This window comes from Lissotriton helveticus, chromosome 3_1, assembly GCF_964261635.1.
Source record: "Lissotriton helveticus chromosome 3_1, aLisHel1.1, whole genome shotgun sequence".
Lineage (NCBI taxonomy): Eukaryota > Metazoa > Chordata > Amphibia > Caudata > Salamandridae > Lissotriton > Lissotriton helveticus.
The window spans coordinates 193,228,875-193,300,963 of NC_136061.1; the positions used below are offsets into that span (position 1 = coordinate 193,228,875).

The following is a 72,089-nucleotide window of genomic DNA, read 5'->3' on the forward strand; positions in this document are numbered from 1 at the left end:
TGAGGTCAGGTCCCTGGAAACACACTGCTCCCCTCATGGGGAGGGATTTCCAACTCTGGGAGTAAGTTACCCCTGGCCTCAACAGGCTGCGTTCCAAGATCCTCCTGCTGGTCCTGCTCTGATCCTTTCTCATCGTCCTCTCTCTCCTCATAATCTGTTGACACTTGGTGGGCCTCTGCCCATGTCCTCAAGGCCTTTTGGAGCTCTGCCTTCCTGGTGCTCCTTTTGGTGGGCAGCTCCCTCTCATTGCAAGACTCCTTGAGCTCAGCCAAAGTCCAGCTCTCCAGGTTGGCAAGCTCAAGCTCCATCCTTGCAGGTGGGGCCACTGACACAGACTGCCAGGTGGAGTAGGAATGAATCTAGAAAAAACAAAAAGGCCAATCAGGGAGAAGTTAAAACTAGAACTGGTCTTAGATAAGGGATTATAGTGTACACTAAATTACTGCACAAACAAAAGTCCTATCCTCACGGCTAATCACCAGTGTTAGAAATTAGGTAACTGGTTGACTGGGGTATTAGCCCTGTCAAGCATTAACCACAATCCTGGTCAGAGTAAGGCATAAGCAAACCTCAAATTAACCTGTGCTCAAATCCCTGGTAGCTTGGCACAGAGCAGTCAGTCTTAACTTACAAGCAATGTATAAAGCATTTGGCAAACCTTCAATTAGTAAAACAGTAAAACACCACACAAAAAGATCCCACAACAGATAAGAAAAGTAAAGCTTAATTTTATAAAAAAAAAAAAAAAAGAATTGACAAAAATCCAATCAGTATAACTGGATTTATTAATTTTTAAAGAATAAACTGCAATATGTGCTGCCCCGGAGAACACTCAGTCATAAGTTCTTTTCTTACAAAAACAAGCTGGTTTCAGAAGTAGATCGTCTTTGCTCCTGGAGATTCGGTGTCCTCCTGAAAGCGTGAGTTTCTGTGCCACAGAAAACTGGCGTTTTCTGGTGCAATGCTTTATGAGTGATGCAAGCTAACTTGAAGTGAATTCTTGCTTCGAAGGGTAGCCAGTTGAGCACTTTCAAGTGAGGGGAGATATGGTCGAATTTTTTGGATCCCGATATCAGTCGTGTGCTGCATTAAGGCATGCTTTCAATGGGGCTGTTGTGACAATGTGAAGCCCAGCCAGTGTAGTGCCCCCATATTCGATCCTGGCTATGACCGGTGCCTGGACTGCTGTTTTAAGATATGTTTTATTTAGGAATGGTTTCAGTTTCCACAGGTAGCTTAGATGGAAACGGGCATTCTTTGCCATTGTGTTGATGTGTGCAATCATGTTCAGATTTTTGTCAAGAGTAATTCCCAAAGATTTAGTGGAGTCGACAATCTTCGGGGTACATTTTATAGCAGTGATAAGGTTGGACCATTCTGCTATCTTAAATTTACTTTTCTGAGGTGTAATCAGTAAGAATTCAGTTTTCTGCAGATTTAGCTTCAGGTGATTCATGGTTAGCCATTGGAGGGTTCTCGTTAGGGCTTGGTTCATAGTCTTTATATCTCCTGTCGATGCCACCTTGATACACAGCTGCGTGTCATCCGCGTACGTATGGAATGAAATGTTTTTTGTTTTTTTTTAAACCATTAGTGGTTCTACATAAAGATTGAAAAGCGCCGGAGATAACGTTGAACCTTGTGGTACTCCAATTGTATTTCTGGTAGGACCTGATAGGGTTTGGTTGACAAATATTTTTTGTGATCTATTCTCTAGGAAGGAGCTTAACCACTTTAGAACTGTACCATTTAGTCCCATTCTGTTTTTCAACCTATCCAGAATTTTGGCATGGTTTACCATGTCGAAAGCAGACGACAAGTCCAACAATATTAGGAGACATGTGTCGTTGTGGTCGAGAGCCAGTAAAGCGTCATCTACTATTTGTAGGATTGCAGTTTCTGTACTATGGTTCGGTCTGAACCCAGATTGGCAATCATTAAGTAGATTGAAATCCGAAATGTGAAGACTCAATTGTTGTTGGACACATTTTTCAAGAACTTTGGCTAGCATGGGAATGTTAGTTACAGGTCTGAAGTTGTTTGGATCAGAAGGGTTCTCTGTTGGTTTTTTAAAGAGAGGAATGACTTGCCCTGTTTTTAGGCAGTATTTGGCCATGTTATAACGAGGCATTTATGTTCTTAGTCCAAGACGGGATTAGCAGGTGGTTTAGAGAAGACCAGCACTTTGCTGTTAGAGGGTCGTTATAGTGGTTGTTAGGTTTAGTGAACGACGTGATCTTTGTGATGTCTAATTCACTGATTGGTTTAAATCCTGACCATCGAGCATTGTTTTTTGGTTTGTCCAATTCTTGTTGGGACTATGGTTCATCTGAGGACTCTCTTCAGCGCGTTAGCTTTATCTGGAAAGAAGATGGAGAAATCCTCACTATTTAAGCTTGTTTTGGCGATGACCGGTGCTGATTTGGCCGATTTATTCGATTGTTCTCTAAGTATATCGAATAGTTTCCTTGGTCTATTTATTGCATTGTCCAATTCTTCCTTAAAAAAGTATTTTTTAGATTTAAGGATGCTTTTGTTATAAGCTTTCCGGGATTGTCTCAGTTGAATTAAGTGGGGTGAGGTAGGGTATTGACGCCATTTGCGCTCTGAGAGTCTGAGTGATAGTCTTTCCTCATTTAGGGAACTATTGAACCACAGATTTTTGTCTTTGTCAGAGATCCTTTTCAGTTTTAGAGGTGCTAATTCCGCGATAATGCTTGACATTGGCTTGTTATAATGCAAAGTGAAGGCGTTCTACTTCTGAAACCAGCTCGTTTTTGTAAGAAAAGAACTTATGACCAAGCTTCTCCAGGGCAGCACCAAGAATTTGGAACGCACTCCCCCCTAGCATTAGAAGAATTCCATCCATCACAGCATTAAAAAAAGAAGCAAAATCGTTTTATCTGAGACCATACAGCATTACCTATGGCTACAACTTTCCATGTCTGCTTCCATGCATCCCCCAGCCTTTCACTTCCCACACATGAGCATGTATATATGTAGTAAATGTGGTGGTGTGTTTTTATGCGCTTTAATATTAACTCAAATTGTTGATTGTTATATATGTGTATACGCTTTCCTGAATTTTACTGTTGTAAAGATTTTGGGCCCGATGTAGGTGGCTCATTACCGGTCGGTAAACCCGAATTCGGTAAATTTCAGGCTTATCGATGGGTATTGAGCCATTTGCCATGTAGGTGTTGATTCGGCGGTATTTACCGATTCTGTATATACCGAATCATAATTTACCGATTCGGTATTTACCGAATCGGTAAATGGCATGTAGGAAGTACATTTGTTAGTACTCATGTACTTTAAGGATTCGTTATTTACCACCAACTATAAGTTGGTGGTAAATAACGAATACCTTTGAAAATGCAAATCTGTGCATGGCAATTACCGAATCGGTAATCTGCTATCCAACACTTTCCCTACTGTTGCACTCACTGGAGTTGGAATATCATTTTTACCCCTCCGTTATCCAGCACTTTCCCTACTGTTGCACTCACTGGAGTGGGAATAGTAATTTTTATCCCTCCGCTATCCAACACTTTCCCTGCTGTTGCACTCACCGAGGTGGGAATACATGTTTTTACCCCGCCGCTATTTAACACGTATCCTACTGTTGCATTCAGTGGTGTGGGAATAGTAATTTTTTACCCCAACGCTATCCAACACTATTCCTACTGTTACTCTCACTGGCATGGGAATAGTACATTTTACCCCTCTGCTATCCAACACTTTCCCTATTGTTGCACTCACTGGAGTTGGAATATCATTTTTACCCCTCCGTTATCCAGCACTTTCCCTACTGTTGCACTCACTGGAGTGGGAATAGTAATTTTTATCCCTCCGCTATCCAACACTTTCCCTGCTGTTGCACTCACTGGTGTTGGAATAGTAAATTTAATTCCTCCGCTATCCAACACTTACCCTACTTTTGTACTCACTAAAGTGGGAATAGTTATTTTAACCCCTTTGCCATCCAACATTTTCCCTACTGTTGCACTGATTGGATTGTGAAATTTAAGTTTAAATATTTTTCTAATTGTTTGTTTTAAAACTGTTTTTATTAAACAAAGTTTCTGGTCATCACTTACAATTGATCTTTGGTTGCAGCAGTGTCACTCATTTTGGAGTTGAATAAATGCATGGCATTTGATGTTACATTTATTTATTTATTTATTTATGTGTTTCTATAGCGCTGGAATCGACTCCAACCGGAGTATCTCTGCGCTGTGATACCAAATAGAGTCTAAATAAATATGCAGATGAGGGGAAAGGTCTAGATTTTATCAATGAACAGCAGAGTTTTCAGTTGCTTCCTGAATTTTAAATGGTCTGTGCAGAGCCTGAGGGCCAGAGGCAGTTTGTTCCACAGTGTGGGCCCTGCAACAGATAGAGCTTTCCCTCCATGTCTGGTTTTTTTTGCACGAGGTACTGCCAACAGAAAATTCTCACTAGATCTCAACGATCTGGAGGGAGTGTAGGGGGTAAATTTCTGCTCCAGGTATATAGGGCCATTTCCGTTTAAGCATTTATGGATAATGCAACATATCTTAAACTTGGCTCTTTGTCGGATGCTCAACCAGTGTAGTTTCTGTAATAGAGGTTTTGATGCTGTTCTAGGGGGAGCATTTAGGACAAGGCGAGCTGCCGTATTCTGGACCACCTGGAGCCTATCCAGAACTCCTTCATTAGCAGAAAGGAGCAGTCCATTACAGTAGTCAATACGACTCAATATAAGGGCTTGCACCAAAGTTTTTCTGAAGGAATCCGGTAGCAGTGGAAATATTCTGCGCATCATGCTGATGATGTGGAAGCATGAGCCAGCTACCATATTACTGTGCTGTTTGAGAGAAAGGTCGTGATCAAGGCGTATCCCCAGATTTTTGACAATCTGTTTGGGCTCTGGAACAGTACCCAGATCAGATGGCCACCAGTCAGGGGTCCACAGTAATTTGGCATCTCCAAACAGCATTACTTCCGTCTTGTTGACATTGCACTGTAGGAAGTTGGTGGACATCCACTGTGCGACGGCTTTCATGCCAGCGGAGAAGGAGTTTCTTATTTCTGTGGTGAGATTTTGAAAGGGGAAGAGGAGCTGCGTGTCATCCGCATATGACACGGGGATGAAACCAAATTTGCGCATCACTCTTGCCAGGGGTGCCACGTAGATGTTAAAGAGTGTTGGGCTCAAACAGGAGCCCTGTGGCACCCCTTTCGTAATCTCTACCTCAGTTGATCTGTATTTACCCATGGTGACAGTCTGGGTCCGATCCGTAAGAAAACTCCTTAGCCAAGCAAGCATATAGCAGGAAAAGAGGCTCAAATAGTCATGCACATCAAGTCGATAATGGTTCGTCTCGGGAGGGGACAAGAGGGGGTTCACAGATATTGCCACGATACGCATTCCAGTTATTCCAAACATCCATCCATTGTTGGGGACAGCCACGTGCAACATACTCAGTTTTTTCCCTAATCATACTCCAGTTCATATCTGCCTTCCAGGCACTTGTGGGGCATTAGGATCTTGGGCAGATCGTCACCGCCCGCATGGCGGTGGCGATCCGCCCGAGATCCGTCCCCCCGCCACCCATTTCCCCCCCCGCCATATTACTATGGCGGTGGGGACTGTAGAGGACGGAAAGACCGTCCGCAGCTTTTCCACCCAGTCAACAAGTCAACTGGGTGGAAAAGAGTTTGATATTGTGGCGGTGTCTGTTCGACATCCCCAGCCATATTACTATGGGGCGGAAACATGCCTTTCCGTGGCAAAGGCATGCGGGAATTGCTTGCGGTGGCCCATTGCTGGCCCCAAGGGACTCTGGGCGGTGGGGGTTGCACATGGGGGGTACCTATGGTACCCCCCTGCATTTCAATAGACAACATGGCAGGCACTGTGCGGTGCCTGTCACGTTGTGCATTGGAATGCGCAACATGTATTTTTAGCATTGCGGAGGGCGGTCCTTTAAGCACCACACGTCACAATGCTAAATATGCGGGATGCGCCCTCCACTGTGGTGGGCACATACTAATTGCCCACACGGGACCCCTGCCGTCCTAATGACCCCCTTAGTGTTGGTGGTGCAGTTGCTCCCCACAGACGGGCAATGTTCCGTTTGGCCCCCATTTGGCCAAGAGCTGCCCAAAGTTTGCCCTTGCTGTTAAGGTCCGTGGGCTCCCACACATTCATGAGGCACCTCTTGGCTTCATGAATATTCGGGCCGAATATCCACTCCCCAGACTGCACTCATACATTTGTGTACTTTTTTTCCAATAGTCTTGAACCATTGCACATTCCCAGATAATATGCGTAAAGGAACCCTCTAATCTACATTGTCTCTTACACAGTCCTTCGTCAACCCTTCCCATCAGTACCAGCCTAGGACCGGAGATGTAGATTTGGTGTAACATTTTTAACTGGACACGCCGCAGTTTGAATGAGATAGCAACCTCCGTAATTCCTGCCATTCTTCATTGTCTAGTCTAGCCGTCTCGCCCCCATCGTTCCCTCAATGATATTAGGGAGTCCGAGTTGTTGTTAATGAGCTTTTAGTAAAAGAGGGAGATGGCTTTGTCCGTCAGATACCCATCCAGCAATCTATCCTCCAGAGGAGAGGACTGGGAGGGAGGACCCGGTAGGGATGTTAGTCTGGAGGGAGTGTCTGACTTGTATGTATCTAAAATATTCTGTGTCCGCTAGCTTGTGTGTCTGTTGGAGTGAGGCGAATGAGACCACCCCGTTCGCTCCCCAAAGATCCCCAATGCAGGAGAGCCCAATTAGGTCCCATTTATCAAAGCCGAGTGGCTAGCATGAGCTTTTTGGCCCAGCCCAAGCTACGATTGACCGCATGCCAGAGTTGGACTGAGTGTTGTGTAGGTCCTGTTAGTGATATTTCTTGGGCCTGGAATAGAGCGCCCTAGTGAAACTGACCCCTGGGAGTAGCCATTTGTCCATTCTGTAACCCGGGTCATCACCAATGCGGTAAGTGCAGTGGTTTATGTGTGCGGCCCAGTAATACTATTTAATGTCAGGGAGTCCTAAGCCTCTGTCATACCATCTGAGCGTGAGCGTGTGAAGCGCTATGCGCGGTCTACCATCAAATAGCAGTTCTCTTTGGGCGGTTTTAATGTCTTAGAACTTGGGCGGAATTAGGTCTGGGAAGTTCTGGAGGGCATAGAGGAAACGCGGTAATGTCATCATTTTAAAGAGCGCTGCTTGTCCCAATAGGGACAGTGGCAGAATCTTCCAGGTCGTGGTGTCTCGTTTGAACCTTTGTAGAGGGGGGAGAAGGTTACACTCATAGCGGAGTTTAACATCAGTAGTGATGAAAATACCCAGGTATTTAAATCCATCTACAACTGTCCGGATGGGGCAGTCCCTTGGCGGGGGGGGATGTCCGTGCAGAACGTATAGCAGAGACTTGCCCCAATTCATTCTATTACCAGAGTTTCCCCTGAAATTGGTGAAGATATCTAGGACAACTCACAGTGACTTCAGGGAAGAGGCGAGATATAAGAGGACGTCGTCTGCGTACCGGGAGATTCGGTCCTCCCATCCCTCCGCCCACCTGAGTCCCCTGATGGAGGGGTCTTTTCATATCCAGGCTGCTAATGGCTCGAGGGACAGGGCGAAGAGTAGGGGCGAGAGGGGACATCCCTGTCGAGTTCCCCTGCCAAGGGTGAAAACCTCAGACAACTTGGAGCAATGGTCCAGCATAGAGGAGCCGCACCCATCCAATAGAATTGGGGCGAAGCCCAGCTTCTTGAGAACCACCATTAAATACGCCCATTCGAGTGTATCAAACGCCATGGTGGCATCCAGTGAGACCACTACTGCATCTTCCTGAATGGTGTCTAGGCGCCCCAGCAATCATTGTAGCCTTCGCAAATTGAGCGCGGTTTTACGGTGTGGCATTAAGTCCGATTGGTCAGGGTGGACCAATTTGTCTATCACCTGTCTTAGACGGTTCACCAGTAGTTTGGCCAGGATTTGGGGTTCCGCATTTAACAGGGAGATAGGTCTATAGGAGGAGTATTCGTCCTTCTGCTTCCCTTCCTTGTGCAAGGTGATCAACGTGGGGATATATTGGTCACGTGGGAGTAGGCCATGATCTTTACTGTTCTTGAACATTTTCCTAAGGTACGGGGCTAGCTTGTCAGGTTTGAGCTTATAGAGGTCAATGGGCTGTCCGTTGGGGCATAGGGCTTTCCCAGGCTGGAGACTTCTTATTACTGTAGCAAGTTCATCATTTGTCAGCACACTATCTAAAGATTTCCTGTCTGAGTCTGTAAGGGCAGGCAGTTGGATATCTACGAGAAGTGTGGAGGAGCCCTCCTCTGGTAGTTCTGAACTGCTCTGATACATCTGTCTGAAGTGATATGCAAATTCAAGCACAATGTCGTGGGGTTCCGTCAATAAGGTGCCAGCGGTACTCTTGAGCTCTGGTACCAGTCTTTTCGCCCTCTCTTTCTTGTCTAACCAAGTGATCAGCTTACCTGCTTTGTCTCCTTGGTCGTATAAGCATCCATCTCGGTCCCTTGCGAGAGTTTTGGCCGCATCAGTCGCGACTGCTTTGTATTCCGCCTGCTTCAGTTGCAGGTTATGGAGGGCGGCTTGATCCTCCCCTTCCTTTGCCACCTCCTCGAGGCGGAGTAGGTCATACTCAAAACGAGTCATCTCTTTGCCTTTTCCCTTTGCGACCTGGCTATGGCAGAGAGTGCATAGCCCCTAATGACCGTCTTAAAAGCCTCCCAGAGGGTGGTAGGGGAGTCGACTGTGCCGTCGTTGTCCTGTAATGGTCAAGAGTTTGCATTAGTATGGCTTTGACTTCAGAGTTGTGGAGATACCAAAGGTTAATGGGCACTACACACCCGACCTTTTGTCCCCGATTGTTACGTTTACCCACAGTGGTGAGTGATCAGAGATGCCCCTTGCCAGAAGTGGGATTTCTTGTATGGTCATGTTCTGTTGCTCGGGCATAAGAATATAGTTGATTCTGGAGAAGGTGTGATGTGACCCAGAGTAAAACGTGTATTGCTGGAGACCAGGGTGGTGCACCCGCCTGAGGTAAGAGATGCCAAAGGCCTTGAGGAAGTTGGAGATCCAACTGCTCCCTATGCTGATATCTCGTGGTGGACATCCGTTGAGTTGGCCCGATACAAATGTGTTGAAGTCCCCACCCATTACAAGTTGTCCTTCTGGAAGGGAGAGTATGAAGGCCCCCAGGTCCTTGAAGGACAAGGTCTTGAGACCCAGTGGGATATAGACTGCTAGTAGTGTAAGGGTGTGACCCACTCATTGCACCGAGACCGCCGTGAATCGCCCCAGTGGGTCGGTCCAGGTATGTTTTATACTGAGCGGAAAGGAGTGTTTGAATAGAATGCCCATCCCTCGAGAGCCGGAGGTGAAGCCAGTGTGCGCCACTAGTTTATACCCCCATCTGTTTAACACCTTGCATGTGTTATCTATTAGGTGTGTCTCCTGGAGTAGAGCGACATCTGGAGCCTGATGTTTTATGTACTGGAGCACAATACTTTGTTTCACCTATCCCCGAACCCGTTAACGTTCCAATTTAGGAGATTAAGACTCTTATCCCACTGCGGACTCATTTTTGCAGATAAGATTCCTGCTGTACTTTATAAAATTGCAGTGCAACCAGAATAGAGAAGTTTTGTTTGAGCATGACCAATAACTGCTTTCCCCCACAGCCCACCTCCCAAAGTCCCTGAAAATTATTTACGGTAAGTTTGAACATAACACTCCCATGAAACCAACCCCCCCCCCTCCCTGCTACCCTGCTGCGTAGGTTTAAAACTACCCACATCCCCAACTAGCAGAGTGTCTATCGCTCAATGAACAAATCAACGATTTTGGGGGAGTATAGGCTAGTGCTGACTCTGGCTGCTAGGGGCCCACCCCTAACCATCACAGGAGAGTGTCATTGTGAGAACCCATTAGTCCTGCAGGGCCAGTCCCTTATAGCGTATCCCTACCCCCATTCCCTCCCAGTAAACATCATACTTTATAGTTTGCAGAGGCCGCTCTGCAAGTCCAACACCATTGGAAAATCCCTTCAGTCTCTGCTGGCCTCCAGTGCCGCTGGGCTAATAGATCTTGACCTCCATGAGTGCTGACTTCCCCTGTCTGATTCCGACCTTCCATCTGCGGAGCCAAGCGAGTGGACACGAGTGTCTCTCCAGCTGTCTCCTAGGGTTGCTGTTGGCTTTCCCATTGTCGCCTTGTCCAACCATGCCTGCCCCTCCGAAGCGTCAGAAAAAAAACACGATTTCCCGTCTGCATAGATTTTGAGCTTTGCAGGGAAGAACATCATGTACTTGATGCCTCTGTCTCATATTGCCCTCTTGATCCCATCAAAGGAACGCCGCTCTTGCTGAACCGTAAGAGTGAAATCCTGGTAGAAGTGCACCGTGGTATTCTCATAGCGGAGGTCCCCCTGCAGTTGGGCAGCTTGCAAAATTGCGTTGCGGTCCCTGTAGTTGAGGATTTTTGCGATGATGGTCCTGGGAGCAGCCCCAGGTTTCGGTCACGGCGTCGGTGCCCGATGCGCCCTTTCGATGGTGAAGAGAGATGAGAACCGCTTCGGTTTGAGGTGGTTGAGGATTAAAGTCTTCAAGGAAGAGATCCACGCTCGGCCCTTCTGAGCCCTCTGGAACTCCCATCTCTCTGATGTTGTTGCATCAGGCCCGCCCCCTCCTGGTCCTCGAGTTTAAGGGCTATCTGGCGGCGTTGGTGTACCAGTTGTTGGACCCGCTCTTCCAGCTTTTTCGTTGAGGTCTGGAGCTCCAAGACATTCGTCTCTGTCACCTTGTGTAAGGATCCACGAGCGGTTTCCGCAAGAGTGCCAGGAATCGAAGACAGACCCAACCCTTCCCCTCTACACCGATTGTGTCTATCAAACCCTAGAACACAATGGTGACAGGAAGGGAAAGGAGGGAACAAAACAAGGGAAGGCAGGGAAAGAAACAAGATTCCACGGACTGGTACCCTCCAAGTGGAAGCAGCAGCTAGAAAGAATATGTGCAGGTTAATAAATAACAAGAGACAATGATGCACAATAATTGGTATGACGTTTGTATATTCACCTCAATACTTGTATGTAGTGCAATGACCAACTCGAACTTAAGTGTGATAACTCTTTCTCCACAATGATAGTGAAATAAACGGTACAAAGCCTGGGTAGAAGAAAAGTAGTCAATACCCTACCTTTCCACAAGTGTGGGAAAGTTACTAGATTCTAATGTCTCTTACTTTGTAATTCAAGGCTACAACTATGAAGAGTATCTTGTCTGAATATCGAGTCTCCGGATTATGACAACTGAAAGGCAATATAACCAGCATAAACAGATAGGTGTAAGAACAGAAATATAATGGTAGAAAGAAGCGCTAAAAGCGCTTTACCCGATCTTCGTCTTCGATGAACTGTGACGACTGCCAGTCTTGGAATGCCCGGGAGTTCAAAATAAGGTACGAAAATAGGGGAAGAGATAAGTGACTCTTCCAAGCGGACCCCCTCAAACACCATACACCCTGAACACCCCCCGCCTGCTCCCAGCAAGTCCGGCCAACCGACGGAACCAGGTCCAGCCGGTGGGCGGAACCGCGAGACACAGGCTGAGGCTTCAGAGGAACGGGGAGAGGTAAGCCAGCAAGGGGGAAGCAGGAGGACAGGGAATATCCGAGTGCATCGGGTACAACTGACGGAGGCGGGTCCGTCGGGTACAACTGATGGAGGCAGAGAGGAGGGATATCGCTTCGTGAAATATCCCTAAAATCCCCCAACAGCGGTACAGGGCACAAGAAAACTCCAGAAAAAGGAGACACGGAGATGAGAGTCCAAACGACAGGAACAACACGGAATACAGTGACGCTACGCCAGGGTCCCGCAACACTAGAGCGCGAAGCATCATGCAAGGGGGAAGTCAGGCTTTAGACCCTGCCTGACTCCCGTGCACATGCACCGTATGGGGTGGCCATCTTCGCCGAATAGCGCAATCTGGTTAGCGAGCTGGCAGGCGTGACACCTTGACTCTATCCGTCGTTTTATTCACGTCGGCTCTCAACAGTTTCAGTTCGATGGAGACCTTGTCGATTTTGGCTTGAGCGTGGCACCCAGCACCTGGATGGCCGCCATTATTGAGCTGATGGACGGTTCGTTGCCACCAGACTGTCCACTCTGGGCCCCGTCGTCCGATGGTGCCTGCTTCGGTACTGCGTATTTATCAAGCTTGTTTGTCTGCACCGCTGCACCACCATTGGGCTTCATTGGAGGGGTGTTGACGGCCTTTGATCGCTAGGGTGGCCCCTGTTTCTGTGGGTCATCTCAACACAGGCCCCGGGTGTGGTTCACTCCACGGAGCGTCACCAATGGCGTCATTACTGGAGCCTCTGTCTTGCCAGGGAGGTGGTGGGCATCAGTTCAGTGCGCCAGCAGATCCCTACGATTACCAGATGGAGTACCACATCAGCAATATTGTCCGTGGGCGCTGGGTCATCGTGTTGCGGGGATCCCTCCGTGTCTCACCAGGACGTCACTGTGTATGCAGTCTTCGGCTACCACGGTGGCCAGCCGATCACATGTTGGGCGCTCATCCAGTGCCTTCTAATCTGGGCCTCCAGAACGGGTATATCAGGCCTTGGGCCATTTTTGTGTATGTGTTAAGTCAGAGGTCGTAGTGAGCGCGGATGCGCTCCAATATGGAAGCCACACATGGTCTATTGGTTGGTCCGAGGCCGCCTAGTAGAGGGCGCCTGGGCTCGGCTTCCTCCGCCTTCAACAACTGTTTTACCCACGGTGTACTCAACGTGGTTATATCACCCAGGGGGGCGGTCACGCACATATCCCAGCAGGCACTTTGGATGTATCTCGGGGGGAGGGGAAGTGAAGCGGGGGCCCCCCGCCTCTTTCTCCAACTCCCGACACTGTTGAGCGGCACTGAATGTGGAACACGATATAGTTCGTGTAGTTTCGGTCCCCTTCAGGCCATGGCAGCTAGCAGGCTGGGAGCAGGGGAGACCGCGGCTGCAGGCTCCCGACCCCCGCCGCAACCGCCGATATGCAAGCAAAGTCTTGTTGGCAGCTAGTGGCGGGTCACGGGCCAGCAGGGGAGGTCTCGCTGGTCTGTACCTTTGAAGACCCACAGTCACGCCGGTGCCATGAAGGGGCGGATATTTAACTTGCTCCCAATCTCCACGAGGGCCTCCACCAGTAATCTTCGCCCCGACTCGGAGGCTGAAGACGGAGTGATATCTGTCCGATTTCTATCGGATTTTCACAGCAGTCAGGCTTGCTGATGTTCCGACAGAACTGCGGGCATTTCAGGCTCAGGCTCACCAATGCGGGGATTTATGCGGATTTTGAGGTTTTGGGGCCCCGGCAGAGCTCTCCCTTTAGGCGGCCATCTTTACCAGCCCAAGCCAAGCCCCTATTTTTGTAACAGTTTAATGTTTTAATTTATAATAGATTTTTAAAATATTTTAAATCATTAATATATATTTTTATTTTTCATATCATTTTAAACTGTTAACGGAAAATAATAGTTTATTAATTGTTTTAACGTAAATATATATGTATAAATTATTATGTTTGAATGTTTGTTTTTTTATTACGTTTATTTGATATTGATATTTTACACAACTATATTTTTTAAATCAATATTTTTAGTCAATATTTTTGTACTTACCTGTTTAAGTATAGGAGTCGATATTTTTGTTGTCTATATTTTTTACTCTATTGTTATTATGTTTTAAAAGCTTTATTAAATAGCATGAAAGAGATACATAAGGCCAACAATCTACAGTAAAAATAATTAGGTAATGAAATACTAAGTACAATAAGCATAAAGAACAAAAAGGAAAGCTTATTATATTTTATAACACCAATAAGGGCAAGACAAGATGGAGAATAAAGGGGGAGTAGGGAGGGTGGGGGAGGGAGATACTCTTATAAATGAAGAACATATTATATCACATAATATTAAATGATTATAAAAATGTGCTTATCTTAGTAAGAATAACAATGTGTCAATAAGAATTCAATGAAAAAAGAATAGAGAAAATAAAACAATTATGGAGGTTAGAAGCTTTCAGCACGAATGCAGGAACTTTTTATCTTCTTATCTAAACATGTTGTAAGTGGCAACCAGAAGAGATCTCTATTAACAAATGGTCTACAGGAAGCGGCAAAAGCAATATCAAGTCGGTGGTAATGGCAAAATTATTCCATCAATGCTGGACAGAAGGTTTAGCTGGGTTTTTCCAGTTAAGTGCAATTTGTTGGAGAGCTAAAGCCAACATAAGGTCAAATTGGCCATGATTAGGAGTAGGAAGATCTAAGATTTCCAGTAAGCTTTCAAAGAAAAGGGTGGCGTAAGAACGAGGGAGGTGTATTTTAAAGATAAGAGAAATATGGTACCAAATCTTTTCCAAAAAGCAGTAACATTAGGGCAGAGGAAGAGAAGGTGTATTAGATCAGCAGAGGGGAAATCACATGTCCAACCATTCTTGGTAGAGGAATGAGAAAAGGTAGCAATAGCAATAGGAGTAAAGTATAGTCTATGATATAAGAAAAACATAGATTGCAACAGAGGCAGATCTAGAGATTTTTAGAGATTGGCACCAGAATTTATCCCAAAAGGAGATGCTCCAATCGCAGCCCAGATCAGATTCCCAAGCCAGTTCCACCTTACTCTTAGGTCGACCAGGATCGTGAGCTAAACTGTGCTTATATATCAGGGAGGCCTTAGGAAGGGTAATAAGAATTTTAATAAGAGGATTTTCTCCTGAGGGTTGAGTATTGAAGGAAGAGAATAATATTTGGTCAAGAATAATTGCCATTAGAGTAGAGAATCTATGCCAAAAGGAACGAGGGCAGTAGAAAGTGGATTGGAATTGAGGAAATGAACAAGGGGACGTACCATCAATAGGTCATTGACCCAAGTAATTCCCCAAAGTCTCCAGGATTTCCAAAATGAGTTCTATTATTAATAGTAATAACTTAACTCTATATTTTTAACATACATATTTTTTACATCGATGTTGTGTCAGTGAACCATCTAAATGACACCCCTGGCCAACGTCGTTAGGTCCCACAGACTCAACATCATATCATATGCAGACTATACTCAACTTATTCTTTCACTCTCCTAGGAACCCACCACCACCAGAATCAGCTCCCACAGATGCATGAAAAGGATCGCCAGCTGGATGAAAAACAACTGCCTGAAGCTCAACACTGATAAAATGGAAGAACTAATCTTCGACATCAAAACGCTTCCCGGTTGCCTGCTGAACTAGGAGCATCCTCCTCCCCATCGTGGGATCGCTGCACACTTCAGGGATCGCTGCACACCTCCTCTAGAGATTGTACACCATCCTGAATGCTGCAGCCAGACTCGTCCTCACCCTCCCCCAATGAGCACACATCTGCCTTCACCTCAAGGAACTCCAGTGTGTCCCAGTGCAGAAGAGATCCCAGTTCAAGCACCAAGAAACCAACCGGTGAACGAGCGCTCTACAAAACTCTTCTAACATAACGTATCATAACAAGCCGCTGACCCACGAATGCAAGGCCCTACACAACCTAGCAGTGACCTACATTAAACACTGCCTAAACTTCCAACAACCATCCAGACAACTACACTCTGCCTCACTTGCCCACAATTCCCGCATCAACACTCAACAGAAGCATAAGGGGAGGGTGCTACTTTTCCTACCTTGCAGCAAAGACATGGGATTGCCTCACTCTGCAGCTCCAGACCACCCCTTCTCCGCTAAAATTCCAAAAAGCGCTCAAGACCTGGCTATTTGACTGCGTCACTTGGACCCTGCAAAACTTTAGGCACCCTCATGGTGATTTGCTGTGCTATACAAATCGACTGATTGATTGAGTCTATGAGAGAGGTAGGCCTTGTGATAGGGAAAAACTAATTGAAGAGTTTTTCACTACCATATCATGTAAAACTTAAAAGTACATGTCCCACTTCTTGAATACACCACACCGTGCCCTAAGGGTTGTCCAGGGCCTACCTTAGGGGTGCTTATATGTGTTTAAAAAGGAAGTTTTGGGCCTGGAAAAAAGGTTTACTTTGCCATATCAAAATTGCAGTTTAAAAACTGTCCTGAGACTACTAGTGGGCGGCACAATCAATGTTACAGTCCCACTAGTAATATTTAATTTGCAGGCCCTGGGTATATGCAGTACCACTTTACTAGCGACTACCAAGTAAATTAAATAGGCCCAATTGGGTACAAGCCAGTGTTACCATGTTTCAAGCAGAGAGCACAAACACTTCAGCACTGGTTAGCAATGGTAAAGTGCCCGGAGTCCTAAAGCCAACACAAATAGGATCAGGAAATGGAAAGGGAGAGGCAAAAGATTTTGGGGAAGACCACCCTAAGGCTGACAAGTCTAACAAATGATCACTTTCCTGTTTGGTGGGAGGAGTGGACACTATTCTTAATACCTGCAATTAGTGTAAATGTCATGAGTAAATCCATCTAATCCATTCCCTTCTGGATAAAAAACCAGCAAGGAATTATCCTTATGGTGAATGTCATTGAATTCCTGAACTGCATAGTTATAGAAATGCAGAACAGTTCCTTGTCATCACTAGTCTTTCAATTCATTATTCTTCCAGCTCAGTAAAGGTTCCAGCAGTGTATCCTGTACTCCACCTCATATTATTCACCAAGGTCCTGACTCCCCTATGAGTCTTCAATCTTCATGGGAAGGAGTTGGTCTCCATCTCCAGTAGCACTATTGGCTATTCCATCCAGGCTCTCTACATCAGTCAGTTCTGAACACACACACGGTCTGTATTCTGCTAAATACTCATGTGTGGCTCCTTTCACCATGTGCTTCTCAACGTTGAGATCTTTGGCGCACCGTTCAAAAGTGGCACTTACAGGACTTCTCTCACTTTATCCCAAACCGTGAGGCTTACAACTCAGCTGTTCATTATTCTTATAGAAGAGTCTGTTTCTGAAGACTGGGGGTCCCAATTACAATGAGACATGTTAAAGTGTGTCTTTGTCACCCAATGTTCAAGACCACTTTTCATACCACTGGTCGGCCTTGTTCTGACTATTGGAGTGTTGTCCAGTGAGCAAGGTCACATTCAAACCATTGGTCAGGCAAGTTCTGACTGTTAGATCTCTTGAACCTGACTAGCTGGGTAAAAAGTCTTGCACTTTCCCAGTGACTTCATTTGGTTGATCTGTTAGCGGTAAGGTGATTGGCTGAAATTAGTGCCAGGGGGTGTTTATTTTGGATGTTTGCAGGCCGCCAACGGGGCCTTTCTGTATGTATTTGTATTTCACTCTGACCTACATATGATGAGATTAGATTCCACGAGTGGTACAGCTCCCGTCAGTTCAGCAACTCTGTGGTTCTAACCTGTACATAAGTGTACTTGATACAACATCATATACATCTTTGTGTACCGAGTCATAAATATATGATCTACTGCTTCTTGTGTCCTCTTAAAAAATTGAATGGATTAGGAAGAGGGGCAAAGTGTTGATGCCCTGGTTACGTAATAATAATCTTCATTCCACAGATTTCTTCTCTTCTTCTTTATAGTCCTTTTCTTTCACCCTATTGTGTTTTACTGAGGCTTCGTCCTTTGTTGCACTGCTTGGTAGACGATTCTCTATGTTCAGACGGAGGGTCCCCTGTTTTTGCTCTTTCCCAGATGAGGAGGTGTTTGAAAGTTGTTTTTTTTTATTATTGGATGAAAAGGAAATGAGGTGATCAGTCATTCTTAAGAAACCAGTACTGTGCTGCTATTTAAATTGGTGAATATAACTATGCTTAAATCTCGATAAAACTCTTGCTACCATATTATGACTTGTTCAGTATACAATTTGTAAGTATGACTCCTTTAGTGACTACTTTAATGAGCTTGGGGAGAAGTTGTGGCCTTGCAGCTAGAGCTGCTAAATTGGGGACTTGGGAACCAGGTTCAAATTCTGGCCTCAGCACAACAACCTGGGATTCTGGACAAATCACTTAATCTACCTAAAAAGAAAAAGTGTATAACATATTCTGGTGATCATGTAAAGTGCTCTAATGCCCTTGGCCCAGGTTCACACTGTATAAAACTGGAGAAAACGTTTTTAAAGAAAACATGCATAATGAAGAGCTATACTCTGATACAAAAATAAACGTTTCAAAATGTGTTGCTGCTGCAGTGCAAACCAGCACCACAAACCTTGTGCTGTTCATTTTGCAGTGAAAAGGTAGAACGAATACAACCCTACCACCATTTTTCATCAGTATATAAAATGAGAGCCAGCTTGGAAGATATGGCCGCCATGATTCGCCATAAAGCAGTCAACATCATGCTCCCCTTGCAACGACACCCCCTTGCCAAACATGCAGAAAAGAAAACAGTGCAAAGAAAAAGAACCCCACTTCGATTTTTGAACAGTTGAGTACAAACCTTGATTTAGTGAAACACATGAGATTTACTGAATAAATAGTTTGAATAAACTTGGAAGATACACATATGTTTTCGCATGGGTCACTCAGGGATACTTTGTATTTATTTTAGAGCGAGAGAAAAAAGGTTCATGAGCCAAAGTTAGATTGATTATTTCAAGTTTATTATGGATAAACATGTATTTAATAAGTGTATGGATCCAAAGTAAATACATGAAAGATGCATACACGTGTTTACTGCAGTGATTTACATAAACTAGCCAAAGTAAAGGAAATGTAGAAACAAATTTAGAAGTGAATATATGCCTATGTATGATATATGATGAACAGTGCAGTTAGTCCGATTGGCAAATAGATTGAGGCTTGTAATGGAAAAAACTTTACATCGCCTAAAAACCGAAATTCCTAATATCGCTGGTAAGTACTGTACCTAATCCAAGATGACATATTTTACACTGTCTGCCAGAGAAACCACACTCGTAGGTAACCAACATGAGATGGCTTCTCTAACACTAAAAAACAGACATCATAGAAAGCATTTGACAAGTACCCGGTAGGAGATGACATCCCTTGTTGAATAAGGGAATATATTTGCGATACCTATTAACTAGGGGTGGGCGGACATTTCCGTTCCGCCCACAGAATGTGCGGAAATTTGCCCCTTTCGCCTTCCGCAAAGAAGGCGGAAAAACAGGGCAAATTTCCGCACACTCGGGGGCGGAACGGAAGTTGTCCACCCGCCGCCCGCCCGCCGCACGCCCACCTCCCGCCCGCCTGCCGCCCGCAATATTAAACAGATTAAAGCCTGAAATAAGATTTAAAACACTTACCTTATTGCGGGGACATCTCTTTCTGGTCTATCGCGCCTTCTTCTTGAAACTGCGCATGCGCGGGAGCCTGAGCATGCGCATTCCTGCCGAGGAATGTGCATGCACAGGCTCCTGCGCATGCGCAGTTTCAAGAAGAAGGCGCAATAGTCCAGGAAGAGATGTCCCCGCAATAAGGTAAGTGTTTTAAATCTTATTTCAGGCTTTAATCTGATTAATATTGCGGCCGGGAAACGGGCGGGAGGCCGGCGGGCGGGTGTCACGTAACGGAAATTTGCGGAGAGGCACGGAAATTGGTTCAATTTCCGTGCCTCTCCTCGAAAGTCCATTACGCGACGTCCGCCCACCCCTACCATTAACTAAGCACCAGTGTGAGATGGAATGCCTTAAATGATCAGAGGTATAACATCACGTCGGGACCTATTCAGTTCAAGGGGCTCCATGTAGCAAGCCATTTTACCATCGCAAATACTGTAGTTCGCAAAATCATAAAGTATGTATTATGCTATGTAAGGTATGTAAATATGCATTAAACCCATTTTGAGAGTTGGAAAAGAATTTCCACATCACCAAATGGGGTAAGAGGTTCATACCTATTCACAGTCAGGAAGAGGTTGCCCTTCCTAGGGGAAACACTCATTACAACGCAGTCATTACAACGCACTACCTTTACAACGCAGTCATTACAACACAACTGCCTTTATAGCACATGCCATTACAACGCATGCATTACAGTGCATACCATTACAACGCATGCCATTACAACGAATTATAAGGTAAGTAAAGGGCATTTTTTAGTCTTAGTGTAGTGTAGTTCCTATTATCCCAATAGGCTCTGCGCATTGGAAAAATACCTTCAATAGTATAGGCCTAGACCAGACGTTAACTAGGTCTACTACTGTCGATATTAGACTTAAAGTTTTGGGTTTGCCAGCTAGCTCAGAGTTCACTAGAAACTTTCTCGAATAGGCAAGGAGGAGTTGAACCTCCCTGGATAGACAAGAAGGGATTTAGTTTCTGACAACCATAGAACATGACAACTTTGCTCTCCCCTAATCAAGAGTGTATCTCTAGAGTCGTGTGAAAACAAAAGACGACTTATTTTACTCAGTCAGTACGTGCATTCTTAGTCTCACCAGATTGTAGAGAAAAGGAAGAGACGGGCGTGTTCAATAAAAGATGTTATTTATTGATCAGGCTCTTTTCTCATACAAGAGAAATGGATCGATATTATTGCAATACTTATGGTTAAGTAAAGTGCATACATTAAAAGCAGAAGTATAAAATAATACTGTAAAAACATTGATATGGTTTCTAAGCCATATGATGGTTTAAAATGGATAAAATAGATACATACACATATACATTTGACTAATCGTACTCAACTGGTGTTTCTAACTACGCCTACCCCAGATGTACCTGACCTAAGCCTAATACGTGGGCGGGAGTAGAAAGTAGCAGTTTAAGTTAAGTTTGTTTTGCCAAGTGACTGACTAAAGAATTCTCTGCAAGGGGTTATTCAGTTCTGTACCTGGAATCTAGGATGAATGAGGGATGGTATCTCTCGTCTCTGGTCTCGATATTCCAGGCTGCCTGCGAGGGCTACCCGGAAGCGCCGGAGCTGGATTTCTCGGCAGGAGAAAACAGCGTCTCGTTCTCAGCGCGTCAGGAAGGCGGGGCTGCGCCAGCGGGGTCTGCTCTGCTCTGGGCTTCGGCAAGTCTGGCTGCTCCGATCTCGTCACCACCGCGTGTGTTTGCATAGGGCAATATCGGTAATATTTATACCTTTAAGGTGCCGAGATTGACGTAAGGATGGACATAGATACGTCAATAAGGATGTCATACGACCTGGTCGTTAGCACATTCTTTTGCTGAAGTTCTCGGTGAAATCAAAACAATGGCCGCAGGGTTTTTCCCAGGTCTGTCATAGGTTTGATTTGTTTTGAGAACTCCGTATGCCTTATCAGGGGCTGGAGGAATATTGCTTGTCTAATTAGATGGCAAGCGTTATGACCTAATCAGATAACACGTTCCTGTGCCGTAGTGTGGCTTAATCAGATAACGGTTTCTGCATCATGGGGGTTTTCTGCCTCATGGGATGGCTGCTAGTTAACTTGTTAACCAGAATAGGGTCAGGAATAGGGGGATCGATACAGAACCTATAGGAATACATCACACCCACTCCACGCTAACTATGGACATATTTACGAATCTATGCATAGTAAAACATACTGTAGAGTATCGTGTATACCTTACCACCCCAAAATACATAAATGCATTTTGAAATTATCAAATATATGGAAAAAACAGTCACATGTAATATATGCACTCAAGCTGTAGAATAATGCTAAAGTAATCACGCATATCTATACATTATCACTAATTTGTATATGAGAATTTACACATGAAATGGCTCTTAATACAGAAAAAAGTTTCGAGACCATTCCATCACAGAATAAAATAATTATGAACATACCAGCGGGCAGCTAATGTCTATAAAGTATCTAAAAATAGAAATTTTAGTTCTCTAAGAATAGTTCTTACTTTAAGCAGAAAATAAGTGTCCCGAAAAATTCGTAAAAATATTTTGGGGCTGCTGAAAAAAATTGCTGTCCGTGAACTGGAGGGAAAATAGTTCATGGTATTTTGCTATTCTAGTTGAAGGCCAAATTCAGGGAACGCCGTGTGCGAGCTTGCTCAAAAGTCTCTATTTCTGCTCTGTAGAGAACATCATATCATTTAGACTGTCGAAAAAGCTGTCAACAGCTTCCTGGGAGAGTTCCACTAACTCGGAAAAAGGTGTAACCATGCATTCGTGCGCATGATTGTCTCCATTGACGTTTTCATTAGAATTGCTGACAGAAGGTCGTACCTGATCAATGCTGCTTTCATCTTGAACTTCACTACCCCTTAATCGTAGTGGTGAAGCTTCCACGAATGCCGTCATCAGGATTGGTAGCCGTTGAGGGCAGCACAAAGCATGAGCCTTTATTGGATTCAACAATGTTTCTGCATCCATTGGCGCATCTGATTGTAGCGTCAGACAGGTGTCTAACACGCATTCTTCTCCGCATAGCAAGCACCTTAATACAGGTAAAACACATCGTTGCCACATTGGTCGAAATGAAAGAAACCAAGTCATGTTCAGGTCTCTAAGCCGGGATAGTCCCAGGATTTTTGATATCCGGTCCCGGTATCCAATGGCTAGGATTGTTTCTTCCCTTGTCGCAGGTGTTTTGTCTGTGACATGGTTTGCCATAACGAAATATAAGGACTAGGAATAGGATTCCTGCAATTAGTCCCAAAATGAGGGGAAGTCCGCCAAAAATCGAATGGACGAAATCGGGAAAAATACCCAGTATGGCTTTGAATGGTGTTAATGCCATCGAAAATACTGTCTTAAATACTTTTGAGACTCCACTGGTATCAGAAATATTTAAGATTTCATTCAGGATTTCTGCGAAATGTATGGGGGAATTAGTTGATAACAATGAGTGAATCTCTGCCGTCGTCCTTGCGACTAGGAGATCATACGTTTCTTTTGATGACGTGAGCCTGGTCGGCGTCTGAAGAAGCACTGTTTTCATTCTGCTTAAAGTATCTATTCGAATAGAAGTAATTTTCAAGTTAGGCCATGCCCTTGCCTCCCTGTCTGGAAAGGAGCTGGGGAACAATGAGTGTCCACAGCACTTGACCTTCGCAGTCGTAGTTACGAGATAAGGAGTCCCGGGCATAAGACTACAGCATCTGCGATCCACAATTAGAACGTAACTCCCATTATAGAGTCTTTGAAAGAATGGTTCTATCTCTGTTGCAGGTGCGCCTAGTTGGTGACATAAGAGGTTATTTGAGTTCCCTTCACAGGCTCCATGCAAACTAATTCCATTACACAGAAGTGTACCGCTTAGTGACATCGCACAATTATTGCCACTAAGAAACACTTTCTGTCCTTTATTACTGACACATGCATGTGAATAGGGCAAGTTCCATGTTGTTTTAATGTACCCTTTTCCCAATTTTTCGTACATGCCAGCCTGTATATATTTTTGGCAGTATTGAAACCTGAAGGTAGATATTGGAATATTAATTATCCCATGTATTATCCATTCACTAACAGGTCGTTCTGACATTGTCACTGGTAATCTCTCGAGTTTCTCAATGCTCAGGATTGTATAATCAGCACCCTTTTGTGCCATACTGATTTGTTTATCAGTAAGGTTAAAGATATTGAATAGTGACGTTGTGTTGATTAAACGCCAAGGCACATAGCCTGAACGCAGATTTTGTAACGTCCAGCCTAGCTGTACAATAGAATGCAATTGAGACTGACCGTGTTGTAACAACAGTAAGTCTTGCGATAATATGTCGATTGCTGAAGACACAATGCTGTCCAGAGAAAAAATTCTGGAGGACAGAGTCATTAACCCATTGTCCACTACAGAAAGTGATTTTTCCAAATTAATACGGTCAATTTCCCGTATTCTTTCTGCTGTCTCAATTTGAGTCACCTTCCAGGCCTCGTTGTATGCTGCATATACAGAGGCTGCTATGAAACGTTTCTGACGCTGTTTGCGCGGTCCCATAATGAAATCACGCAAGTCAGCACCATCAGTAAGTAAAGTTAGGTGTTGCTTAATTTCTGCCAGTGCGGAAGTTTGTAGCCACTGAAGTCATAATTTGCCCACACTGTAGGTGGTTATTATCCCTGGGTGTTGTCTTTGGGAATATCTAGGGTCTGGCCTGGTCATTTTGAACCCCTGTGTTTTGTTCAGGAATCTGTCTTGACAGTTATTAGTATCTGTGGGCCAGATCAACCACTTTTTCCAATCAGGATGTGTTCTGTTTTGGTTTAATACATAATTTACGTCTATCTCTTCATCTGTAGGGCTATTGCTGTTCATTGTTGGTTTTGGAATAGACGGTTTATTTAAGTCTTTGATTTTGGCTAGGCCAAGACAGGTAGTTTGTTGAACAGTGTCATTTAAAAATATAATTTGTTCTGGGATCATGCAGGCTCTAACCAAAGATTCTATACCCTGTATTTGCCATTCTTTTGTACCCCAAACACTCTTTACTTCAACGTTTTTGTCCCAATAATCAAAACCAAAAGTATTCATTTGTTCAAAGAATGAGTCTGAATATATCAATTTCGTGTTTGTTATCATGGTCTTTGTCCCTGTCTTATTTGACAATTTGAAATAAAATGTTTCAGCATTACTTGTGTTAAAACCTGAAAAGTATGAATATTTGTCATAAACGGTTCTTGAGCTTCCTTGTGGAGGGGTTGCACAATGTGCCCATTGATTATAATTTAAAACATTTCTAGGTTGTGCAGATCTATGTAGAAAATGGTTACCATAGTGGTTATAACAGTACATACTATCATAATTTGTCGAACCCTGCAAATAATCATGTTTGGTAAATTTAGCAGACATCACTAAGTCAGACATCATATTATTTATACTTTCAAAGTCCCAATCATCAGCAAATGAGCTTGGTTTTACAAAGTCACTCAACGAGATCTTAATTTGGTGTGGATATTTCAGGATTTCAACCGGACCATAAATTTCGTAGTCAGTGTTGTCCCATGCTACCCCACCCGGTATAGGATTGGCTGTGATGTTGACTGAAGAAAGTTCTCTTTTCTCGGCGTGTGAAGATGTGTGTGGTTTGAGGATCAAGTTGATTTTCTGACTTGCTGTGTCCATTTTAGCATATTTTCCCTCAATGAAGCGTCCCAAAGTTAGTACCATGATGAGCCAAAGTATGATGATAAATGCACCAAAACCCACCCAAAATTCAATCCATGGAGAAATCAGATATTTTTCTTTCAGTTGTTTCAAAAGTACTTTAACTTTATCTTTAAAGGTTTTTGTTGATGGCTGTGTTTTTGATTCAGTGAAGCCTTCAGAGGAATCATCGAAGTTTATGAAGTAGCCGGATGCAGTTCTGTCAATTGTTCCAATTGCTTCAGGATTACTGTTTCTTGCATAGTCGTTTGTTACTTCATTATAGATTGGTGTGTCTCTGCTAAATGTTTTTATTTGGGTTTTCAGAGGTCTAAGTTCCATTGCATTGTTGCATAGTCCTTGTTGTAGTTCTGTAGGCGTTTCGAATGTGATTAGCCTCTTAGATTGAACCTCTGTGTTTGTAGCAAATCTTGGTGTTCTACTACTTTTCGGGAGTCCACTTGGCCTACTATTTGTTATCGGCCACATGATTGTGGTTTTACCAGGTCGATGGATACAACTCGGTTCTCCTTTTTACCAGCAAGCGGCGGTAGTACAACTGATCTTGTCCCGTTGATAGACAAGACAGGAACTGCTTTTCTGTAAGAAGGCCCAAATTCCTTCTTTACCGCGATCTTTTCTCTGACTAGATCCCCGACTTTTGGAATCCAGACAGGTCTTGCTGGGACAGGTGGTGGTTCTTCAGTGGTTGTTGGCTGCTGTTTCAACTTTATGTTGCTCAGGTCTTTTCTTGTTTCGTTTAAGTCCTGCAAAATAGCCAAACGATCTTTGATATCAAAGCATTTTTCCTTCACCACTGAAGTTTGACTGTCGAGGTCTAAGACTAACATCCTAGTTCCAAACAATAATTCGTACGGACTGAATCCCTTCAGAGAATTTCTTGGCAGGTTATTTAGACTACGTTGGACACTTTTTAGATGTTTGACCCACCCAGCTCCCGAACCTAATATCCTTTCTGTTATAGATAGCTTTATGCCTTGGTTTTTTCTTTACACCATCCCGTATCCCTCAGGAAGGAAGTGAGAAGAGTCCCGCAGTGCTATGCTCATTTGGCCATGTTTCCCCTCAGGCTGGAGGGCCAGAGTGAAAACAATGGTCAAACGTAGCATGCTTCTAGCGTATATGCCATTTAGACTCGCAAATCTTTGTATAACCGTCCAGACGTCAGCCGAGTGCTGGTGATCTACATTATGAGTGGAAACTAGCCTGTATATGTTAATCGGACGCTTTGCTTTTTACTGTTGATTTTTTTTGGAGTGAAACGACACGGTATTACACCGTTTCTCTCACCACTGCGATTTCTGTTACAGTTTGGGCAGTTCTTTACAAACATGGTATGATGCAGGCTCATGCCTGGCCACCAGTACCTTGATTGTAATTCTTCCAGAGAATCTTTTAGTTTGAGGTGTCTGAGACCCTCGCCCATATGTGCGTCTGCTATTAACAAGGTTCTCCTGTCCATGTTTGGAATCACTCTATCCCCCACTCCAGGGATTCGAGCAAAAGGGACGGAGTTTGCATCGATTATGTATGTATAATTGAGTGGATAGTTGATCGGTAGCGCTGAGCAGTCGCCTTTTGATGACGTTTTCACCGCCAGCACTGTTTCACCGTCAATATACTTCACTGTACGCTTTTTTCGAGCTACGGAAGCCGATTTAGTTGCTACCGCTGTGGCTGTCTCAGCCAATGAATTCCCTGCAACGTGAACGCCATCACGCTGATGACTCAGTGAGTGTGTCACGTGAGTCTTTGGTAGTTCTTTTTGTAAAAGAGCTATTTGTTCCCAAAGCAGTGTCTGCTTTATTGTTGCATCTGTGTCATCTTTGTAACCGTTTTGAATCCATGTCTGCAAATCGTTGTTATATGATTTGACGCAGTAATATGAATCGGACACTATGAGTGTCGGGAATTCGCGATCCGCATTATCTAGCGCCATTTTCAATGCCATTATTTCAGTCTGTTGTTCTGAATTAGTTTCTACTGAGTGTGTTTTTGTTAATAGAGGTCTTAGTTTACCTCCGCGCCACACTTCTTTTGTAATCTCACATGTTGGGTTGTATGCTTGTTCTCCCCAAACGGAGGGTTGAGCATGTCCGTCTGTATAGATTACACAAGCGTATTGTCGTAAGGGCAGAATGTCGATTGGCAGAGGGAATGTTCTTTCATAGTCTAGATTTTTTAGTTCCTCTAGTTCTGGATCAAAGTAGTAGTATACTTTGTCCGTTGTAATTGAATTCACCCATTGTATCCATTCCGGATTCAATGTTGTTGTTGGTAAATTACACGGTGTTGTTAATGCCTCAAAGGCTGATTCTGCTGTTCTGACTGTGATGTGTCTACCGTCCGCTTGATCTTTTTCTCTAGCTATTGCGGTTTGAACTGCATGAACAATGTTTTCTTTAATGCTGAATTTCTTTTCAGCTTCTGTGTACAAGTGTGATTTGAATGCAATTGGTACCTTTTCTCCCTCATTAGAGGTCAGGTATGTGAATCCGCATCTTCCTGGGATGACTCGAATCACAAGATTGCGTGTGTTATCACGTGTTTCTAATTTTGTTTTAATTAACATGTCTGTTTGTAAGGATCTCAAAATTTCTGTGTGTATTTGAGTCCAATTGGTTCTTCTAAAATCTGGTTTTATTAGATCATAAAGGGGTTTGACCCTTTCTGCGTAATTTGCAATGTATGTTCTTCCGAAATTTAGGAAGCCTAGAATTGACTGTAGGTTTTTTAGTGTTCTAGGTGCTTGGAGTATGGCACATTTCTCTAGGAAATTGTCAGCCAGGCTTTTGCCTTCACTTGATAATTCATATCCTAAAAACAGGACTGTTAGATGGGCAATTCTCGATTTTTTAAAGTTGAATTTGTAACCCTCTGCTGCGAACCCAAGTATTATGGTGTTCACTCTCTTCAAGTGAGTATCCAAGTCATCATCTGTTAGGTATATGTCATCGACATAAGATAATGCTTCGTCATCATATGTTTGTAGTAATTCTGTTACTCTCGCTGAGAATACCCCTGGGCTATTCTTGTACCCCTGGGCTAACCGACAGAATTGGTTTTGAGTGCCATTTATTGAGAACGCAGACAAATATCTGCTCTCTGGTGCTATGTTTTGACAAAAGAATCCATTAGAGATGTCTAATGTTGTTTTGTATTTTTTGCGCACTATGTTATTCATTAGTGCAGCACTATGCGAGTTTTGCACTGCAAACGTTTTGCAACATGAGTTAAGGTGTCGGTAATCCAAAACTAGACGATATGAATTGTCTGGTTTGGAGACCGGAAACAAAGGGTTGTTCATTTGTGAGGTGCAAGTTTCAATCACCCCCTGGTATTCTAATTGATCTAGGGTTTCTTTTACCTGTTTTTTAGCTTCTTGCTTAATTGGGTACTGTCTTTGTGCAGTAGGTTGTGATTTTAACTGGATTTTGTGGGGAGGAGAATCCTCATCCCATCCTACATGATTTTTATATAAAGCAGGAGCTTGAGCTACTGCCCACTTTCTGGCAAGTGTGTATTTTTTATGAATTGGGATATGATTTGAGAAGGCAGGCATAATTATTTCTTCGCCATGAGGGCACTCCCTGACAAACTCTGGTGGCCAGTCTTTTTCAGCTAGAAGGATGTCATAGCCCTTGGAGAGATTATCCCAAAATAGTCCCCTTATTTTTCTAGTCTTATCCCCTTCTATACGTAAAGTTATTTCATATATTTTGTGAGGTTTGCTAACTCTGGTGTCTGCAGTTTCCACTTGAAGATATTCATTCGTGTCCACTGTCTCCAGATGATTCATAAGGACTTTGCGAGCTATGCTCACTTCTGCTGCGCTGTCTAGCATTGTCTGAGCCCATTCTCCGTTTTTCAGTTGTGTCCTCAGTATTCTCGGCATTGTTTACTACCTTGATACTGGCTACCTTCTTTTTTCGAAATTGTAGTTTCTTTTTTAGATGAGCAGATTCCTTGTCTTTGGACTTGGCGCGCTCTTCTCTTTGTTCTGATCGTCCTCTTCTTTCCGATTTCTGCGAGGAAGTCTGAAAAGATTGAGAGGGACGTGTATCAATGTCTTGATATCTATCAGGCTTCTTTATATTATCCCTATTTCTAAGGTTATATCTTTTCCCAGAGGGGTCACTTTGGGGTGACCTGTGTCTCTGGTTCGGAGATTTTTCTCTCCGCCGAGGAGACCTTCCTCTGGACTGGAATTTCTTTTCTTTAGGATTGGATTGTTTGTTTCCATCCCAGCTCTTTTTTTGTGATGTTGAATTATTATTAAAAAATATTTTTTCAGGACTTTCAATCAGTTGTGGTTTTACTGGTATTCCACCTAAACTATCTCTACCTAGTTCCTCATAGGATTTTTCTATAATTCTGGCAATTTCAGCTGGTTGGTCTGCTATATCTGTCTCCTTTAACCTCTGGCGGATCGCCACGTTTGCTGCTTCTCCCTTTATGTTGGCTAATAATATAGCCGAGACCTGCTTGAAGTCTTTCAGTAATTTCATACCAAGAGTTAAAGCGGGTTCTGGACCGTATTCGTCTTGAATTTGTTTTAGCACATCTGGTATTACCGAAATGGATGGAACACCGTGCGTTTTTGTGTAGATGGAAGCAAAGACTGTACCCCAAGTGTCACAGTCCCCCACGTGTGGTGCGATTCCCATTGGAAGACAGATAGTCAGAATCCTGTGTTTTTCTAACGGGGTGGTGTCTGGAAACACCGCCTCTATTTGGGTGATTTTTTGTGCTAACCAGAATGGTATTTGTTCCCGTTTAGCTGGTATCTTACCTAGGCAGGATTGTATGTTCTGTGGTGTAATTTTATTTGTGTTCCCCTGATGAGGGGTCAGCTGTGGAATTTTAATTGCTGGTTGGATTGTTGAAGTCCGCATTACATATTGGACTAATTGTCTATGTATTTTTATTAATTGTTTTAGTTGTATTAAAAGGTTTGCTGCAGACATCCCATCGATGTCTGGATGTGGTGTGTATCCGGCTAGAACCGGCCACGTTGCTCCTGGTCTACCTAATGGACCGAGCCTGGTGATGTGATTATTATGTTTTAGGGCGCCATTAAATAAGAGCAGATGCTCTTGAAATTTAAGTGGTACTTCCACCTCCTCGAAAGGAGTGTACTCATTAGGAGGTTCCTCTGTTTTGTAATAGTGGAAGACCTTTGTTACAGCATTTGCTGCTGGAAAATGTATCCATGAATAGAATACCTCTGTCTGCCGATATTCGTGTGCCTCAATTACGAATATGACCGTGCCACCTCTAGGTGTCAGTCCATTTTCTATAAGTTTTAAAGTGATAGATTTTCTTGTGTTGACCGCGATGAGTATTATCTCCGGGTCAGCGTCTTGCATAGTATTATCAGCTGCTACTAGTTCAGCTGCTAATCTAGCTGTCTCTCTTTCTTCATCACTGTCTACCATTTTACCGACAGGAAGGTTTTTCCGTTTGTTTGCAGATCAGGTTTCTTATGGAAACAAAGATTAGATGAACAATATTTTGGAACAGTGTATCCTTCAACGTTGACTAAACCAAGGACCATACATAGGAGTTTCCTCCTGCGAGGTTTGGCGGATATTACCTTTCACCCACTCCAGACGTCTATGGAGTATTATGGGAAAAAGGGGTCTGAGTGAAAAAGCACGACTGAGTTACTCTAAATGTCTTACGTTAGTTTTATCGTCTATCCAAACGCGTTGGGCGCCATGTAGTGTAGTTCCTATTATCCCAATAGGCTCTGCGCATTGGAATAATACCTTCAATAGTATAGGCCTAGACCAGACGTTAACTAGGTCTACTACTGTCGATATTAGACTTAAAGTTTTGGGTTTGCCAGCTAGCTCAGAGTTCACTAGAAACTTTCTCGAATAGGCAAGGAGGAGTTGAACCTCCCTGGATAGACAAGAAGGGATTTAGTTTCTGACAACCATAGAACATGACAACTTTGCTCTCCCCTAATCAAGAGTGTATCTCTAGAGTCGTGTGAAAACAAAAGACGACTTATTTTACTCAGTCAGTACGTGCATTCTTAGTCTCACCAGATTGTAGAGAAAAGGAAGAGACGGGCGTGTTCAATAAAAGATGTTATTTATTGATCAGTCTCTTTTCTCATACAAGAGAAATGGATCGATATTATTGCAATACTTATGGTTAAGTAAAGTGCATACATTAAAAGCAGAAGTATAAAATAATACTGTAAAAACATTGATATGGTTTCTAAGCCATATGATGGTTTAAAATGGATAAAATAGATACATACACATATACATTTGACTAATCGTACTCAACTGGTGTTTCTAACTACGCCTACCCCGGATGTACCTGACCTAAGCCTAATACGTGGGCGGGAGTAGAAATTAGCAGTTTAAGTTAAGTTTGTTTTGCCAAGTGACTGACTAAAGAATTCTCTGCAAGGGGTTATTCAGTTCTGTACCTGGAATCTAGGATGAATGAGGGATGGTATCTCTCGTCTCTGGTCTCGATATTCCAGGCTGCCTGCGAGGGCTACCCGGAAGCGCCGGAGCTGGATTTCTCGGCAGAAGAAAACAGCGTCTCGTTCTCAGCGCGTCAGGAAGGCGGGGCTGCGCCAGCGGGGTCTGCTCTGCTCTGGGCTTCGGCAAGTCTGGCTGCTCCGATCTCGTCACCACCGCGTGTGTTTGCATAGGGCAATATCGGTAATATTTATACCTTTAAGGTGCCGAGATTGACGTAAGGATGGACATAGATACGTCAATAAGGATGTCATACGACCTGGTCGTTAGCACATTCTTTTGCTGAAGTTCTCGGTGAAATCAAAACAATGGCCGCAGGGTTTTTCCCAGGTCTGTCATAGGTTTGATTTGTTTTGAGAACTCCGTATGCCTTATCAGGGGCTGGAGGAATATCGCTTGTCTAATTAGATGGCAAGCGTTATGACCTAATCAGATAACACGTTCCTGTGCCGTAGTGTGGCTTAATCAGATAACGGTTTCTGCATCATGGGGGTTTTCTGCCTCATGGGATGGCTGCTAGTTAACTTGTTAACCAGAATAGGGTCAGGAATAGGGGGATCGATACAGAACCTATAGGAATACATCACATTAGCGTGGGTATGGGTTTTGGGGTACAAGGTGATAGTATTTTTAATCCTACACTATCCAACACTTACCCTAGTGTTGCACTCACTGGAGTGGGAATAGTAATTTGTACCATTACACTATGCAACACTTACCCTACTTTTGCACTGACTGGAGTGGGAATAGTAATTTTTACCCCTACACTATCCAACACTTGCCCCACTGTTACCCCAAAAGTATTATGCGTTGTAATTGTATGCGTTAAAGTGGTATGCGGTGTAATGGTATGCGTTGTAATGGTAGTTCTAAAAATGCTTTGTAATGGCATGCCTTGTAAAATCATGTGTTGTAATGCTACTTGCGATGTAAAAACCACTTTGTAAAGGCATGCATTGTAATTGTTTGCGTTGTAACATCATATATTCCTTCCTAATTGCAAATCAGTATGAAATATATCGATGGTTTACGACCTCAATTGTGGTCACAAACTATTGATTTCTTACCGAACCCCAAGTTGGGGTGGTAAATGGTTTGCAAAGAGGAAGGTGTCCCAACGTGAATGGTGGCATGTGACTTCGGGAGGGGCAGCAGTGGTCCTGACCACTGCTGCTCCCCCAACGTTTTCCCACAATGGAAACTTTTCTTAAAAAGGCCTCTATTGTATCCATGAAATTGCAAGAGATAGATCTAAATGTTCGTCTTTCTGACAGTAAGTGATGTCATTGATTGGGGTCTGATATCACAGTAGTGCACAACCAAAAGTGCTGTCAGGCAGAGGTGTCCGGTTCAGGGCTGGACCTCCGTTTCAGGTAACTGATGGAGCGTTGGACCCAGGAGTGATCTGGGTCAGTGCAGATCTGCTGGCCTTTTCTGGAGACGAATCTGTGTTGGAGGAAAGGGAAGTATTATGGCATTTGTGAACAGTAAAGTTGAATGTGCCTACAACATATGGCATCAAGGGATTGAGAATAATACATGAGCATTAACACAATTACACCTTATAGCCTTACTCTTTATTTATTTAAGGTTTTCTGTACAGCTGAACACGTCATTGGCAACGTCAGAGTGCTGAAGAAATTGCATAAAAGATACTCTGGTATGTAAAAGTGTAGGTCATACATACACACTCTTTTCCATATTTCATATAATCAAAATTGCACAAGAGGAAAGGGAGTTGTTTTCCTTCGCTTTTTTTAAATTAACTTCGATTTGTCCTTCAGTAGACTAAGGCTGTTGGCTTGTCCCAAACGTGGAAAGTTAAACTTATGCCTGGAGTAGTTGTGTTGGCTTAAAAAGAGTACATAAAAGTGTTGTTCTGAGTACTGGGAGGGCGGGGTCTGCTATGCCGGATTGTGGGCGCAGCACCAGCAAAAGGATTAGCAGAGTGTTTTTTGTCTAGTGAATTATCCCCCAGATTCATCAAAGACCCGTTTTGCGAGTCTTCAATAGCGATTCATAAGGAATCGCTATTAAGGACTTGCAAAACGGTATTCATGTAGGAATTGCAAAAAATATTGCGATTCCTACATGTTCCTTATTTGCGATTAGCAAATTGCTAATCGCAAATAAGGAATAACTACCCATGCATTCCTATGGGCCTACAGGCCCATAGGAATGAATGGGGAGTTATTCCTTATTTGCGATTAGCAATTTGCTAATCGCAAATAAGGATGCGATTTCAAGGGTGCAGGGGTGTCCAAAGGACACCCTGTAGCACCCCTGAAATGTGAATTTACACTGATGTTGTGCACACACATGTCCAAAGGACATGTGTGTGTGTAACATGCAACTTAGAAAAATGCATTTAAATGCATTTTTCGCAGTTTTCGCTATTTACCACGAGGTTTGACTTCGTGGTAAATAGCGGTCCTAAATTGCGAATTCGCAATTTTTAAATGTTTTATGAATAGCATTTAAGGAATCTCTAATAGACATTCCTTAAATGCTAATACTCGCAAATTTGCGAATTCTTTATTAGCGATTATTGCATTTGGGATGATGAATCCCAAATGCAAAAATTGCACTCGCAAAAGGGCCAGATTCTCAGAATCTGGCCCTTTTGCGAGCGCATTTCGCTTGATGAATCTGGCTGTAAGTTCTCTGATTCATCACTTGTTTATCTCTCTGTTTTCGGTCTTTATTTATTTTTTTTTAAATTTGTTTTATTGTTGCATCAAGGTATACGGTACAGTGTGAATAAGCCGCTGACGTGGCCTCAACATTCAGCCATGCGTGCAACGTGTTTTTTATTTAACCAACTGGTACAAATATTCATTTCCTCCAGAAACAATACATACCATGCAGCCATGTGTGCAGGTCAGAAGACAATGAACCTGTATAGCTAGGAGGACAGTGCATGAGAACAGGAATATAAAGTCGCGTCTCAAAGGGCGGGGGATCGGGGCCTGTTCAGTCCGTGTAATGGTGTTACCAGAAAACGGGGGGGACAAAACCGTGGGGGGAAGCATGTGGGCGCTAGCGCGATGGAAGTATCGGCGATGGGCGCCGGGGGGGGGGGGAGGGGAATAAACGGGCCTGCACTCCAGAAAGGCGGGAAGTCAATCAGGATGCAGGGGGTATCCGGACCCTACCTCAGGGAGGGGGACAACAGACAGACGTAAACGGTCTCCCCGGGTCGAGGGAGGGGAAGGGGTAGGTGGGTCACCCACTTGCGTGGACTGTCGAAAACTGTAGAGGAGCATGGCCCATTCCATGGATATGGGAAATTTACGCGCACCCCTGGCTTCTTCCTCTCTAAGAGCATCCTCCTCCGCCGCCGCCCATTTACCGACTGCCCCCGTCCATGCTGCTATAGGGGGGCCCTCCGGGGATCGCCAGCGCATGGCTATGCATCTGTTCGCCAGCAGGAGCGCTAAGGACACGAAGCGCCTATGCACTGGGGCTTGCTTAGGGACATGGAAGATGCCTAATGCGCTAGATTCCCAGGTGGATAGTGTAGTGGGACCTGTCAGGTCAGACAGTGTGTTGTGTACCGCTTGCCAAAAGGGGTGAAGGTCCGGACAGCTCCAGAACATGTGGCGAAAGTCTGCAGCAGGGGAGCAGCATCTGGGGCATAAGAAAGGTGTGGAGGGATAGAACTTCTGTAATCGCGCTGGGGTGAGGTACGCCCTGTGTAGGATATAGTATTGGATGTTCTTGAAGCGGGCGTTCCTAGATACGCGTTTAGGGGCCTCGAGCGCTCTAGTCCACTCCGAGTCATGCAGTGCGCGACCTATATCCCCCTCCCATGTAGCCCGCAATGTTGTCAGAGGTGCGTGTAAGAGTTCCCGGATGGATTTATACAGCCAGGTAACTAAGTGGCGTCCCACCCCCATACGCAGGACAGCGTGTATTACTGGATGCGTATCTGGCTCGCCAGTACAGAGATTAAAATGGGGCCGGTATCCGTCAATCAGCTGTCGATATCTGAGGAATTGGCCCGGAGGGAGCCCGTATTCAGCGGTCAAGCGGTCAAGGGATTTTAACTGGCCTTCCTCAAATAGCGATTCCAGATCCGTGATGCCGCAGTGCGACCATTCGGAGAAGAACGGAGCTGTGTAATAGGAGTCTTGCCTGGGGCTGCCTACCAGTGGTAACAACGGGGAATACGGAGGCCTATTAGGGGACATTCGGTGGATCCGCATCATGCACCGGCGCGCTATCGCCACTTGGAGGGGGTACGTACGCCGTGGCTTGGTGCCCGGGAGAAGAAGACGGGTGAGTTCCGGGGTTGCGATTCTGCCAGTCGAGGTGACAGTCTCCTGGGGATAACGGTCCGCCGTCCAGTATGATAGCCATTGGAGTTGTGCCGCAAGGAAATATGACTCGAAGGACGGAGCTCCGAGTCCTCCCAGCGTCGTAGGAAGTTGAAGGGTTTTCAGGGCGACCCTATGGCGGCCCTCGCCCCAGATAAGGGTCCCTAAGAGGGAGTCTACGTCGCGGAAGAAGGATCTGGGTGGTATTACCGGCAAATTCGTGAAGTGGTAAAGGAGTCGGGGGAGCATTATCATTTTGGCTAGAGCTATTCTTCCTATCGGGGCCAGTGGGAGCTTATTCCAAAAAGCGACCGCCGGGCGCAGATTGGCAAGTGCTGTGCGGTGATTCCCCTCGAAAAGGTCAGCCGGGGAGTGATACAAGCGGACACCAAGGTAACGGGGGGCTTCCGCGGACCATGAGAGGGTATGTGCTCCGAGCCTGACTACCCGGGGGGATAGGTTCGGGTGTAAGGGTTAAACCGTGGACTTGTCCCAGTTCACCTGCAGTCCCGAGGCTTCTGCGAAGTCCGCCAGCGTCGTCCCTATAGGGGTTATGTCCATTTCGATGTCACGGACGTATATGAGAAGATCATCCGCGTACATGGACACGCAGTGCGTGTTGTCTGCAAGTGGAATGCCCCATTCCCTACCTTCCTGACGAAGCCGAATCGCCAGCGGTTCGACTGCTAGCGCAAACAAGAGAGGCGACAGGGGGCACCCTTGTCTCGTACCTCGCCGAACTGCGAATGCTGGTGATATGCGTTTCCCGATACGTACCCGCGTGGTCAAGTCGGTATACAAGAGGCGTGTGTACGCTATGAGCGTTGGGCCAATATTTAGGCGCTGCAAGATTGAGAAGAGATAGGGCCAGGTGAGGGTGTCAAACGCCTTCTCCAGGTCCATAATGAGGCAGGCGGCGCGGGGAAATCTGCCACGTATCTGGTCTTGAACGTGGAAGATCCGGCGGAGGTTCTGGGAGGTGTTCCTTCCCGGGACAAAGCCGCATTGATCTGGGTGGACCAGCGGGCGTATAATCTGCACATAACGGTCAGCCAGAATTTTCCCCAGGATTTTACAGTCGGCCGACAGGAGCGTGATGGGGCGATACGACCCCATGTGGAGTGGGTCTCTGTGGGGTTTGGGAAAGGTGACAATCACGGATTCCCGCAGTGACTGGGGTAACCTCCCTAGATGAAGAGACGTCTCAAACACCCGTGATAAATGGGGGACTATTAGTGGCGAGAAAGTCGAGTAGTACTCCAGCGGGAAACCGTCCAGTCCCGGCGCTTTATTCCTGGACATGGCACATATTGCCTGGGTGATGTCAGAGGGTTTTATCTTGGCGTCGAGGGTGCGCTTGTCTATATCCGAGATCGCGGGCAATGTCAGTGGGTTCAAAAAACGATCCACAGAGAATGGGGAGGATTGGGCCGGGGCCCCGTACACTTGCGTATAGTGGCGCTGGAACGCTAAGAGGATCTCGGCCTGCGAGTGTACCAATACACCGTCCGGATCGACAATATCCGTGATTGGCTTGATTTCTGTATCCTGCCTTGCCATCCAGGCTAGTAGCGCTCCAGTTTTATCTCTGTCCTTATGCACCCTAGAGGCGTAAGCCCTAAAATTGTATCTGCGGAGGTCAGCGCAGGCAGTCTGATACTCCGTCTTAGTCTTGGCCACGAGCACGGCGTGCTCCTCCGAGTCGTCAGGCCGTTTAGTGAGTGCGGCCAAAGATTGTTCCGAGGCTTGGAGCGCCCGTTCCAAGGTGCGACGCACTCCCACCACCTGCTTGATGCATTCTCCCCGCGCCACCACCTTAAACGCGTCCCATTCCACTAGTACCGACGATGCCGTGTTAGTGTTGTGCGTAAAATAGTCGCGGATACTGGATTCGTGTGTGTCTCTGAATACCGGATCTGAAAGGCAGTCCCTAGGGAGGCGCCAGGTGGGGACCGGTGGGTGCGGGGGGCGCCAAGTTAGGCGAATGATATGTGCATCATGATCCGAGAGGATCCGACCCAGGTAATCTGTGGAAGTGATCTTGGGGAGGATCGGTGTAGAGCAGAGGAAACGGTCCAGGCGGACCCTGAGGTTGTGTGGAATCGAGTGGAAGGAGTAAATGCGAGTCAGTGGGTGTAGGTGTCGCCATGCGTCAGTGAGTGCCCAGTGCGTGGTCCATGCCCTGAAGAGTTCTGCCTGTCGGGGAGCCGGGGAATGTGCGGGGGGAGGATGCGAGCGGTCCAGGGTGGGGTCCAGCGTGCAGTTAAAGTCACCTCCCAACACCCACGGAACTGTAGTGAACTGGGCTAGAACGCCCGTGAGGTGGTCCCAAAATGTGTCCTGATCTGTATTGGGGGCGTAAATGCTGCCAAGGAGTACACCCTGACCATCAAGTATTCCCTCTAGGAGCGCATATCTGCCCTCTCTATCTATCACTCGTCGGAGCTCTCGGAAGGGAGTACCTGGCCTGACCCAAATTAACGCGCCGCGCGCAAACGCTGAATAGTGAGTGGCACAGAAGGTCCCTCGCCATTTGACCTGCAAGCGAGAGAGTTCGCTGGTGTTCATATGCGTCTCTTGCAGGAACGCAATACTTGCTGACATACGTTTAACGTATGAGTAAACAGAGTAGCGTTTGCTGGGCGTGTGCAGGCCCCGCACATTCAGTGTAAGGACATTTATGTCTGAGCGTGAGTCCGCCAGTCGTACGGTGTCATGAGTGGGAGAGGGACCCCCTTGAAGCCCCCGACGGTCGCCAGTGTGTATGTGTCGCGTGTATGTCTAGTGCGCCATGCTTCCACAATCATGGGGGAGGGACTTGGGGAATTAACAGTAAACAGAACCTTGGGTGGGAAACAGTCCCAATACTGAGGATATCTCACCGGAGGTGGCATATCCAAACAAGTGTCCCACTAGGGGAGAAATACAACGGGTATCTGCGGGGGTGGCAGCATGTGTCGCTGCTGGGCCTGTGCGCGGGTCGGGCTCTGGTAGGATAAGCGTCTATCGCTCGCAAGCGCTCACAATTATTAAACAAAGCAGTCTAGGCTCCTAGACGTCGCGCAATACAATAGGTCACCATGAAAAGGATATAACAGTGGAAAGTTCTGACATCATGAGGAGGTGCCAGGTCATGAAGAGGCGCCAGGTCGGTTGGCCAGGGTAGCGTCCAAGGTGTGCCCCGCAACAAGGGGGGAGGAGATCGGCCCGATCCCTGACATTGTTCCATCACTGTCCCGGTCCTTCTCAGGAGTGAACAGGTGTGGTTGACCCTCCAGATCCGACGTCGTGGGCGACGTGCGCAGTCCGGTCACCGCTTTCAAGGCCTCTCGTCGCTCCTGCATAATTTGTGTGAGGTCGGGTGAGCCCGTGGGGGGTGACTCCCGGTCCCTGGGGCGGCCCGATCGGGCCCGGCTTGCCCCTCGTCGTCTGGATCGTCTAAAGTCGTTGTTGCGAGCTCTTTGGGGTCCAGGGTTAGGGATTATTGGGCAGTGAAACTCGGCCCAATCCTGTGCTTCCTCCGCCGTGTTGAAGAAGAGGGCTTTCCCTTTGTGCAGCACTTTCAGGCGGGCCGGGAACAGCAGGGAGTATTGAAGATCATTTGCGCGGAGGCGTCTCTTGACATCTAGGTAGGTGGAGCGCTGGAGCTGGACTTCTCGTGCATAGTCCGGAAACACCATTACATGTTGGTCCTCCACTTGTAGGGGGCCCGCCGTCCGGGCCGCACGGAGCACCGCGTCGCGGTCTCGGAAATGCAGGAATTTAGCCAACATGGGTCGCGGAGGAAGGCCCGGCTTGGGCGCCCGGGCCGGGACCCTGTGGGCCCTTTCAATGGAGAAGTATGGCGATCTGTCTGCCTCCGGTGTGAAAGATTTGGTCCAGGACTCCATATACGTCAGAGGGTCCGAGTTCTCGATCCCTTCCGGCAGACCGAGGACGCGGATGTTACATCTTCTGGAGCGCCCTTCCAAGTCCACTGTGCGTTCCTCGAGGGCCGCCACGCGGTGTAGGATCTCCTTCAGCTCCGCGTCCTGTGTTTTCATCGCAGGTTGCAGCTCGGACACGACTCGTTCTCCCTCCTTCACTCTGTCCGCCAGCTTGCGATGGTCGTCACGGATTAGACTGATGTCCGTTGTTAGGGCGCCTAATCGTTCTTCCATCGAAAGGCGGGACAATTCGATTGCTGCCAGCACCTGGTCCAGCTTTGCCGACAGTGTAGGGTCGGTTTGCGACGCGTGGGCTTGCGTCCAAGTTCTTGTTTGCGGCATCCTCTCGGGGGCCGTCTCGGGGACAGTCGTCCCTTTCGAGGAATTAGGTTTCCCCATGAGTGCTGTCTAAGATGGAGAGGGGACTCCCAGGTCCCCGTGCACTTTGCGTTCAACGGGTCACCTCCCTTCGTCGCGTTCAGGTAGGCAGCAGCTCAACGCAGGTTAAACGACCAGACCCATGCAATCCCGGGGCAGTCACTGCTCCACGTCTAGAGGACCTCCGCCAGGTCAGGGCGCTTCTCAGTAACTTGTGACTGCAGGGGGCGTCAATCCAGGTAGTAGGAGACGTACAACCGGGGGGCACCACCACCATTGGATGCCCTCAGTGAGACTGGATCTTGCGTCCCCACTTCCCCGGTGCGCAGCGCTGTCTCCCAGGCTACCCCCGGGGGGGGGGGGGGCCAGGGGGTAGGGTCCAGGGAGGTCCCCCCAGGCCGAGAAGTGTTCACGATATGGCGTGCCACCGCCTCAGGGACAGAAGAGCACCGCGCCTCCGAGGTAGGTTCCACGTTGTTCACGGCGCCCTGGTCTCCTCGGGCGCCATCTTAGGGTCAGGCACCCAGGTCCTCCGGACCAAACGAACAGATTGAGGCGTTCTGGCTCCCCCCCCCCCGGGAGCAGGGGTCGGTGCAGTCCGCGATCCCTCAGCAAGCACCAGAGGGGGCAGGGGGGGCCGCCGGTACACGGGAGGAGAAGGGGGGGGGAGAGGGAAGGGCCGACACCTACCGCCTCCAGGGGTCGTGATCGCCCGAGGGGTCCAGCACTACACAGGCGGCACCTCCGCTGGTGTCCTCCGGGCCACGGCGGTGAGCTGGACAGCCTCGGGGCCGGGCTCTCAGTCGTGAGGAAGCGCCGGTACAGCGCTACTACCTCAGAGCGGCCGCCATTTTGCGCGCCAGGCCGCCTTCACAAGTCGTCTGCTCCGTAGTGGACGTCTGCTGTCCGTTGCTGCGTACCTCACCAGGGCACCGGTGCCGTCCTCAGTCCGCTTCGGCGCGGGGTCGCCCCCCCGGGGGCAGGAGTCCGGCAGCGCCACCAGATGTAGGAGGAGCCGCGCCCGCCACCTCCGGCGCTCGACACTTGGCTCCAGATACGAAGAGGGACCGGTCAGTGTCCGGCGGTCATCCGCTGCTCTCACAATGCAGCCAGAGGGTGCCCCACTGCAGGTAAGCTGCTATGGGGTAGTCGCTGGTAGGCTGAGGCTCCAGGCGATCATCGGAAATGGGCAAGATGCTAGCCCGATCGCGGAGCCTCAGCAGGACACAGCCGCCATCGTGGCTTGCTAAGCCACGCCCCCCTCTGTTTTCGGTCTTTAGTAATGAAATTTAATTTCTTATATTAGGAATGTGAGAGAGTTATGATGCAGGGCGTTGTAGATGATGCACTCAGATCGCATCATCGATATATCAGGATCCACTTAAGTGTTTTAGCACAAGGGGGACCAGTTTTATCTTTTGCAGTTTCAGTTCTGACTTGATAACGCAGCTGTCTGCAGAAGCAATTGTTACCAATTCTTTATAATATACATAGAGAAGGCTTTGACTCCACCCAGCCTCACATTGACAAATCGGGCAATCGGCGACCGTCCATGGGCCTGTGGCAGTGCTTCATTTGAGCAGGTGGTTTCCGGTGCTTGGCACCAGCACTTAATTGTCAACACCACACCTATTACAGTCTGCCACATGGCGGCGTTGCTCATCTAATTTAGAGATGAGCAGCACAACGATTGTTTAGAAATAAAATATATAATAAAAATTACTAATACCTGCCTCCCTAGCTATTCTTTTAGTTTTGATGACCTCAAATAATCTGAACTATCGCACTTGTAAGTGAGAGAGTTGTTTCGGTACCGTCTTTGGCAGCGGTGACAGGGGCACTGGGTGGTGCAAGGTGCAGTGGCCTCCTGATCACTGCCCTGGCCCTGATTATTTTACAATTTAAACACTGGCCTATTGTTGAGGTCCGTTGGTGAGCCAGATTTTTGGTGGCCTTCTCAGTCTACTCGCATGGGCACAATGTCACAGGCTGTAGTTCAAGCCATTGCATACAGATAATGAGCCTGACCTGATACCCATTGAGGTCAGGCTGCTGCATTGTTAGAGGCAGGATGACAATGGGCTGCTCCGGCTGGCACAGCATGAGTTGTGTCTGCCCTCTGGCTTCCCCCAGGTGTGACAGCGGCCTCAAGGAGCTGCTGATGGGAAGCCATTAGCACCTGCTTTGCAAGGAACTGGGGCAGGAGAAGGACTAGAGCGGGTGGTGGGTGGTTGGTGAGGGCCAGCAAGGGGGCTCTTCAGTTACTTTTGTCTCCCTCCCCTACATGGAACAGGCAGAGATAAATTAGTCTCTGCTGTTCTCCGTTGCCTGGCATAAATCAATTACTGCAGTCAGAGAGATTGTGACATTTTGACTTTGAAACTGGGAAACCAGTTTGAGTCCCAGCATCAGCTCAACATACTGTGATTCTGGGCAGATCACAAAAAAAATGTATCTGACCGTCTGTAATGTTATCTGGTGCTCATGTAAAGCACTCCAATGCCTCTGGGTCAATTTTGTGCTACATAAGACTGCATGCATTTGAGGAAAGTGACACATTTCTTTTTTTGCATTTACACACTAGCATCATTCCCGTTACTGGAATTTGCACTTGATGTTTGCAGTAATTTAAACAAAAAAAGATACACCTTTCACTAGTCTCTGGGCATTAGAAGGCCTTTCTTGAGTACAGTAAAAAAAAAAAAATATATATATATAAAGATATATATATATATATATACATGCGTGCGCTGCTGCGGCTTGAAACGCTGTGAGAGCCGAGGAGGAGCTGAGTTTTCATATATCTATATATATATGGATGTATGACACTACAACGCATGCTTTTACCACGCATGCTGTTACAATGCAGTTTTTACAACGCATGCTGTTACAACGCATAGCGCTTTGGGGTGCTGGATAGTGAATAGTTTAATTTACTATTCCAACTCCAGTCCCCATGGATAGTAGGGAAAGTGTTGGATAGTAAATTAAATCTATTCCCTATCCTAGAGCGCCCCCCAGTGCAATGCGTTGTAATAGTTTTCGTTGTAAAACCTGCGTTGTAATAGCACTGCGTTGTAAAAGTTTCGTTGTAAAGGATGTTTCCCATATATATATATACATATATATATATATATATATATAGATAGATACAGATATAGATATAGATATTCTCGTTAGTTCGCTGCCCGAGCAGTTCCCAGCCAACGACGTTTATGCCGTCCGCGGCAGCAGCAGCCACCTCAATCTGCAAAAGTTCCTCGTTTACACCATCACCATCCAGCGTAAAAACAAGGGACAGCACACTAGGAAACTGCACAAAACTTTATTGTGCACAAATATTTAAGTCCTTAAATATTTGTGCACAATAAAGTTTTGTGCAGTTTCCTTGTGTGCGGTTCCTTATTTTTACGCTGGATGGTACTTTTGCATATATATATATGTGACCAATAGCCTGTGAGCTCGAAACGCGTCTGTTTGTGCCTGATTAAATAATTTAATCGTACCTGGCTGGTGTGGCATGCGTCCTTTGAAAGAGTAAAGAGGATTCTGTGGATATATATATATATGCATATGATCGTAACCTAGCAGTTTGCTTCAAAAGGTTGAGATCTGCAAACGTGGCTGCCCGGGCCTAATTGTGGACCCAAATCATCACTGGCTCCACCCATTACTCTGTCATCTCTTGCTGTTGGCAACTTGGTTCATCATTTTGCCTCCAAGGAAGGGTTACCATTGGAATTAATTAGGGATTATATTAGATCTGAATAGTATGCTTAATCATCACATTGTTTGTCATATTCATTTATTCTCCTACATGTGTTCAATCTAGAAAGCAATGCTTCTTTGCTACTTTTTACCCCAGCATTGACAAGGCCAATAGGAGAGGCTTTAATGCAACACACAGCAAAGCATGGAGACAGCATTTGTAATTGCATGCTTTTACATGCATTAATGCATCAAAGTCAGACCTATTGGCTTTGCCAGTGGTTGTTAAAGGTAGTACTGCCGCTGGAGGATGAAACCAGTTTTCCTAAATTCTTCAGAAAAACATGTGTGTGTTAGTGCTGAGGCCCACAACAACGTACTGAAGGTTCGTTACTAGGAAGCTGTTTAAAGGTGCCAAGTCTTGGTGGGATCCCGCAGCAGCTATGCAGCAACCAATCACATGCCTGACGAAAGTCGGTCAACTACTGCCTCATCACAGTCTTCATCACTGCTGCTCTTGGAGTCCGGTATTTTTTAATAGCAGGACACTCCTCAAACTCCGTTTTTCAGAGGTGGGTGGCAAACAGCAGTACTTTTCCTTTGGACATATCATTTGACGTGGATGTGCCCTTCCTCAAGGGACAGAAACATTGTAAACAAGCAGTGGTAACACCAATAGGTCTGGGATTAATATGCTAACACATGCAGCGTTAGCACATTAGAGTGAGACACTCATTTGGAAGCCAGAAGGTGAGGATAGAGAGGGCTATTGTTTATGCAGTTCAATGAAAGCACTCCAGCAGAGGTGCAAGGATATACCTAAACAACCAATAGCATTGGGTGAGAGATAAATACTCCATGGTGCTGAGCCAAGACATCATTGAGAAAGTCTCAAGAGGATGGCTGAAGGAGTTGATCAAGGTGATCAAGGAAAAAAGTAGTCCTCAAGGGCAGGATCCAAATCGCATTCTGTGCTTATAAGCAATAGGTTGGTTTGACAGCTAAACTGCCAAAGGCCCACCCAAGGAGTGACCACAATTAACCTGTATTTTAAAAATTGAACTATAAACAAACTGAGATGTTTTAGACTTGGAAAAAATATATCTATAAGCCACAAAACAATAAAAAACTTTTATACGTTGTTCCAGTTAGATGCACGTGTGGGGAATTTGCTCAGTTGACAACCTACAAATGCATTAGATTGCTAGTACCTATCAAGTTAAAATGGACAGTTTCAGTTTCATTTGGCAAGATACCACCCTTTAAATTAAAGGAGCAGGGTGGCGGCACTAAGATAATGATCACTTTATCGGGCTTAGAAGCAACTGAACTTTACCCAGAGTGCACATAAGTGCCACAATTTTAAAAGTAATCATTCAGGATTTCTCTTCCCTATCTCTGAGAATCGAAAGATAAATGCGGACAAACGTTAATGGCACAAACCAGAAGTATTAGAATTACTGTGATATTCATCGAACTTCTTTCAAGCTTTGGGTCTGGAACACTTGCATCATGGATCTTGTAGTTTTGCATTACATGAAAATTATGGATTTATCATTCCTGCTAGGGAAGATGTTGATAGCTCAAATTGACTGAATGTGCCAACACGACTTGGGGCTCATGGCAGAACCATGCTAGGGGTTTGTGCGGGGTTACAGATGTGGAGAAAACCCATTTACCGCCAAACTGTGGCATCGTTGAGACTTCCTTTTTTTTATTTTTATTATCATTGTAAGAAAGAAAAAAAGAGAAAAGCAAAAACATTTCTTAGTTACAACCATCATTATACATAATTAATACAGAGGAATCAATTGTAACACAATTTTCAAAAGGAAAACAGATATCATAAGTACATATTGTGGCGGTCTTAGCAGCATTTTTAAAGTCAAAACTCAAATAAACGTTCCCCAGATTTTCTCTCGTTTTCTTAATGAGGATGGCCCCGTTATCTTTGCTAATGATATTTCCATAGTATAAATTTCATTGACTAGAGTCCACCACTCCATGACATGCGGAGGTTTCGAAGAAATTCAAGCCCTAGCGATTGTCAATCTTGCACAGCCAAATATAATAGTATTCAGGTCTTTATGAGGACCATTCACATCCTGTAAATCTAATAAAATCATATGAACAGATAAAGGCGGAAATATAATTTGCTTCTTAATGAGAACACCTTCTATTCCTTTCCAAAACTCGGACAGAGTGGGGCAAGAATAAAGCATATGCTCCAAATTGGCAGCAATCAGATCGCATTTGGAGCATTTAGTACGATCACTCAGTAAGTTTCTTGATGGCCAGCTAATAATTCTTTGAGGAGTATAGTATAATTGACAACTGGTTCTATACAGTTGAAGTCTTATATTGGAAGATTGGACCACTTGATTGATTTGACAAAGAGAAGCAGATATCTGATTTGATGTTATATTTATTCCTATTCTAGTGGTACATTTAGCCGCCAAATTACAACAATCATCACCTTTCATCTGAATTAAGTATCTATAACTTTCACTTATAAGTGATTTAGTCCTATCAGAGTATAGACAATTTAAAAGGTCAGAATGACAAACTTCGTTGATTTTCATTTTCCGAACTAAGAAATCCTGAATTTGCATATATTTGAAGTAGATACCATCATTCAATTTATAGCATCGGTGAGACTTCCAATCAGAGTACGGGAGTGTGAGGGCAAACAACAGATAAAGAAGAGTGTACACGAGAGAAATAGAGGAGACGACTCTAGGGAGAGGAGAGTCAGTGGTTTAATGGCTAACGGTTCAGAAACTCTTTCACACTCTAATTTGCTGTATGTTGGAACTAAAACTAGTAATCCAAACACATAATGACAACTGAAGCCTTAAATGACTCTGCTGCAGCATCAGTCATGGAATGAATGTGGTGCAGAACGGGGAGCCAGAGCAGATGCTGGATTTCAAGGGCATGTGGTCTCACATCCTTTTTTACTCTAGTTGTGATCCTGGGCAACTTGTTTTCTGATCTATGGTATTTTTAACCAGTCACGTTAATGATATTTTTATACTTAATTAGCATTCACATAGCACACAATCTGTTGGAGTGCCCCCAAGTGGTGGCTCTGCTATCAAAGGACTCAGACTGTCAGATGCATGCGTTAACTGAGAGATAGTTCTGCTATTTTAGCCATAAGCCTGTGAGTGGGGCAACTGTCTGAGGCATGAGCTAGTAACTTCTGTGTAGACAGATAGCTCTGCTGTGTATAATTTTGGCCTGTAAAATCTGTGCAACCTGAGGAATTGCACTGCTAAAGTCAAAGCATGTACCTACTTTTAAACATCGCTGTATTGTGTCAGCCTTCAGCCCGTAAGATCTGTGGGACCAGAGATATAGCACTGCTGTCTCAAAGCTAATGCCAGTAAAATCTATGCAACCATAAATATTGAAAGATATCTCTGCTGTGTGCCTCCTGAGATTGTAAGTTTTTAGTTTCAGTATTCCATCAAAGTTTTGATTATTTTTTTTTGGTGGGGGGATTTAGGGCCATATGTAGGAAGCCTATTTGCAATCGCAAATCATTTGCAATCGCAATTAGGGCAGTGTGCTATGTAGCACACAAAAACACACATGCAAAATAAGGAATCGCAAAATTTGCGATTCCTCATTTTGCTATTGAATTTAAGGAATCGCAAATTGCGATTCCTTAAATGCAATGTAGGAAGCACCCAAGTTGTGCAAATTTTGGCTTAAGGAATCGCAAAATACCACCAACTTCAGGTTGTTAGTATTTTGCGATTTCTTTGAAAAATGCACTTTTTGGCATTTTTCAAAGTGCCATGTGGGTCACATACATGCCCTTAGGACATGTATGTGGGCCACATGTGCACACATGTTAATTTCAGGGGTGCAAAAGGGTGTCCTATTGACACCCTTACAACCCTGAAATTGCATTCTCAATTTGCGATTCTCTAATTGAGAATCGCAAATTGAGAATATCTTCCCATTCATTCCTATGGGCCTTCTAGCCCATAGGAATGAATGAGAAGGTATTCATTATTTGCGAATCTCAATTTGCGATTCCAAATAAGGAATAAGTGGGATTCGCAAAAAATGTTGCTAATCCTAACTACATTGCGTTTTGCGATTCTCTAATTGCGATTCCCTAAAAATCGCAATTTGAGAATGGCAAAACACAGATTACCTACATACGGCCCTTAGAGAGATTGAGTGGAGGTTGGGTGACAAGACTCTCAACAACTGTCCAATCCTAGTATTCTAATAGGCATGTGAGGTTACTTTGTGAATATTTAGCGTGTAACTCGCTCATCGCAGATCCAGGGAAGTGCAGTTTAGTTCATTAATGAATCAAACGAAGTGGTACAATTGTTTCTTCGATGCTAATTAATCCAAATTATGAAATGCTGAGTTGCCCTTTCCTGCATTCAAGACCGTGACACACACACCTGCAGCAGGGGCAATAATCTACTGAGAAATGTTACTGCATAATTGAATATGCTATCAACGTGAGCCGGGCCCTCTTCCTGCACACTTATCCTGCACATCTCCTGCCTTCCCATCGTAGTCCCCTCCCAACCTCTGTCCCCTCCTGTACCATTTTCTCCATTCAGATCTATGTTTTGAATTGGTTAATCTCCCAGAATCATCCCAAACCTTTGGAGATTACCCTTGGAATTCAGGTTTGGGGTAGAGATGCGGAGAGATTTGAGAATAAATACAAGTTTGAAAAGACGTCTGAATCACCCGAATCTCTCCTAGTCAGTGCTCGTATGCCCACAAACCACGAAACTACTAACCAGAAAGTAAACCCCTTGAAGGATATCTCCCAAACCATGAGGAATAGTGTCCAGAAATGGGAGGAGAAGTGAGAAACTATGGAGCACTTACACGACGGCTGGCATGGAGCACTGGCTGCTAGTGATGAAGTAATCCTGGACCTGGGTCAGCGGGATCCTCCGGGGGGGCGTAGAAGAAGCAGCAGGGGGTCGTGGCATATGCACCAGCTGAGGAAGAGAAAAGCCAAGACTGTGAGTGCTGGTCCATATTTTACTCGATACTACAAGATGAGAGAAGAAGAGGGCCCACTTTATCCCAAACCATACGCCGCGGCCAGGGCGACTGACGCTGGAATCTGGGGACCACGGTTCGATCCCCGGCTCCGGCGGCAGGTTAGCCCAGCACCATGTGACTCTGGGCAATAGCTCGCTTAATCTTCCCGACGGCCCCCCAGCGCCTAGAGACCCTTACGGGTGATTGTGCGCTTTACAAATGTGGACTTTACTTTACTTTACTCGGGTCATTTATCGTCCCTAGCTGGTCCTTTTGAAGCTTGATGCTCTAAAATACCCAATCATACGGAGGACCATCCCCATAGCACCGTGATGCTCACAAAAATGCTGTTTATCTGGCTCAATCAAATTTACCCGAGGCCAAGCACAGAGCCACACACACCTGTGGGTTGACAAGCGCACACATGCAAAAAACACACCAATGCGCACACGAGCCCCCGCGTTCTCGCCCCCATTAAATGGCAGCTCTATGGATATTGAGGTTTCAGGATGGTAATGGTCTCAGTCTGTGTTGCAGAGGTACACAAGTGCACCCTGGGACTTTGATGATAAAATCTGCATCTAGGGATCTGCAAAATGGGGAATAATCCACTTCCCTCCATTGGAGGAGGCCTGACAGGCTGCCTGGTGTGCAGAGACGTCATCATGTGGCATGAGAAGGAACTGTGGTGTTGAGTGAAAGCGCAGGACTCACCAGAAGCAGCCAGACCCTCAGAGCAGAAGGCAGCCAGGATGAAAACAGAGGCAGCAGCCAGGGAGAGCTTCATGTCACATTTTAGTCTGGGTCTGAGCTCTCTGCAGAACTGGGTCCGTGATTGAACTGTGGTTGACTGATCTCCCTGACCTCCGGTATTTAAGGAAGCAGAGATGGTGTGGAGGTAGGAACTCTCCAGAATGGAGAGAGACCAATCAGGAAGCTGGAGCAGCCCCGGACACCCAAGGGCGTTGTTCAGGTTCAGCATTAGTGCAGCATCTCGTGCTTAGTCTGCAAAGTATATGAGGATCCACAGAAGGACAGGAAGTGATGACTCAGTGCACTTTCTTGGGAAAAGTTTCTATTTCACTTTTCTCAAGAAGAAGAAGCGAAGACATGACTCTTTCATGTGTCTAAATATAATTTAAGAAGGAACCACACAACAGGGAGGATGGGGAGTGAAAGTGCCTAGTTCCTGTGGTGTGGCGTAGCGGCCAGAGCGGTTGGATCCGGTGCGCAGCAGGGTTCACAGTTCAATCGTCAGCGGCAGCTCTGCTTAGCACCGTGTGACTCTGGGCAATAACTCACTTAATCTTCCCGACGACCCCCAGTGCCTTGGGAACCTTATGGGAGATTAGTTTTCACTTAAATACCGGATTAATTAAATATGTGCTAAGCCAGTGATTCTTCTCAGCACTGATTTTATAGTATACACGATTGCCTAATATCTGATTAGTCTGCGGCAAAGAGTGTGAATCTGTCTTACTTGCTGTAAGTAGGCTCTGTCTACATAGGCGTATTTGTGTGTGTTTGGGGAAATTGAATGTGTTGTGTAGGAGAAGACTGTTTTATATAATATGGTGCAAGTGGTATGTACTGAAGGCATTTTCGGTGGTGCAAAATGTGATTTATTTCATGAAGAAATCACATTTTTGGAATCCCTAAATAGAAAATCGCAAATTGGGATTTCCAAATAGTGAATCACTAACACTAAGTATGAAGAATTTCCTAATTGTTACAAGTCGCAAAAAGGCCATTTAGAAAAAGCGATTACCATTAATGTTAAACCGGTGGTAACCAGGGGCAAACTATAAAAAGTCACCCAAAATGCATCTGGCTCTTTCAGACTGGAGGCTCTGTACGACTCGGCATGGAGGAGGAGGATTTTGGCTGGTAGGCAGAAAAGTAGGAGGAGACAGGAGAGGATATTTAGGGTGAGAGGCACCCTCTTTGAACAGACTGAGGAGGAGATATATGAGAAGCAGATACTCAGTAGTGAGGCTATTCTGGAATGAATTGCTGAGTTACAATCTCAGCTACACATCAACAGTCAGAAGCAATGCCACCCCACCACATGTGCAGGTATTATGGTGTCTACACCTTTCAGCTTCTGGCAGTTTCTAGGGAGTCATAGCAGTGGCAAGGGGGGAGTCACAACTGCATTTCCTAGGTTTTTCCACAGGTTTCTGGACATCATGGTTAGCAAAGTGAACTAAAATATATTTTTCCAAATACTCCCCAATATTTGCAACAGACCAAATTATTGTTTTACCGGGTAGCACAGTGTCCAATGAAATTGGCTGTGTTGATGGCACACATATTGCCATAAGTCTCCCCAATGCAATGTAATGCGTGACACCTCATACATCATAAACACGTCACACCAAAATATTTCCAGACAAACTCAAAAAATCACACATACTTCCTTTTCTGAAGAAACAAACTTGGACCTGCTGAACCATGACAACTACAGACCCATTACAAATGGACCTTTCCTAGGCAAACTGATAGAAAGAGCAGCATTCGCCCAGATGTCACAATTCATGGCAGAGAATGACATACTTTCAGACTTCCAAACAGGATTCCGTCCGGAAAGAGGCACTGAATCTGCCCTCCTTGCCATCTGGGATGACCTGAAGAATACAGTTGACTACAACGGGGTTGCTGCCCTACTCCTCTTGGGCATCTTAGCTGCTGTTGACACGGTTGATCATGGCACTCTGAAACAAAGACTCTATGAAGCCAGCATAGAGGGAACTGCTCTAGACTGGATCGCGTCCTACCTTCGAAACAGAACTAATGTCATCCATACACCACCTTTCTCGTCCAAACCGTACTCCACAAAAGCAGGGGTCCCTCAAGGTTCTATCATGTCGCCCATGCTTTTCAACATCTACATGAAGTCATTACCAGTACTATCGATAAATTTCACCTCATGTGCTATAACTATGCAGATGACACGCAAACACTCCTTCAACTGGAATGCTCCAAAGACATTGGAAAATCAACAATTTTCAGCTGTCTCAGAGTTGTGGATCAATGGATGACTTGGAGCCATCTCAAATAGAATGCTTCAAAAAAGGAAATACTCACGTGTGGCTGTTGGAAACATTACAACCCGCTTACCACATGGCCTAATGAACTGAGATCACCGCCTAAAGTATTGAAGGAAGTAAGAAACCTCGGGATGACCATGGACTCCAAGCTGTCGATGAAAGCACAAGTGGACAAACTAGCAAGATCAAGCTTTGTCATTATAAAAATGCTGCAACAAATTTTACCTCATTTGGGATATCCACACATGGTCCAAACTACCATCTCCGTTGTTCTGTCCAAACTCGATTACGCCAATAGCCTCTTCCACAGATCACCTTTAACTACCATGAAATGACTACAACGGATTCAGAACTCGGCTGCCAGACTACTCTTGCATATAAAACCGCGAGACCACATCTCCCCTGCCTTGAAAGCCCTGCATTGGTTACAGGTTGCCAGAAGATCCACGTTCAAGCTGCTTTGTTTCACCCACAAAGCAATACATGGAATGGGACCGCTCTTCATCAGGAATAAAATTACCATACACATTCAACAGAGGAACCTCCGCTCTAAAGGAGCATCTCGCCTCAAAATCCCAACATACAAGAAAAAAAAACATGGGTGGCACATCCTCCTCTGTTCAAGCAGCCAAACTATGGAACTCTTTACCCCCCAACATAAGATCCACCGACAACCACCTTATCTTCAGAAAATTACTTAATAATTGGCTCTTCCCCACATAAGCACCATACGCACACAGAAATTTAAAGCATATCCCCCTGTATATAAGCATTTGTTTTCACTATAGATATGTACCTATTATTAATAAAGTTCTTTGAGTATTGCTCTGTATAGACATGGATATTAATAGTGTTGTTGAGAGAAAAAAATATATAATAATAATGATAATAATAATAATAAAATAAATAAATAAAAATCATCTTTGGTCTACATGTACTTACTTCCATTGTGCATCAATGTACCTTCCATGTACTTGGATCTGTGAGCTGTATTTTGGCTAATTTTTAGGTCTCCTTTAAGGGAAACAACAAACCCTGGGTACCTTTAAAATCCCAAGATGTTGGAAGAAAAGATCGCAAAATTGGCGTGCATACCTTATGTAGTCAAAACGTTAGGGGGGCCAAGCGTGAACTACCCCAAATAGCCAAAACAAATGCTTAGCACAGTGGTGGGGAGGCCTAGAAGCCAAGGGGTTAAACACCTTTCACCAATGTGCTGCCCCCAGGGCAGCAGTGAACTCGTATCAGCCCTTGGACAATGCATTATCTCTATTATTATTGTGGAGAAGTGTGGCTCAGGGGTTAGAGGCAGCAGACCCGGAAGCTGAGATCGGTCCTGGACCAGGGTTCAATTCCCTGCCTTGGTGGGTCTTGGGCTAAAAATTCCACGGACTCGATAATTCTCGCCCTGGTGCCTCCTCGACTCACGGGTTCACACTCTGCGACTCTGGGCAATAGTTTGCTTAATCTCCACAACGGCCTCTTGCGGTGGGATGCCTGACTTTCACCTTGTGGATACCCTGCTATCTCACAGGGGAATACCAGGAAGGGTTCCCTAAGCAAGCGCCGGGAAACCCACTGCGGGTAGCTGTGCGCTATATAAGCTCAACTACATTTACATTTATTAGAGCCCACTGTTCCTGTTTCCACCCAGCGCACCCTGGTGAAGCTGCACGGTGGCGCAAACAGGGATAGTGCGAGCTATCTGTAATACAGCCCCTGATGTCTTATTGTCTGTGTATCGGGCAGGCATTGTGAATGCAGAAGGAAACATGTTATGTGTAAACCTTTATTTGATTAACTCCCACACAAAAGTCTCTGAATAAAAATATATTTATTGTCTTCAAGATACATAAATAAAGTGAAAATCCTTTGAATTTGATCTGCTAAAAATGTTTCTAAACGTAATTAACAGTAGGAACAGGACAGAGGTCAGGTCATCATTGGAACCTAATGAAGATTACCAATAATATTCTATAAATAGCAATAACTTAAAGATAAATAAAATGCTGCTCTACCAAAAATATAACATTTACATGACATGCATTAACATTTACCATTATTGAAAGTGCAGAAATATTCACAAACGTTTTATACATGGTTTTAACTTAAATATTCTGGCCCTAACACAAAACACACAAAAGTGCACACTAATAAGAGGTGAAGTAAAATATGAGTTGGCAAGCTGGGGCTTAATGTTTCCACCAGAAAGTGATGTCACGGAGGCTTGCTTTTTCCAACAGGCAGTAATGTCATCGGTTAAAGATACCACAGTACAGTACATCCTAAGTTGCTGCTGGTAGATTGAGAAAGGCTGTCATAGAGTCTCAGTTCAGTTCCAAGTGATCGACGTAGACCTGGACCCAGCTATTTTCTGGGTCAGCACACACCTGCCGGCCTCTTCTGGTGATGAATCTATGGGGTAAGAAAAAAGAGTTATTAGAGTGGAGACCAGTAAAATAGCTGCATAAGGTAAATACCAATAAAATGTTAGGAGATCAAACAATAGCCTGAAACACACCACTACATAACCTCGGAGACTATCACTGTATACTCAGTACCAACACACTATGACGTCACATAATATCACCGCACAAAGAGTGCTTCTCCACTATTGCATCAGAGACACAGTATCCCTATTACCACTCCACTACCTATGACGTTAGTCAATTTCCCTGTATCTTCATTAACACTCCAAAATGACGTCATATAATATCACAGTATCCTCTGTACCACTCCATTATTGCATTAGATTTCAGTAGCGTAATGAAACTTAAAGGGGGGGGGGGGGAACGCTCTGGACTCAGTCAGGAGCTCTCAACCCCGCACGTGCACAGTGAAGGAGGGGGCCCTATGGAGCTCGGGGCCCTCTTACCACCGCGGGGCCTGCAGTACCTCTCCACTACTGCATCAGAGAAAATCACCGAACCCCCATTACCACACCACTGTGACATAAGACAATATTACTGTATTCTCAGCAACCCTCCACAGTGACATCAAATGGTGTCACTGCATCCTCTGTACTACCCCAGTATTACATCAGATGTTTTCATTGTATACTGAGTACCACACTGATATCCAGCACCACTTCACTAGGACATCAGAGCATATCACTGACAGCCAGATTCATCAAATCAAAATCCGCTCGCAAAGGGCCAGATTCTGAGAATCTGGCTGGCCCTTTGCGAGCGGTATTTTTGCATTTGGAATGCATCATCCCAAATGCAAAAATCGCAATTATAGAAATCGTAAAATTGCGATTATTTGCATTTAAGGAATCTCAATTTGAGATTCCTTAAATGCAGTGCATGAAGCATTTAAAAATTGCGAATTCGCAATCTGGGGCCGCTATTTACCGCGAAGTCTAACTACGTGGTAAATAGCAAAAACTTAGAAAAATGCACTTAGGTGCATTTTTCTAAGTTGTATGTTACACACACACATTTCCTTGGGACATGTGTGTGCGCAACACCAGTGTACATTACCATTTCAGGGGTGCAACAGGGTGTCCAAAGGGACACCCTGGCACCCTTGAAATTGCTTCCTTATTTGCGATTCGCTAATTGCTAATCGCAAATAAGGAATGACTCCCCATTCATTCCTATGGGCCATTAGGCCCATAGGAATGAATGGGAAAGCCATTCCTTATTTGCGATTCGCAATTAGCGAATCGCAAATAAGGAAGCAGTAGAAATCGCAAAAAATATTGCGATTTCTACATGCATCCCGTTTTGCGAATCTTTAATAGCGAATCCTTAATATTCCCTATTAAGGACTCGCAAAACATGACTTTGATGAATCTGGGGGTTAATCCTTTGCACCACCTAACTACAGCATCAGAGATTATCACTGTGCACTCAGTACCACTACACTATTCCCTCAAAGAACATCACAGTATGCCCAGTGTCACTGCCTCGTGATATCAGAGAATATCATCATAAACTCAATGCTTCTCCACTATGACATCTTATGACATCACAGTATCCTCGGAGCCAGCTCAGTATGACACTGGAGATTACTGCATCTGTGTTTTTTGTTTCACACTGTTGTGACAACATAGAGCATTGCTGTGCCTTCAGGGCCACCTCATAATTCATATCAGTATCATCCTTTTTTGTCACTAAACACTGCCCTCTTCTATAGGGTGAGAAAAAATAGTCACATGGCCCTGGTACCCTACAGAGGAATCTGCTCTCTGCGGGTTACAAATATGCATGAAAAAGTTCGCTTTTGGTCTAGGAGAGACAGAGGCGAAGCTTGGTCAGTAAAACTGATGGGGTGTGAGGGTAATATTTTCCGACAATCAGACTGGCACATTATGTTTCAATACATTATACAACAAGCAGGGTGCACGAGAGGGGCGTAAGGGCAATGGAAAGGGAGAGGAATGCGGATTGGTAGGAGTACTAAGAGAGAAAACACAATATTTTGTAAAATGACGAAAACAGATCAGCTGTGTCTGGTGGCTCAGTGGACAAATGCATCCACTGCAGGGGTCTGTGTGTGACCTCATGGTCACAGGTTCAATTACCGGTGGGTCCACCCAGCCTTTCATCCATTTGAGGTCGATAAAATGAGTATCATTGAGTTGGGTAACAATAAACATCTATTATTCAGCCCCAAGATACCCCGGTTGGGGTGAACGTACGCTTTACAAATACATATGGGGGAGAGTGTGTGTGTGCATTTTTATCTGAAGGATGTAATCATCCCTGGTGAAATCCGACTGACATCTCAAAGTACTCAACTGAAAGCACCTGTACCCAGCTGTTTATCCGAAAATACATTTATTAGGGGGACGTTACACCCCAAACCTCCCGTCCCCCTGAAGATATGCCCCTCTGGAGAGACATTTCAGAGATACCATCGCTCCTCCACTGACTTAGTGGACAGTGGATCAACTGCTCCAACAGACAGGTTGCAGGGATGGTTCAGTCTTAGGAAGGCCCGACAGGCCCAATAACGTGCCTGTCACACATACTTGCCAAGGCTTATCCGCCAGGATATCAACGCTCACAAGGTAACACATATTTTCCTCACTAGATCTGTACAGTGACATCAGAGTCCCTAGATTTGATAACTGTGTAGAGCAGTTGATTTATTTTATAATGTACTGGATTCTGCAATCGTGGTATAAACGCCTGTCTCATGTTTCTTAATATTACATGGGATACTGCAATCCCTGTATAAACACCTGTCACATGTTTCTTTATATTACAAGGGATACTGCAATCCCTGTATAAACACTTGTCTCAAGTTTCTTTATATTACATGGGATTCTGCAAGACCTGTATAAACGCCCGTCTCTAAGGGGCATATTATCAGGAACGCCGTTACATCACTGCGTCCTACCGAGGAGACTAACTCATTTTTCTACATCTTTGTTTATTATATCTTTATTGTTATTAATTGCCCCTTTTTTATTTATTTTATTTTTTTTCTCTTCCTGCTCTCCGAACCCTGGCTCCAACTCTCCACATTATCGTTCATATTTTATTCTTCTCTCATTTTTTCTTACTTACACTATTTTACTATTCTCTCCCAAATCAACTTTGTCTTAAACTTTTTGCAAGGTGAGTTTCTTCCTATGATAATACCTTTCTCTATCATTATTATGATGATCTCATTTACAGTCACTGACTCATATTTATAGTTGATCTATTTATATTTAATCAATTAATAATATATGCTATTTCAATTCTTATTTATGCCATTTACATATCCATTAACTATTACCCTTCTTGCATTCTCCTCCCCTCCCCTTCCTTTTATCTACTCCTTCTCTGCTTTTTCACTATTTCTCTATCTATCTATTCAATTATTTAACTATCTATTCACAACACATCTATTTATATGCTCCATATATATATTCTTTTATTCATCAACAAATGTCATGTATTGATCGTTACTTTTTAATTTTATAGAATTTCTCATTTATTTATTCACAATTCATTACTGCCTCATTATCATTATTCTCTTGATGTATTTTCATTGTAAAATTAAATAAAACATTTCAACATTATGAGCGGCATTACAATTATCGCTAAAACGGCGATAACGGGTTTGATATTATGCCCTGGAGAATTCCAATAGAAGCACATGTTCACAGCAGAACATGGACTTCTATTGGAATTCTCAAGAGCATATTATCAAGCCCATTATCGCCGCTTTAGCGGCACTTTTCTGTCACTAAGCCGGCGAAAATTTGTTACTCCGTTCTTGATAATATGCCCCTAATTTCTTTATAATCAGTGACTATTGACACACTCAGTCACCAATTATAATAGAAAAGAAATCAGAAATCAACTGTAAATACCTATTACAGTTGAGTTCTGATATCACTATGCCTGCTGCCAGAGCCAGCACCTGAGGTGAAAGGCAGGGTAGGTCACAGAGCTGCTGTTTAATGCAACAAAAATAAAGCATTGCTTTTCTTTCTTTTACTCTGATTTTTCGAACTCTATGATGGCAAGCAGAAAGTAGATAAGTATATTTTTTGCACTCCTTGGGAAATTATAATAGAGTTAGAATATTTCTGCATGTTTATGCTGTGTCTTTTTTAAACTGACTTTTATTTAACTGCTTCTAATGTTGTTTTTCACAACTAAATAACTTTTTGGGATGCTTTTAATTTCACACTAGTGGTTCTAATTGTATTCCTTTGTGGTGTATCTGATCTTGTGTAGGATGAGGGCATGCAGCCTGGTGGCAGCAGATGGGTGTGTACTATAGAAGTGGAGGCCTGCTGATGAGACTGGATGAGATTGAATTCGGCCTCGGCCGTGAACTTAGGCAACAGTTCAGGCTCACGGGTCCCCAGGCTTGCTGTGTGCAGGGGACACAATGGAAGGTGTGCGTGAAGAAGCCACGCTGCATGGATGAGGTGGAGTGGACGTGTTAGAGGATTAAACAAACTCCTCCAGCTCTTCAGTAAAAGAGCGCATGCTTTGAGCTGAGGCCTCCAAAAATTCATGTGATGGGACTGGGAGTCTTTAGAAGGTTTGCCACTTTTCTCACAGAGGAAAATAGCAGCCATTTGTTCATGTTGTCAGATTCAGAAAAGGCCCAAGAGTTGGTACTTGAAATGTAATTTTACTCTGTCTTCTTTTTTGGCACAACAATTCTGCCTCTGTTTGATTCAATAATTACTTGAAACAATATATACTGCTGTAAAATACGTGTTTCACTTTTTTCCCGTACATTTTCTGATTTAAATCTAAATGGAAAATAGACCCTGTTTGCTGATTTTACGAATTCGTTTTTACTAGTCTTGGCTCAAAATACCTGCTGGGTGGCTACCCTGGTGTTTGGGGTGGTTTCCCTATTATGTGGTATTCGGTAGCAGGTAATTAGGAACCATTTGCTTGCTCTATAAATGGTACCCTAGGCATGATGGCTGGCCCTCAAGTTTGGTGAGAAAGCTCCTCACCGGCCATTCATGTTTTTCTTGTGTTCTAGAAATAAACAGCTTCAGAGAGGGGGTGTAACACACGTGGCACCTAGTCAGCAAGCTTCAGAGCCTTTCCTGCAAACACCACACCAGAAGTTGCACTGCAATTTGAAATCTAAGAATTGCAGGCCACCTTCCAGGATCTAAATGATCCTCCATTTTGAAGTGGGCGAACAGAAGCATGTTGGCACAAAGGAAACAAACACAAACTGGCACATGCATCAACGTAGGCTTTTGCGATTTTTAAGGAATCATAATTTAGAGATTCCTTAAATTGCGATTTTTGCATTTCGGATGATGCATCCCAAATGCAAAAATACCGGTGGCAAAGTGGCGGATTCTGAGAATCTGCCTGTTTGCGACCGGTTTTTGGTTTGAGCAGGGGGCCCAAAATGTGTATATACATACTACCTTTTCTTTTAAAAAAGACCCCTTGTATCAGTAATCTCACCAAACATGAGCCGTGCAGTGATCGCCATATAACAACAATAACATCTGGGTGTCACAGCCTTTGAATGAAGTAATGAAATTGCACCAGGAAACGGTCATTTGATCCTGTGGTCTGATGAGCTCGCGGTGGTCTGCATTTGTAAATGTGCCCTGCTAGATCGGCTTATGCAGTGTGTTTAGGACAATTTACTGATCATATAATGTTTAATTATGTAAAAAAAACATTGAATTGCTGGCTCACCTCAGGAAAAGTGAAGGGTTTTGTTAGTAAGGTTGCCTAGTTATCCCTTAATTGAAATGTGATGGTGAAGGCAGTGGGATGTGGCTCAATGTTCTAGTGTTTGAAAGCAGGAAAATGTCAGGGCATCTAAACCATTTCTCACAGGAAGCTTTAGGTCAAATTACCCCTTCTAATTTTGGCTTTAACAAGATTGAGTGAAGCAGAGCGAGAGAAAAAACAAATGATGAACAAGAAATTAGAGAACTTACATCACTGCTGGCCTGGAGCATTGACTGCTGGTGAAATAATAATCCTGGACAAAACTCTGTGGGATCTTCCGGGAGGCATAGGAGAAGCAGCACGCGGTCGGAACATCTGCACCAACTAAAGGAAAGGAAAAGAAATGTGAGTCTTGGAAGACATTTTGCCTGTTTTTCTAACCCAGAATTTGGACATAGAGGCCCTTTTCATCTCATGCCCTTTCCCAAGTATGCCTACATAAGAGTAGATACCTCTCTCGCCCTTAGGCTTATCCTCATACAGGTAGAGCTAGAACAGGGAGTACCCATAATCCCCTTTGGGTATATCTTTTTTCAGTCCCCTGGGTTCAGCCCAGGACCCGACTTCACTTGTCCTTTGGTCAAGAAGTGGACCCATATATTCCTAATTTTACAATATCTGTCCGCAACAAACTCCCTTGCATGGAGCAGACTCTTCCATCTCATCCCTTACTGCAGACTCTGGACAGACAGACAGAGCAGAACTCATCTTCTTTTCCCAGCGTCATTGATTACCTAGTGACCAGGTGAACCTGTGTGTGTTTTCTAACAATCTATGCGTTCACGCTACCTTCCAATACTGCGACAGCCTCATTGCTCCACAGGAGACACACAAGACTTAAGGGTGAGCAGGATTATTGTTTGTCGTCTATGAGCTTGATCATGGACAAACTCTGAGTCTTTCCGCAACTTTTGGCACAGTGAATCACCACCTGTAGCTGAAAAGATGGGAAGAATGGTTTGTAATCTCTGACCTGGCGGTCACCTGATGTAAGTCATTATTCTTTATCGACAGATTGCAGCAAAAATAAAACTAGGCACTTTCTCCTCAGGCAGGTAGCCTCTCAGCTGTGGAGTTCCACTCTGTCTCTGCCCTTCTTCAAAGAATCTTGGCGACCTCTCAATAAAGTAATGAAGAGCTTCTACTGCAAAACCCATCCCCATGCAGATGACAATCATCTCTTGGTATCTTCCAGATCCCTCAATACAACTAATGGTCTCACTCCTTACTTCTCTTCAGCACCAATTATTGCATCCGGGAAGGAATAGCAAGAAACAGCCTAGCCTTAAAGAGACAAGACAGAAGTCCTCCGCTTCCACGTACCTCATCCAACCAACCTGCTATTTATATCCTCCTTCTCCAGCTTAACTGCCCAGGGAGCTTGATTTGACCACGAGTTAGCACAAGTCACAAGTAAGCACATGAATGCATGCAGGTACCACCAGCTACTATTTGGTAACTTTTTGCCTTGAAGTCTCCCTGCACAGAGCTGCCCAACTCTTTAGATTGGAAGCCAACTCATTCTGGACTCCTAGGCACAAGGGATGCAAAACAAAGCTCTTATATTTAACATAAAACAGTACAATCCTACCACTGCTGCTCTGGGTGACCAGCTACTCGCAATAACTTAACATCCTTCAACACCACTCACAAAGCTCTCCATGAAAATGGACCCTCCTATTCCCGCTTGAAGACCACTAAAACTTTCCTTATTAGCCACTCAGCTCTTGCTGCATCACTCTCATAGAAATGCCAAAATTCGAACAGTAGTAGCAGACAAAAGGTTTCACCCCTTACTCCAACCCTCAGCACTCTAGTAGGTAAAAACAAATCCCTCTGGTTCAGAAAACAACTCAAGAAGTACCTGATCCCCTACAGTGTACTCTTTCTCTTCTCCATCTTCCCCCCCTGAACTCTCTTTTGACCACACAGTGTGAGGCAGAAATGTCAGCTTGCAAGGGCACTTTATTAATTTCAATAAATCAAAACACAAATAAATAAATATGGCAGGAACAGGACTCACTTGGAGCAGTAAGAACCTCAGAGCAGAAGGCAGCCAGGAGGAGAGCAGAGGCAGCAGCCAGGGAGAGCTTCATGTCAGCTTTGGATCTGGGATAGAGCTCTGAGCAGAACAGGGTCAGTGAGAGAGCCTTGGCCTGACTGATCTCCCTGTCCAAGCCTCTGTATTTATTGACAGAAAACTGGAATTTACTGACGGGGTGGAATTTACGTGGGATGAAATGGAAGATTCAAGAGTGGAAACACACAAATGATGTGATGGTACAAACTCAGCAGAGCGGAGAGAGCTAAAACTGGCACCTTGAGCAATGCAGGAAATCCGACTTCAGCAGCTCTTGTTCAGCAAGCCCCTGTCACTGGCTCAATCTGCAAACCCACACGAGGAGCCGGAGAAGGACAGGAAGCAATGAGACAATGCACTTATTCTAGGGAGTTTCGAAGTCTCCAAATGCAGAAGTGGTGATATCTGGGTCTATCCCTGATGGAGAATTTGTCGTCCTGAGGTCATTGTGCTCCGTAACAATATTGGATCACTTGGCCCCATCAGACTCAATGGTTTGGAAACAGCTTTGGGGCTTTTGACCAAGGTCCAGATACATAGTGAACTTGGGTTTCCTCAGAGTATAGAAATAATAACAATGCTCATAGTCATCATCATCATCTTCATCATCATCCAAGTATCAGCTAAACAATGTAATACTCATAACACTTTTTACAGCGCTAAAACCCTACCAGGATGGCCAAGTCAAGTGCTGCTGTCACTTAACTCAGTGGTGCACTTTCCACAGCGCACTAATTAATCTGTGAGAAGTCTAGGGGGCAGATGTATCAAGATATCATTTTGCGATTTTTAAGGAATCGCTATTTGAGAAGTGCAAAATGGTATGTATGTAGAAATTCGCTATTTTTTAGCGATTTCTTAAAATTCCTTAATTGCGATTAGCAAATTGCTAATCGCAATTAAGGAATAATTTCCCATTCATTTCTATGGGCCAGGAGGCCCGTAGGAATGAATGTGAAATTATTCTCAATTTGCGATTAGCAATTTGCTAATCGCAAATTGAGAATAATTTCAAGGGTGCAAGGGTGTCTTAAGGACACCCTGCTGCACCCCTGAATTTGACATGTGTGAGCAAATGGCGCACATACATGCCCTAAGGGCATGTATGAGCGTCATATGGCACCTTTAGAATTTTAAAAAAGTGCATTTTGAAAAGAATTCGCCAATTACCACCAACTACAAGTTGGTGGTAATTTGCGAATTCTTAGTCAAAAATCGCAACACTGAAATGCTTAATACATTTCAAATAAGAAATCGCAATTTGCCATTTCTTAAAAGCCTCGCAATATTAAGGAATCGCAAAATTTGCGTTTCCTTAATATTGCGAGGCTTTTTGCATGATACATTCCAAATCCCGTTTTTTTTTGTCGCAAACGCTGCTATTTTGCGAATCGTAGCGTTTGCGACAAAAAAAACGGATGATACATCTGCCCCTAGGTCACTCTGGGTTGCACTAATAACATGAACACATGTGTTCTTTGGAAACATTCACTAATGTATTGTAAATGAAGCATTCAGTCACTATTGAGTTATGCACCGCCCCAAATGCCAGTCTGATTATTCATGCGGCGCAGCTCAGACCAGTCGAATGAACAACCTGCACAGATCTGCACCTGAGCACAAGGCAAACTCATCACAACTCAACTGGACTCATTGTGTTTGAACATTGGTAGAAAAGTGGAGTCAGCTCCTGGTTAGTGGAGAAATCCTCGAGGTGTGGAAGGAACAAAATAAGTCTTAAACTCAGGTCAAGCAAACACAGGAAAGAACCACAGAGCTTAAATGATAACCAGAAGGAACAGATGGAAACCACGATACACTCCTGCGCCCCCAGTCGTATTAGTCATAACCACATAGACTTAGAAGATGTGACAAACCACAGCGATCTCGATTCAAACACTGTTAATTTTATGAACATATATGTCCGTTTTTTTCTGCATAGGTCGCAGACTCACAACATGAAGGCTAGTGAAGTTCTCGAAAAACAAAACTTTGCCAATGTCACAAAGTTCTACTCCTCTGAGATTTTGCGTGCAAATTGGTACTTTCACGCTGATTCACTTGCAAAGTGGAGGGGCCCAGAGGTTTTAAAGTAGCCAGTCACCGGTGCTTCCGAGTCCGAAGGCTGCCTACCCAGTTCTGCTAAATACCAAGGCTGTCTAATCTTGATTTTACCTTATGCTGCTTTTTTCCTCCATTCTACATCTACATCCTATCGCTATCTCAATGCTGAATGTTCTTTTTCATCGCTGTTTCCTCCTGTGACACGGTTTTAATATCTTCTCTTTTTCCTTTGTTCTCCCATTTCTCTTTTGTTCTGCTTAAAGGCCTAATGGAGAAAAGTAAGACACATTAAGCCCTGTCTAATCGCAATTCAAGTTATAAGTTAAACAATTGTTTTTCTCTCTCGCCCGAGACCCCTATCTCTGTGTGGCAAGAACTGATTCTCTCTGGTTCTTGTACTGTGCGAGCACCAGCACCCTTTATGTGGGTAGAACAGAACTGTATAAAACCAGAAAATAAATAGAAAGATACATTTTCACCCAAATAAGCTATCGTGCTGGGTACATTCTCTTGATACGTTGCTTTTAATTGATTCTCAAAGGCTGCCATGTGATGTGTGTCTTGATTCCATTCTGAATGGGGGAGAGCTGTGGACAGTGGAAATGAAGAAGCTGGTGCAGTTGCACTGCAATTACAGGGGCTGCCAATAAAATGAAAGTTGTCCAAAACTTTGCTTCATGGGTACAAGAAGTTGGCAATAAGTTGCAGCCCAAAGGATCGCACTCATGATGAAAGGTAAAGATCCTTACAGAGTTACAATACTTTAATTGGTGAGGAGTTCATGGATTACAATTTTCTATACTGCGGATTCGGCAACGACGACCTGTCATACGCTGTGGTGGTGAGGGAACATTTGATCTATTTTCACAGTATTTTAAGTGCAGATTGTTTTTACCATTGGCAAAGCAAGGTGTTGTAAATGCTTTTCACCATGTTTTCTTTAGCCCTTCCTTTGTGTCCTTCACCTGTAATGTTCTAGAGTTAACTTTAGTTCTTAGCGTGAGGAGTGGGAGGGAGTGAGTGCGAGTGAGAGGGAGTGACTGCGAGGGAGTGAGAGGGACTGAGTGAGAGGGATGGAGTGAGTGAGGGATGGAGTGAGTGAGAGGGAGGGAGTGAGTGAGAGGGAAGGAGTGAGTGAGAGGGAGGAAGTGAGTGAGCGGGAGTTAAAGGGACGGAGTGAGTGAGTGAGAGGGAGGGAGTGAGAGGGAGGGAGTGAGAGGGAGGAAGTGGGAGGGAGTGAGAGGGAGTGAGAGAGAGAGTAAGGGAGAGAGAGGGAGGGAGTGAGAGAGAGGGAGTGAGAGAGAAGGAGTGAGACAGTCAGAGTGAGACAGAGGAGGGAGGGAGAGAGGGAGAGCTAGAGAGAGGGAGAGAGCTAGAGAGAGGGAGGGAGACTGAGAGATAAAGAGAGAGAGATGTGTGTATGCTAGGACGGCTCAGTGGACGAAGGCGATCAACCTCATGGTCAGTTTTATGTTGTTTCTCTAGCCCTACCCCCTCCTCCACTGACCCCGCCCCCACCTATGCACCCTCGGACACAAACCAAACTGTAAATTTGGCCCCCGAGAGAAAGTTTGTGAGTACCCATGCCTTAACCTATACTCGTGAATAAACCACACTTTGTGCTTGAGAAGACACCACTGTGTCTCATGATTTATTCTACATCATTTTGGCGATGTTTTGAAGCAGCTGACCTGACTTGGATTCCAGCGTCTTCATCTTGGTGGCATTACAGCATCTTTCGTGTGGCAACTTCCTCCCGAGTGGCGGATCCTGCGTGCGGCGGTTTCTGCCTCGCCTGCTGGCACCCACGGAGCTTTGGTGGCAATGCTCCTGCAAATTTCGGTGTCCCGGATCCTGATTTAAGGGAGGGGCATCAACGTCATTCCCAATGGTAGGACAACGTCAGCGCAAGCGCGAGGGTTCTCGCGTGAGTAGCGTTGCCTGGTTACGCTTTCTCTCGCACGTCCGACCCTGAGCGCTAAGGCTGATCTCAGCATTACGCTGTGACATCACTACGCTACGTTTGGAAGCCATTTTGGCTGCATGTCGGCTAAAGCGCTGACTACTTAATCTTATTTCCACAATCATCGCTGAGCGCGCGATGTGAACATGTTTCTTCGACATTTCTTTGTGACCACTAGAATGACCGGATAATCAGTTTCAGTTACCTACAGCACTGCGATCTGCGGAAAAAAAACAAAAAACTGGTGACTTTTCACTTTTAATAGTTTTCTTTTTTTAGGCTGGTTAAATATATATTTGTTTGTAAAGGAAAGTTGGTGGATGTTTTGGTTAAGGGTGACTGACTCATATGATTCTTATTAACATTGCTATTTAGAATTGGAGCCATTTTACATTCCAGTAATTGAATATCTTTAATTTATGTTGGTTAGTGTCTGCATTACAACACTAGTTTGTCTCTTAGCCTACTTTATTACAACTACTGCACATTTTTATTACTAGTACTGTAACTGCCATATATTTATATTACTGTGCATACTGTTTTACTCCAACATTTATTGCATCACCATGGCTCAACAAGTTACTGGTGCACTTCCTCCACCCTTCCTACGCGAACCAGGTACACCTGAAATCCAGTGGGAAGACTGGATAGTTATGTTTGATAACTATCTTGATGCTCTGGACGGCCAAGAATTTGCTGCAAAGCGAAAGAAAGCTTTATTATTAGGTGCCCTTGGTAAATTTCAAATACCTTCCTCAACAATTACAAGTTAGCGGTCAGTCACCTCTTGATGAGTACAAGGATGCTATTTCAAGACTAGAAATTAGACTTGCAAAGGAGAAAAATTTAGTCATGAATAGGTATAGATTTTACACGCATAAGCAACGTGTTGAGGAGTCAATAGATGATTTTGGGGCACATTTAAGATAGTTATCCGTCAAGTGCAACTTTGGTTCTATGGCCGACGAGATGATACGGGACCAGTTGATTGTGCAGTGCAATAATAAAAAAATACAGGAGAGACTTTGGGCAGCTAAAAATCCTTCATTGAAAGTGGCAGTGGAGTTGGCTAAAGTGGTGCAACAATCCGAAATTTGCAGAAAAGAATTACAAAAAGCAACCATTCAGACACCTATTTCAGTTGTATCTGACAGAAATTTGCAGGAATGTGAATATGTAGATGAGGAGTCTATCGCTGTACTTAAATCTAAAGAGAAATTTGTAAACAAACAAAAATAGTTTGTTAAGACCTACACGAAATTCTGCTCTAGGTGTGGTAGTAACACACATGCATCTGATGCAAAATTTTGTTTTGCTAATAACAAGGAATGTTTAAAATGTGGGAAAATGGGTAATTTTTCCAAGATGTGCAGATACAAAGGTAAGCAAAAAATAGCTGTGGTTGAAGAAGATTGCATTGAAATTAGGAGAGAGAAAGACAAAATCTTAATTGTTAATGACTCCTCTTCTGATATAAATGTTGTAAATGAGAAGAGAGAGATACGTCCGAAAGCAGACTTCGATATCAATGGTCACATGGTAACCTTAATGGTAGACACTGGCTCAAGATATACCATAATTCCTGAACCTTTGTTTAAGAAAGAGTGGTCAGACATGCTGCTTACACAGTGTGATATTTGTCCTACGGGGTTTCAAGGGGAACACATTGACATGTTAGGTTATTTTGATGCTAATATTTCCTTTTCAGGCAGGTCTACTGAAGGCAAAGTCTATGTCGCAGTTGAAGTTGAAGTTGAAGTTGAGGGAATTTATAGAGCGCACGTACACCAAAAAGGTTTCATGGCGCAGTTGATGGTCCTCCTATAATTGGGTGGATTCATCAATATGATCTACATATCATTGTGAACCCTAGAGCTCCATGTCAAGTGATGGTCGTTGATGAGCTTTCTTAGGATGACATCCTACGGGGTGCTGATAATGTATTTAGGAGTGAGTTAGGTGAACTGAAGGGTTATGTTCATAAGATTTTGTTGAAAAGCAATGCTATTCCTATCCAACATAAACTCAGGAGAGTACCTCTAACTGTTAGGGAGGAGGTCAAATATTTAATTAATGAAATGCAACAGGGTGGCATTATTGAACCCGTGGAAGCTTCAACATAGATATCTCCGGTTGTGATTTCTCGTAAAGCTGATGGCAACATTAGGTTCTGTGTGGACCATAGGTCCCTTAATAAGAGTGTGATAGCTGATACGTTTCCCCTTCCCATCATAGGGGAACTAGTTTCCACGTTAAAAGGTGCAACATTTTTCACAAAGTTAGATCTTAGGAGTGCGTACTACCAGATTCGTCTACATCCTGAGTCTAAAAGTCTTACTGTATTCATTACCACTGAAGGTATATTTCAATTTACTCGTCTTCCTTTTGGTTTAACGTCAGCTGCCAGTGTTTTTCAGCGAATGGTCATGGAACTATTTAAAGGTATTGAGAAGGCAGTTTTTTTCCAAGACGATATTTTGATTTTTGGTGAGACCATTGAGAATCACAATTATACTCTTAAAGAGGTTTTGCAAAGAATTGAAAAGGCTGGGGTAAATTTTCGTAAAGAAAAGTGCTCTTTTCTGGTACAACAAATTGAATACTTAGGGTATGAAATTTCTGCTCAAGGGGTCAAACCCAAAAAAAATTTGTTAGAGGCCATACATTCAGCACCTTGCCCTGCAGATAAAGATCAACTATGATCTTTTATGGGAGTCATTGATTTTTATTCTAAATTCGTGAATTTGTTTTCAGACATATGCTGACCTTAAGACTTCTCCTTAAAAAATGTGTGAAATTTGCATGGGGAGATTCTCATACTGAATGTTTCAATGCTATTGAAAAGGAGTTGTGTGATGTAAAGGCACTGTTAGAACCTGAGATGCCAGGTCACCTAGGGTAGCCTGGCCTAGGGGTAAGACATGCAATTTCTAGAGGCACAATGTGAAGGTTGCAGACTACCCAAGAATAAAACCACGCAATAGCACACAAAAACAACACTACACCAAAGTATAGGAAAATAAGCACTGCTTTATAAAAATAATATATCTTTGCTCTTTTTGCTTTTAGAATTCACAATTAAATTACACTTCAGATTATGTGGAATATAGCAGGAATACTTTTCAATTCTAGGTCATAAGAACAACCAACATTTGTAGAATAGACAATTCACTTAGACAATTGGCAGATAACTCTTACTCTTTCACAGCTCAGTTATGCAATTACTGTACTCAGCTTACTATGCATCATCTCTCACTACAGTATTACTCTAAAGTTTGGCAAGGTCAACCTTTTAACTAGCTCAAGGTAACACTCTCCTTTACATGAATAGCGTTTACAATTCTCTTTCTTATCCTGCTGGAGAGAAATGGGTTAAGAACCACATAAGCCAGTTTCATATAGATCCCTGTCAGGATTTCCTCATAGACGCTGTACTCCCAGAGTCAGAGTCTCAACTTATGTACAGTTAATACTGTGGAAGCCAATCCCCCTGGTAGATACCTCCTTACTTGTGACTGTTGTTAGGATAGCTTTTGTGCCAGAGGTCAAGAATTATCATGCGCGAGGGCCCGGAGAACCAAGGCTGAAGAGGCTCTCTCTCTCGCCTCAGGCCGACTCCTCCGCGCTGCACTCGCGCTGGAATTGATCAGGGCAGACACCACGAAGCCCCAGACCCTTACCGGGCCTCGTTTCTCTCCCTCCCTGCCCGGGCCAGCTCCTCAGTGTGGCGCTTGGGCAGGAGGGACAAGCCGATTGCTCAACAGCCTGTAAAAGCCGCCGGCGCCTCTCCTCAGCGCTGGACGGCAATGATGCTACTCCGGCGGGCATGCGCAGTAGCGCGCGTGCCGGTGATTCCTCCCGCTGCTCCCGCTCCGATGAAGGCACACTACACTCCCGGGCCTGCTCGATCTTAGGCCCCTCCTGCGCCAGGGATATCTTACTGTCTGGGCATGCGCGCAGAAGCAGCGTCTCTCAAATAGAGATCGCGCACTCGCGTCAGCGCCTGCCCGCTTCCTCCTCTCTCCCTGGGACTGGGGAATTACTTCAGGGCTGTCACCCTCTCACCGCATCAGTGACCACAGCGCCCATCCAGCGCTTCCCCACAGGGCCGAATCGGGGCCTTCACTACACAGCCCTCCTCCGCTTCCGCCCCAGTTAGTAGGTGATAAACTCGGAGGGGGGGGGGGGAAAGGTTCTGCCTCAAAAGAAAGTCACGGCAGACAGAAGCAGAATGCAAATGTCCACTGCACGAGGGGGCCACAAGGATTAACCCTTCCTCTATCAAATACTGTTCAAAGAGAAGCCTCTCCTCTGGGCTGAGGACTGCGTACACAGCACTGCAGTCTCCTTCTCCTTAGCCACCCCACTTTTCTTAAGCTAGGGGTTGGTCAGGCGCCCAGGGTCTCCCTAAATCCTTCACAGCGGGGACAAGACAAGGATCCCAAAGGAAGGGTAGAGAAGTGGATTTAATAGGCTGCTTCCCAGTCCAGGAGATCAACCCCTTCACTAGTCTCTCCCCACCTCTCAAGATAGCCTGTCCTCCAGCTGACTATCACACGTAGACAAAATGGCTGCCCCGCATTCCGCCTTTTATAGGCTGCCCTTCAGTGGTCCAGAATGGACCAGAAGGTTCTGGAATGCCCTATGCTGGTCTATGGGTGAGTTCTGGACTTGGCAGTTAGGGCAGTTGGTAGCCACCATTTTGTGGCTCCAACTTTCCCTGTCAGAACAGGCCTCTGGGCCTGAGGTAAAAGATTATGGGGGGAAAAAGAACACCTATCACCTTGACCAACACCTATAAAAAGTAGTAGACACAAAAATATTAAGGGTATGAGGGGCAAAAAGGGGACAAAATAAAGAATAATGAGGAGGGACTACGCAAAAAATCCAGACAGGTCTAACACGCGTTCCCCCCAGCTGCAAGTGGGGAGAACTACCCAACCCCTTGGGAGTCCTCTTCACTAAGGCGGAAATACCTGGAGAGACCGTCTGCATTGGCGTGGTCCACTCCAGGCCGATGTTCCACCCGGAAGTCCATTCCCTGTAGGGAGATAGACCACCTTAACAGCTTGGGATTTTCCCCCTTCATTTGCATCAGCCAACGAAGGGGGCGGTGGTCAGTCTGAACCATGAAGTGCGAGCCAAAGAGGTATGGTCGCAGCTTCTTCAGAGCCCACACCACCGCAAAAGCTTCCCTCTCAATTGCACTCCACTTCTGTTCCCGGGGAAGCAGTCTCCTGGATAAGAAGACTACAGGCTGATCCAGGCCCTCTTCATTTAGTTGCGATAACACTGCCCCAATGCCATGTTCGGATGCATCTGTTTGGACAATGAACTCCTTGGAGAAATCGGGAGCCTTCAGGACCGGTGCTTCACACATGGCCTGCTTCAACTTTTCAAAGGCTTGCTGACAAGCCTTTGTCCAAACTACCCGTCGAGGTTGTTTCCTAGAGGTGAGCTCTGTGAGGGGCGCTACAATAGTGCCATACCCCTTCACAAAGCGACGGTAGTAACCTGTGAGGCCCAGGAAAGTTCGGACCTCAGTCTGTGTCTTGGGGGGTTCCCAGGCCATGATTGCCTCAATCTTCGCCTGCAGGGGCTGCACTGACCCCCTACCCACCAAGTGTCCAAGGTACACAACCGACCCCTGCCCGATCTGGCATTTGCTGGCTTTGATGGTCAATCCAGCTTGTTTCAGGGCCTGGAGAACTGCTTGCAAATGTTGCAAATGGTCCTCCCAACTGCTACTGAAGACAGCAATGTCATCCAGGTAAGCAGCAGAGAAACTCTCCATTCCAGAGAGGACCTGGTTCACCAGTCGCTGAAATGTGGCA

The 72,089-nt window shown here is 44.9% G+C and overlaps 1 protein-coding gene and 1 long non-coding RNA gene across 2 annotated transcripts; both read right to left on the bottom strand.

Annotated features, from left to right (window-relative positions):
• Positions 1 to 18,609: 18,609 nt before the first annotated feature.
• On the bottom strand, positions 18,610 to 49,771 carry LOC144822274 (uncharacterized). Its single transcript, XR_013608595.1, has 4 exons — positions 49,633 to 49,771; positions 48,757 to 48,872; positions 32,138 to 32,996; positions 18,610 to 20,093 (listed from the first exon to the last, which is right to left on the bottom strand). It is a non-coding gene; the product is annotated as an uncharacterized LOC144822274 (long non-coding RNA).
• A 4,459-nt stretch (positions 49,772 to 54,230) lies between these two features.
• LOC144822273 (C-C motif chemokine 4-like) lies at positions 54,231 to 62,318 on the bottom strand. Its single transcript, XM_078679593.1, has 3 exons — positions 62,172 to 62,318; positions 60,358 to 60,472; positions 54,231 to 54,383 (listed from the first exon to the last, which is right to left on the bottom strand). Exons 1-3 carry the CDS (start codon positions 62,242 to 62,244, stop codon positions 54,296 to 54,298), a joined length of 276 nt encoding a protein of 91 aa, XP_078535719.1. The 5' UTR covers positions 62,245 to 62,318; the 3' UTR covers positions 54,231 to 54,295.
• Between the last annotated feature and the right edge of the window lie 9,771 nt (positions 62,319 to 72,089).

Excerpts from the sequence above, each read along its gene's own strand:
- LOC144822273 (XM_078679593.1), bottom strand. The coding sequence starts at position 62,244 with ATGAAGCTCTCCCTGGCTGCTGCCTCTGCTCTCCTCCTGGCTGCCTTC. Across the intron at positions 60,473-62,171 it reads TGAGGTTCTTACTGCTCCAA|TTGGTGCAGATGTTCCGACC; the intron begins GTGAGTCCTGTT and ends CCTTTCCTTTAG. Across the intron at positions 54,384-60,357 it reads TGCTCCAGGCCAGCAGTGAT|ATTCATCACCAGAAGAGGCC; the intron begins GTAAGTTCTCTA and ends CTTACCCCATAG.